This window comes from Littorina saxatilis, linkage group LG17, assembly GCF_037325665.1.
Source record: "Littorina saxatilis isolate snail1 linkage group LG17, US_GU_Lsax_2.0, whole genome shotgun sequence".
In the NCBI taxonomy this organism is placed as follows: Eukaryota; Metazoa; Mollusca; class Gastropoda; order Littorinimorpha; family Littorinidae; genus Littorina; species Littorina saxatilis.
This window is the reverse complement of record NC_090261.1, coordinates 55,090,591-55,153,090: the sequence shown is the minus strand read 5'-3', so window position 1 is coordinate 55,153,090 and position 62,500 is coordinate 55,090,591. Positions and strand designations below refer to the sequence as shown.

Here is a 62,500-nt window from a genome sequence, read left to right as displayed (position 1 = left end):
AGAGAAAGAGAGAGGGAGAGAGAGGAGGATATAGAGAGAGGGAGAGAGAAAGAGAGAGAGAGAGAGAGAGAGATAGAGAGAGAGAGAGAGAGAGAGAGAGAGAGAGAGAAAGATAGAGAAAGTGAAGAAGAGAGAGAGGGATAGAGAGATGTAGACAGAGACAGAGAGAGACAGGGAGAGATAAGGGACTGAAGCGTAAAGAAATTACCTGCACGAAACGACGTCCCAGTGGACATTGCATGTTAATCCACTCTCATTATGGGGGCGAGGACGCCCCCATTCTATACGGATAGTTTAGAGGTTGACCATGGGCAGCGCCATTTTGTTGTGAAATACGTCATCAGTTTGTGTACACAGGAAGTTGTGACATCCGTCACCCTATGAGAGGGGTGAAGGCAACATTGTTCATCTGTAGAAAGTTGTGAAATACGTCACTCTATGGGAGGGGTGACGTCAAAATTGGTCATCACAGAGTTTGTGTAACACAGGAAGTTGTGAAATACGTCACCCTATGGGAGGGGTGACGTCAAAATTGTTCAACAAAAACAGGTTATGTCGCATTGTGCAGGGTCAACTGCAACAAACTCAAACCGAGCCATTCATACCTAGCTGTATTTGAGAGACTTATATACCCGACATTTTTATTTCTTATTTTTAGCACAGGTGTAGGAAAAATCATGAACCAAAATGTTATTTATTTTCTAATTTAACATTTTTTTTACAAATATGACCATGGTCTTTTAAACATACAGTGACATTAAACATTGTTATGTTAAAAAAAAGAAAAAAGAAATAAAGCTTTTGTGCACAAATCAGAAAATACATTGTACATTTTACCTACAGGCCAAACAGTGTCTGTTGGCGGCAGAGGGCCCAGCAAGTTGCTATTTTTAGATCGATTAAAAGTTGTCAAGAACAGGCGCTTACATTTGGATGTGTCCACTGATAGTAGGTTTGGTTGTGATCAATCAGAATGATGTAGGAATAAAAATGTATGACAGTTTGGTATGATGACATGTAATTCAAATATGCTGAAATGTAATATTATACATGATATAATATTATTATGGCTGTTGCCATGACCATGAACCCCAAGAAAGGTTTAATGTTATGTAAAATCAAAATACCAAAATCAAGCACCTACTAATCCGGTCTTCGGTGCGGCTTGGACCAAAAAAGGATGGACACGCAACTCGCTCAGCCAGCCAGCGCTGCGAGACTTACAGCGGCCAACTTCGCCGCGGCGCGCTCATTGGCTAAGTATTGAACTTGCGTCAAGGCCGATGCGCGTAGATTCCCAGAATGTTTACTTTCGGTTAGATTCTTCGACAGCATTCGCAGAGGTGACTGCCGTATTGTGTACCGCAGTCAGAAGTAATTTATTACTTTTGGGAGTTTAGTAACGTGATATCAGTTTTCAATTGTTCGTTCACTTATATTGCTTTCAGATTTAACACACAAGAAACAGTAGCACGGTTTTCGTTGCGAAAATGTGCATTGGCAGTGCTACGCGATCGAATTGTGTATTATGTACACGCGGTGTTCTTCTCAGGAAAAGACCGAAGCGACATGTGACGTCAGTCGTTCAGCCCGCGAGCGGTGGGATGGGGGGGTTCACATGGTTTGTTTGTTTCAGAACCACACCCATATACACACATTTCACATGTAAACCATTTGTCCGCCCCCTGTCGATATTTATCGACTAAGTTCCTTGTTTGTTTCTGTTGTTTGTGCCGTTGCCGGTGTCTGCAGGCGGCGCTGTCAGGGTACTCCATCACACACAATGGCTGCTGTGCCATACTGGACCTCGTCACCAGCAGGAGACTGATTTTTGTGGGTAAAGCACTGAAGGTGCTAGAGATTGGACGGAGAAAGGAATGAAGGTGTTCTTGCATGGTTGTGTAGCTGTCAAAATTTACCCAAAAAAGTCAAATCGACAGTTTTTGGACCTAATGCAACCAGATGGTCTGAAGTACTGAACATGAAAAATAACCTTTCCGCCAAAGGACTGTATGATCTTCTCGCCAGCTTAACCTGCAAGATCCGACGTCCCAGTGGACATCGCACATTAATCCACTCTCATTTGTTTCTGTTGTTTTTCCGTTGCCGCTGCACAAATACCTCCCCCTTGCTCACACACAATGCCTTCCGTGCCATGCTGAACCGTACCATCAGCGGGAGGTTCAGTGGGTGTTGCACTGATGGTGTTAGAGATACCGAAAGGGATGTTCTTGCACTCTTTAAGAAATTCATTCAAACTTTCAGAGTGCCGCGATCAAGAATCGAAACACGAGAATGGTAAGTGACTGGAACGTTTTGATTTTAACAAAACAAGACATTCACAAGTACATCGACTCAATGGTCTTTATAGTGGTCAGACAGACCAAACATTATGAGACAAATGAAGCAAAAACATAGATCTGAAAAAGAGTTCTGATTTAGACTGACAACCCATTGTTGTTGGTGTGCCAGAATGCATGCTTCATCAAAGACAACAGCGTAAGTTTCATGGTGGTCCTTGCAAGAATGGTGCTGGATAGACCTGGGAGACGGAGGAATGATACAGAATAAAGATAGAGGAAGATTGAATGAAATACGGCTTGGGAAATAGACGCTAAAGCTTGATATCATATGGGAAAAGTCGACTTCGTGAAGTCTACTCCAGGAAGCTCACTGCACGAAGCTTTGGCACTGGTTGGCTCACGTAAGTGTAGCCTATGCGATCGTAACTTTGTCTGTCTGTGCGTGCGTGCGTATGTGCGTGCGTGCGTGCGTGCGTGTGTATGTCTGTGGTAGAAACTCTAACATTTGAAGACGTCACATTACATTGACGTCACATTATGACGTAAGAGGGTTAGACGTCACGCGAAGGAAGTACTGAAAGTCTCGGTCATTATTATTTTGAGCGGGCCGAGACTAGTTGGCAGTCGTGTCCCTGTAAGTAGGCTACATGCAGACAGACAGATCTAGATCTAGTGTCTCGCTTTCTTGCACAGTTTCACCTATGCTCTTTCTGTGTGTGTGTGTGTGTGTGTGTGTGTGTGTGTGTGTTTGTGTGTGTATGTGTGTGTGTGTGTGTGTGTGTGTGTGTGTGTGTGTGTGTGTGTGTGTGTGTGTGTTACTGTTTGTCGATTTCTTACGTGAGCCTTGATGGCTTCGCCTCTTGGTTTTTTTAAGTCTTCGCGAAGTCAACTTTTCGGTCACTTGAGGACAACCTTAAAATTCAGCTTGGTATACAATGAAAAGGTGTCTTCGAGACAGCTTCCGAGCTAGTTGAAGTAAGTTACTTTCATCTATCTCTTCCATCTTCTCAATTTTTTGTCTTCCTTTAGGACAGCCTAATCAGTTCCCCGGTCAAACCTAAAGCATTACCTGCACGTTTCGTCTCTGAGGACGTGGGCGGTTAATCCACTCTCATTTGTTTCTCTTGGTTCTGCAGTCTCCTGACATGGTGCCCCGGTGCTCCATCACAGACAATGGCTGTTGTGTCAAAGTATTGAATTTGATGACAAATAAAGATGGGGGTAGAGTTTGAAGAGGTGAGGATACATTGGAAAAAGTGGTGGAGCGATTTTGCATGTTAGGAAGCAATACATAAATGTATGGGTGATTGTTTTCTTCAAAAATAGTTGTAATTTCTTTCGATGAGAAGGATGAGGGGGGATGGATGGACGAGGGGTGGACGAGGAGGTATTGCTGGTGTATGCTCTGCTTTTCAAGTTAGTTTTGCTATCTTTTCTGCGATTGGAGTGGGGTATGGGGTGGGGGGTGGGGTTAAGTACGTGTCTGTTGTGCCTTTACCAAGGGCTGCAACAATTTCCTCCGGGTAATCTTTGGGGCAGAAATAGAGTTGTTGCATGGGATGGGCTCAGCTTGAACGAAACGCGCAAATAGATTGCTGGATGGATGGATGGATGGATGGACTTTTGTGATTCTGTATTATACCATCCCATTTTTCTCAGTCAAGCAGTACGCTCTCCAATCACTTTCTACAGTAGAACTCCCGTATCAAGACCCACCTCCCCCAAAGTGAACAGGTCAGGTCATCAAAAAGAGGGAATCCTAAGTCTTAACACGAAGGTACATTTACAGAGATGAAGAAACAGAAAACCATAAAAGGCAAGGTCTTCATAGGGGGGGGGGGGAGTTTTAAATCGGGCCGTGGTTCTTGAAAGATGGGTTTCATTGTGTTTGCAGGGCGTGTTACTAAGGACGCCGTGACCAGTGACAGGTAGGACAGGTAGGATAAAGTATCAAGGACTCACCTGAACAATACTCGGTCCCCGTGGAAATGGACCGTTAATCCACTCTCATTCGTTTCTTTTATTGCCGGTGTTGTCACAGCAAGGCGGCACTTCATCAGGGACAATGGCTTTTGCGCCGAGCAAGGTGAGGTAGAGGCTCGGAGGGCGGGGGGGGGGGGGGGGGGGGAGAGAGGGAGGTATGTGGTGCCGGAGAAAGGGTACATGCAGGTGAGAGTAGTGATGAGAGTTCTCTATTTAGAGGCCTGCAGACTTGTCTTTCCTTCGATTCTTGTTGAATGCAGGAGTCTTTTCGGAGGGGGCGGGGAAGGGGGGGGGGGGGTGAGAGGGAGGTATGTGGTGCCGGAAAAAGAATACCTGCAGGTGAGAGTAGTGATGAGAGAGTTCTCTATTTAGAGGCCTGCATGACTGTCTTTCCTTCGATTCTTGTTGAATGCAGGAGTCTTATCGAAAGGTGGCGGTGGTGGGGTGGGGGTGGGGGGGGTGAGGAGGTATGTGCTGCCGGAGAAAGATTAAACCTACGGGTGAGAGTACGTAGGGATCACAGAGTTCTCTATTTAGAGGCCGGCAGGCGTGTCATTCCTTTGACTCTTGTCCAATGCAGGAGTCTTTTCGTCACTGCAGTCATTCTTAGTGTGTATTGCTATTAGTACACTCTTTGACTGCAATTTATGTTCCAGATATGGTCAGCCGCATAATGTTCAGGCTAATTTCCATATAAGGTAAAAGGTGGTATAAAGGTTGTAAGTACACTCTGATTGCAATTTATGTTCCTTATATGGTCAAACGCATCATTTTAATTGCCATATAAGGTAAACGGTGGTTAAAGCTTTTTAGTACATTCTTTGATTGCAATTTCAGGTTCCTTATATGCCCAAGCGAGTGATTTTTAATGTCCATATATGGTAAAGGTGGTATAAAGCTTTTTAGTACTGTACACTCTTTGACTGCAATCTATGTTCCTCATATGGTCAAACGCGTCATTTTTAATTTCCATATCAAAAGGTGATATAAAGCTTTGTAAAAACCTTGGAAACCATTCTGTAACTCTCTGAGCATGCGCTTCGGAGAGCTTAACCATTGTGTAATTAGCTGAGCATGCCCAACACTTCTTGAGGCCCTGAATGGGATGTAAATAGACTTGGCATTGAGGATAAAAACCAACGTCACAGACTTTTAACCGCAAAAAGAGTGTACTAAAATAAAAGTACACAATGTTCTATTGTAACTCCCGTAGGCAATCCCTCGCGTCTCTCGGGATTCCCTATGTGAGTTAATTATAGAATATTGTGTAATCTCTATAAGTACAATCATACCCAGTGATATTCACTTATTACCAATCAGGACAAATACACGAGAAGAACAAAAAGACATGTGAACTTTACTTTGCCAACCATATTCTTAGTTTCTTCTTAGAGGTGTATGGGGGCACATTTCAAATGTTTTTGTTTCTCCTCTTTGGTGTCAATCCGAGGATATTCTGACCATTCATATTTGAAGAGATTCTACGTGCACGACCCGAACGGCGTTCATGTGCAAAGAGTCTTGTAATCCTGCATGCCTCATTTGTTTCATTCAAGTCCTGCTGTCGCGAAGAGATAGAGTTCCACCAAAAACAATAGCTTTGACGGCATACAAGGTTACATCGGTTTTGCATGAGAATATGCATACGCGATAAGGGGGGTTTACAGTTTAAAGGCACTGATGGGACACATTCAGAAAGGTGTGTTCTCCTTTCTCTGCGGTCGGATGTATTTCCAAATGCATTATTCAAACTATTTCTTAGAAAGAAGTTTGAACAGTAGTGCGAAAAGACGATAATGAGTCAAGCGAACTATTCAGTCTCCCCGCGGGCATGCGCAGTTAATCCACTCTCAATTGTCTCGGTTTCTAGTTTCCGTATTCGTATTTTAGCGCATACAATGAGCACCCGTGTAGCCTAATCTTGACGAATACGTTGAGAAGGGAATGATGAACGAGGGGCAGACTAAGCTAACCGGTAGTGAGAGGATGCAGAGTAACGCAATGTTTACAATATAACGGAGTTAATGGTGTTCTTCTTGTGCATCTTCATGAATATTTATTCAAACGAGCCATTTTTCTGTCTGTCACGCTAGTATGACAAAGAACCACACCCAGTAACTAAATAAAGAACTTAACGTTTTCAAAGGCCTGCGTGGTAAAACCCATAAACCTTTTCGTTGAGCGTCAACAGAAATAGAAATAAGTCCTCTTCCCAATTAGATGACTAGAAGGTCCACTCGCTTTCTTTGCACGGAACAGCATGGCGCCAATTTGAAGGTAAAGCTTCCTTTCTTCCAATCAGCACATTGCTAACCCCACCTGGCGGTCGGCCAGTAGGTGACAAAAAAGAGCCGTAACTCTGTCGCGGCTACAGACTGCATACCTTCCCTTTGCTCCCTGCCTCAATGAGCTCCCGAGCGTCAGAAGGTGTTACGTCACTACCGGTACAAGGACTTGTGGGGCGGCCAGAGCCGTCTTGCTTCTAATGAAGGAGCATTGTCCTCAGAAAAGGCCAGTCACAGCTTCCTGGACCCAAAACCGCAGGGATCTTCGCCGTTTCCTCTTAGAAGAGCAGCCTTTGCCTTTACAGGAAGAGACCTGTAGCTCCGTTTAGTCAAGAAATCCAGGTAAAAGAGGCTGCAGATTGGCCCTGCGTCTGTGCCAGTTAATGAACGTAAAGACTCGAAGCGCCTCTAGTGGTCAATACCTTATGCCAGTCCAAATACAAGACACCAAATAGTTTTTCGCTAATTTGAGTGATTGGAATAAAGGTACAGCGAATTAAAGTACAGTGAGATAGGAACCAGCGCAACAGTGGATTATTACAAACGATGAGTGTCGTTGTTTTGGGGGGTTCCAAGTTTTTTAATATTTAATCCAGAATCTCAGTCACGGCATAATCAGTATGAATAGCAATTAATAAAAATAATAAAAAATAAACGAATAGGAAACAGTTTTTGTTCAAAAATGTGAAAGAAACGACTGTAAGAATTGTCTAAAAAACGATTTAAACATGGAGAACTAAGTCAATTATATCAGACCACACCAAGACTAAAGAAAACAACAACAAAAAACACGACATAGAAGCTTCAGTTTGTAATCTGGCCACGAAATTGTGCAATCATTTTTTTAATTTTTGTTTTTGTTATCGTGGTAATAAATTGTTTGTTTAGATGGGCGGAGGCCTAGTCGTGTTAAAATCAAAATTACCAGATGTCACGTGCTTATACAGATGTCGCAAAGTGACGCACAAGAAACCACTAATACAAAACGACAAGCCATTTAGCCCACTTTCCATATTTCTGATCCAGAGGGCGATAAGCGAGTGTCGTTTTTCGTCGTTAACTTCAGCCTATGTTGTTAGCTGGCTTGATACGGTCTCCAAAGCGTTAGAGAATGAAATAAAACCCACAGGCTTAGCCAGACTTGCACAAGGTTGATTTTGACGCCAGACAGAAGAGGACAATATGACATCGGCTGAAGGATGAATGGGTATGTTATTATTTATAACCCGCATCTCGAAGAAACGGTATCATGTTTCCCTTCAAATCGTGTCCCTGTTTAAGGTGGTATATATTTTTATTTTTCATTTTTATTTTTTTACGTGGGATGCAGCATAGGTAAGGGGAAACGAAAAGCTTTCGTAACTACTCTTTGCATGGATTTTTTTAATTTTTATTAATACTGTCGAGCGTCTGGATTTTCAGATAAAACTCCTGTGAACTTGATGTTCTATCCTTCGGCTCAAGTTCATGTTTATTTTAAGACATCGTCCCAGACTTAACCGCTCTTCTAGAACATAACTCAGTTTACACGAAACTGTAAACGTGCGACAGGTTAATGTAAATGTCAAGTACCTGTCTGTGCATAAATCCCAAAACAGAGAGACTGCCAACGTTCCAAAATTCTGAATAAAAAAACCCAAGAAAGGTATCGTTTTTGTTTTGCTTTGTCAACAATGAAACGTGCCGGTAACAATGATACCTTTCTTGTTTTGTTTTGTTATTCTGTCTGTGCATAATGACTTCAAGGTGAAATACTGACTCGCCCTCATGTAAGGTAAGGATGAGGATAAGAGTCATATAGTCCTGTGAGGTTACCCTCATGGAAATTCGGGCTGTTTTCTCCCTGGGGAAAGCGAGCTGCCATACAGTATACGGCGCTACCCATATTTTTTTTCCTGCATGCGTTTATTCATGTTTCCAAGCCCTGTGACTTTCGCTGTGCGTGCACACGGGGGTGTTCGGCCACCGAGGAGAGTCTGCACAAAGTTGACTCTGGGAAATAAATCCCTCGCCGAACGTGGGGATCGAACCCACGCCGATAGCGACAACTGGTTTTGAAGCCAGCGCCGCTACCGACTGAGCTATTTCCCCGTAAGTGATACCTTTCTAAAAAATGACAGATATCAGCTTGAACATATCTCTTTGACGGGCGCAGTGGCGTGGTGGTAAGACGTCGGCCTCCTAATCGGGAGGTCGTGAGTTCGAATCTCGGTCGCTGCCGCCTGGTGGGTTAAGAATGGAGATTTTTCCGATCTCCCAGGTCAACTTATGTGCAGACCTGCTAGTGACTTAACCCCCTTCGTGTGTACACGCAAGCACAAGACCAAGTGCACACGGAAAAGATCCTGTGATCCATGTCGGAGTTCGGTTGGTTATGGAAACACGAAAATACCCAGCATGCCTACTCAACGAAAGCGGAGTGAGCTGACTATGCTCTCAGAGTATAGTGTGGGGAACCCAAATGGGCAAACGAGCTCACACGTAACCAGACAATTTTGGAACGCTGAAGAAGAAGAAGAACAAATCTCAATAACCCGTCAAAAGACGCCTTACTGCGCGGTTGCGCGCGCAGGAGCTCGTGCAACCGTGAAATTAAACTGTGTAGGGCACGTGCCACTTCTTATCAGTGCAAGTGACACCAAGGATGACAAGGGTATGCAGGTAAGAATAAAGCGACTGTTTGATGCTGCGAAGCGATTGTATAGGATGCATTATTCTGGATACCTAACTTACTCCTCGACCTCCCATATATCAGTACGGCCTTTCGATGTTGTTGTCATACTCATGTTTTGTATTTGCCTTTTACCTTTCTTTTATTTTTAAGTACGTGTTCTTTGTTTTTATCGAAGTTTGTTGTTTTGCGTTTATCATGTTGAGGTAACTGACTGATTCATTCCCCTCAGCGTTCGTCGCTTATTGTCTTTTAATCACTTGTATTTAGTATTTTTGTGCCCCTTCCCGACCCCCCCCCCCCCCCCGACCCCGCCCCGCCGCACCCCTCCCCTACACACATATAAAGTATGTTTCTAATATAAAACAAACAAAGAAGGGACATGAATGGTTGTTTTGAAGCGATTATAATTTCTTTTGCTTAGAATCGACAATCTTCGTATTTTTAAATGCTGACTGCGTGCCTGCCTGGTTGGCTGTTTCGTTTTCTGCTTGACCTTAATTTCTATGTTTCCGTTTTGTGAAAAATCAAGTTACGACTGATTCAAAAGGTGGGGGGAAAAGAAGAACCAACACATACACACACACACACACATACACACACACACACAGACACACTGACACACACACACACACACAGAGTCACACACACACACACACAAACACACTCACACACACACACACACAAACACACACACACACACACACACACACACACACACACAAACATGGGTTTAATATGCAACCCATCATTTTACTCATCAACTCTCAGTCAAGCTCCTTGCGCGATTCGCCTGCTTTCGACAAAAATTAGTAAAATATTAATCTCCGTTTTTCCTTTGCGTCTGCACGTCTCAGCGGCATTCTCGTTTAATTCTCGTTGAATTTGTCTTGGCACAGGAAGCTGGCCGCACACAGGAACTCGCCAATACTCCCAGTGTCCTCTGGGACCTCTTGTGTAATCGTCACTTCCGGTCCGCCAACCTTCAAGAATGTCATCGTATGCCGGCATGGATTGAGGAGGTGGCTTGGAGATGGCGAGTACAATAAAGAGTCGATTTCTGATCGTCACATGGGGAAATAATGTCGGAACCTACGGCAAGATCGTTTACATTCATTTTCTAGGAACTCGCAATTGGAATTAATAGTGTGTAAGTGTAAGTTTATTCGTTGAAATATTCTTTTCTTGTACAAAAACAGCTTTAGAATATAATGTTTTCTAACAAATAAACAAGCAAACAAACAATTACATCAATCTTTCTTCGACGGATACCTTCCTAGTATTAACAGCTCACTCATCTTCACGTAAGCAGTTCAAGTAAAAACTCGGATCAAAACAAAAGAAACAACATCGCAACCGAACAGCCAACTAGCCAATCAAGCGAATAAATGAGTACATGAATAAATAAATAAATAAATAAATAAATAAATAAATAACGAAATAAATGCTGAGAATTTATTTCAACACGAAAGAAATGAGCACAGCTCTATTACGACTCTAATGAGTTGGACGCAGTTGGACTTCCGGCGACAGATGTGCCGCTAACACAGGTTACAGCATCGCTCACTTCTTAACTCATTCCACCCTTCATAGCAACGCAACAAACCTAACAATAGATTCACGCTAAACTGAATTCAGACCGGAGAGTCAGGGGAAGGTGCATACTACGTACGTGTTTACCCTATTGCACTCGGGCAGTCATTTTACGCTCAAAGCTACCAACGGAAAACGACCACACAAAGGAACCGAGGTGAGGATGATTGAATGGGCCTTTGAGGATGATATAAAGGTAGTATCACACGCTTGTTAAGGATAGGCCGGGTGTTATGCCCAGATCAAGGGGCGCTATGTCCTGCCTAGGGGTATGTGATCACCACCACGAGAAAGCTTTCACCGATAGCATCTGCAGCGACCGTCACAGCTGCTGCGCAATGACCGTGTCTCGGCCCTTCCAGCAATTTCCTATCAATCAAGCTATCAAAACAGAGACCTTCTAATTTGGAGCAAGTCGCCAAACTCACCACCTTCAAATTGTGACGCGGTGTGAAGGAGATCAAAGCGAAGGTGTGTTTCCATCTTGAGGTGGAATCTCCGTCGCCTTGTGTTTACGAACGTGACGAACGTTTACTTCCGGTCATGATGTTGTCGTAAGATAGGCTACAAGGTGTTACCCTGTACCTACAACTTTCAGCACAGGGTACACGGATGTCTTACACTGTCCAGCTGTTGGAAATAATTCTTTTGTTCAGTGAATGAGGACGTAAATATAGACCTTTTTTGCGTGTACTTTGAACACTAAAAATGTGTTCCTTTCTGTGTTTCTTTTGCGGGTTAGCGCAGCAAAATCAATATGCATTCTCCCTCAAGGCAATGGAATTTAACGGAACAGTAAATTTGTTGTTTTATTTATACATGTATTTGTTTTACTTTAAGGATTTTTGTGTGCATAAGTTGGCTTCCTTTTGTGGTAATGTGTGAAACAGAAAATCAATTAAAAAAAATACCTTTAACGTAACATACCTTTTAAGTATACAATGTTGAAGTAGGCTCTACTCAATTGCAAATCCTGAGCACTCAAACCCGCATTTCTTTGTGCTTCGTATTTTTGTTTATTCTTCAGCTGAAGAAAACCTTTTTTAACACATTTTTGTTAAAGATGTATAACCCAGGGTAATGAAGGAGGGTAGGTGGATGGGTTAGAAGGAATGCAAACACCGTAACAGACAAACAATCGACACAGCAACAAAAGGCGGTGTACCGTGACGCCACCTAGAACAGAGACAGGTGAAAACTGAGACCACAAACAGTTGGACTTGTTACCCCTACCCCTCATCCACACCCCATAACTCCCGCCCCCCTCCTCCCACCCCCCAAGCAACCTCCCAAGAGCTGTAGAGCGCGAGACAGAAGGGCGCTAATCCAAAACTTTACCTTTCCACCTAACCTCTTTCATTGCGCGTCTTTGGCCGCAGTGACACACCGTGTGCGCCTTTATCCAATCCCCGCCCTCCCTTTCACAGCCTGTACACCTTTACTTACCTGCAGCTGGCGGAAGCAATGACACGGAGGGAGGAGGGAGGGGGAGTTGGGGTAGTTAGGGGTGCGTGTTACATCTTCTGGGGTCAAGGGACGAACACGCGCCGAACGACACGGTTGAAAGAAGATTCTAGAGGTTGGGAGACGGAGAGCTGAGCACACAAGTACATGTGTACTAATTTATTATCATGAAAGCAATGTGTGTGTGTGTGCGTGCGTGCGTGCGTGCGTGAATGTGAATGTGTATGTGTGACAGAGACACCGAAAGGGACAGTGAGACAGAGACATAGACAGAGAGAGAGAAAGAGCAGAAAAGTATTACGAGTGTGGTACATGGTGCGAGAGGAGAGAGAGAGAGAGAGAGAGAGAGAAGAGAGAGAGGAGAGAGAGAGAGAGAGAGAGAGAGAGAGAGAGAGAGAGAGAGAGAGAGAGAGAGAGAGAGAGAGAGATCTGAGCACAACAGGATAGTTACGGGAATGGGCTTGGAGGGAAACTTTGAAAAGCGGAAAGCAGTTGGTGGTGGGGGGGTGGGGGTGGGGGGGATTGGGAGTTAGATGGTGATGGAGGGTTTTACACCTACAGGGGGCCAGAGGACACAGAGCGGATGATTAGGAACAAAGACGCGTGGTCGCGTGCCGAGAAGGACCCGTTACGACACACACTTTTCACCAGGGATCATCCCACTTCAGTTTTACTGTCCCCTGACACAGCCATGCTTATTGGGATGAAGTGTATGCATGCGGTTCATCAGAGACTGAACATTTATAGTTGAACTTTTTTTTAAAAACAGATACAGATAACAATACCGCCTAAAATCAATGGAGCACAACGAGCTGAGCATACGAACGTGCTCTGATAACTGAACAGTATAAGATTGGATTTGGCGGACTGAACGCTTAGGCCAACAAAAATAATAGGTGTGGTTACGGTAACATAGCCACAAAAAAATAGGGTAGGAAGGTAGGCAATCACTTTTTTTTTTAAACTTTTTTTTCTAATGTGTACAAATTAAACCTACTTGACAGGGAAATAAGTGTGCGACTCGGGCGCTTTCGCTTTCATTGCGTTTTCTGCACTCGTTTCAACTTGTTTGTTTTTTTTGTATTTTTTTGACAAATGTAATAAAAAGTTATAGGGTCGGCCCCAAAAAATAGGGTAGGTCGGGTTACCGTAACCACACCTATTTTTTTTTTGTAGGCCTTATCATGTCAAAAAGTAGCCTGAAAAAAAGCCGAAGGAGACTGGTTAGGGTTGCAAGGATGGTGAAAAAGGTTTCTTCAAATGCTACAAAATATGAAACGTTTACTGTTCTGTGCTTAGTTCAGGACACTTTTTGAAATTCTTTTCGTCGAAAACTAATATATTGTGTTGATACATAGCTCGTATTGTTTTATTTTTTGGCTCACGTAAGTGTAGCCTATGCGATGCTAAACTTTGAATTGAGTGGGACAGGATTAAAAAGATTCCCATGGCTGCAGTGAGGAAGTACATGATTTTTCTGTCATTGACTTTAATGCCTTTTACACAGCCAGTACATGAGAGATAATGGTCAATGGTCTTCTTGGTGACCGTTCATGCCCAAGCACGCGGAGCTGGTGGCCAGCAGGACAACGTGTCACTGGAAAATAGCATAGACTTCGGAGTGCGAGGACCAGGGAAAATAACCTCATGTAAAGCTGTGTGAGTGTGACCATATCTTTAACTCTTAGTCGTATGATCATTCCAAGAATATATCTTGATACGCAAGCTCTAGGGTAGGTTGATAGGTAGTAGATATATAGCTTTGCCATGATAATTATGCTGATGCATTTTAAAAGTGTGTCTGTGTGTACGTGCGTGCTTGTGCGGTTTTGTGTATGTGTGTGTGTGTGTGTGCGTGCGTGCGTGTGTGTGTGTGTGTGTGAGGATTGCACAAGATCTCCTTCAGGGACAACTGCACCAACAACAAATACACAGTCATTTTATCTGTTTGCCTTCTTTTGAAAATTATACATGGAGTTGATATGATGCGTTAGTTTTAACTCTGTGTGTGTGTGTGTGTGTGTGTGTGTGTGTGTGTGTGTGTGTGTGACGGAGTGAGTGAGTTTGTGTTACTGTTTGTTGATTTCTTACGGGAGCCTTGAAGGCTTCGCCTCTTGTTTATTTTTGTTATACTGTTGCAAGTTTATGTATTAAACGACGGCACGATAGCACTCGACATATTCTCCCCGCATTATTCATTATTAAACCGTTTTATTCATAAGTCGCATACATAATTCAGACCCCTCCCTTTACCCCCCGACCCCCCCCCCCCCCCCCCCCCCCCCCGTCCTCTTCCCCAAGTCTAAAGTCACCTGTCGACCACTTTTAACGACGAAGAAATCATTTCACAAGGTGAGTGTGCAGGTAACCAAAAGACGCAGGCATTCAGTCGCGTGGTCAACAGTCTACTTACGAGCCGTTAAAAGCGTTACGACTGTTGTCCTGCTAGTACTGACCACTAGTCCTCTACCTCCTGGCCACAGCTGGTCACTGTGAGATAATCTAACAGGGACGAGTAGTGGGGGTCGGGGGGGGGGGGGAGGTTACACGAGGCAGGTGACAGACCAGGCTTAACGTTACCTGGGAGTCGCGTGGGTGCGTGTGGGTGTGGCTACGGCTTAGAGCATAAGGAATTAAGTTAGTCTCAGGAGCAGACAGGGCAACATGTGCGAGTTGTTAATGTTAAGGCGTTTCTCCTATATGTACACCACAAAATTTCCGTTGTTTAAAATGCATTAGTTTCACATTTCATCGCACCTTGTTCCAAAACTTTGTATTTATTTATGACTTGATTATTTTGCAAGTGCCTCACCGTATTCGAACGAAACATTAACATGTTAAACAGTTTTGCATCCAACATTATTTCTGTATAAAAGTAAATATTCGCCTTAATTGGCTTGAGATTTACTGGCCGATGTGAATGCGTGATATATTGAGTAAAAAATTCCATCTCACACGGCAGAAATTAATATGTAAAGCGCTTAGAGAACGTCAAGCGCTATATAAATCGCCCCATACATACATGAATATAATAATGCGGTGTTCCTTTCGTAGCAGCACATTTAGCATCATTTAACCCGGGGTGCAAAACAAAAAGTCCTCGTCAACGCAAAGAGACTGGTTTTAACTTAACGGGATAATCAAAATTCACCAAAAGGCAAAATCAACACCTTTTGTTGAAATGGACTCTGTGAGACGAATCAAAGTGTGTTGCTAGTCCGGAGAGCTTGTCCAAAGTTATGCCAAGGGGCAGAGGAGGGAGAAAGCAAGACAAGAGGCACTTGACCGTAGTAAAAGGTGGGTGTTGCTCGTTGTATGCCTCACTTCGCCATCATCGTTTTAACACCTGCCGGCTCGTGCGATACCGTTAAGTCTGCTCGAGGGCATTCCTCTGTCGGCGGGCTTCGTGTCAAAAGAAAGACACAGGGGTTGTAGATGAGGTTACGTGTTGGACGAACAATTGTTCGTTGATTTCTGAGAGGTTGTTTTGTTTTGCTGGTTGTTCTGGCGCAACTTGCATGTCCAGTCAAACTTTACTTTCTTGCCATCTTCCTGCGTTCAGAAACACTTCAAACAAGCGAATATTTCATTCTTTGTCCGAAATGTGTGTCCGTTGGCTAAGTTTCCAACACAAATCGACACGTGTCATTAGCAAAATGTTCAACCCAAATCGACATTTGCTATCGGCATAGCTACCAACCCAAATCAATATTCGTCATTGGCGAATCTCCAACCCAAATTCGAATACGGATGAAAACGCAACGTTGTTCGATCGTATTCATAAATGTATGTCAAATAGTAAACGGTTTTGTTGAGATTTTATGGCTAATATGTGGGGATGGGGTGAGAGGGGTGGATGGGGGGGAGGGGGATTTGAACAGATCTTGTGTGGATGCTCTCTCTCCCTCTCTCTCTCTCTCTCTCTCTCTCTCTCTCTCTCTCTCTCTCTCTCTCTTTCTCCTTATCAGTCCCTAACAGTATGTAATACTTCACATTATTTTTCATCATTAGTGGTTTGAATATTATGAATTCAGAATATTGTTCGCCACTTTACTTAACTATACTGTCTCCAAGAGCACACATATAAGTTTAACTTGTCGAGCTCCTTTGTTGTACATTAGATACCACGGCTTTGTTAAACGTGAAAAGGGCTAAAACATTGTTTAAACCTATCAACGTAACAGACACAAAGACAGCGTACCGGGGTCACCTTGCATACAGCCTGTGTTGTAACAGGAGCGAGGCTCTGTTTTAAAAAGGTGTGGAAGTTGTGACATGAGAATCTGGCATGTCCAGGAAGACACTCATTGTCACCTTCAGATGACCACACGACGAGAGATGGTCTCTGACCGGTTAAACAAGCCATCTACCTCCGCTCAACAAAACTCTTTCTCTGCGGGTAGCACGTGCCACGTTCCCATTACGTGGCGAGCGGCACGAGCAAGCAGATGTGTCACCTGCTGCGAGGGGGGCAGTTAGTTCCGCCGCCCGCCGATTAAAGAGGTCCTTTTGCCGCATTAACTACACCGCTGCTCCCTGGAGGCACACGCCAGGGATCTACTATACCATGGGGCCCCTATTTCTACAACGTCACCCTCGCTACACTACACGCAGTCTACATCTTTTAATCACTCCCCAAAAAAAAGAAAAAAAAAGAAAGAAAAACACACACACAAAAACAGAGTTGCTTTTACTTTTCAGTCAATAAATGCGGGTGGAAAACAAGCCGCAAGATGCCTGTCCATGCAATCTAACGACGTTTTGCTTCAAGTTAGCGCTATTCCAAACTTGGAGCGACACTTTTTGTAAAATATACTCTCCTGCGGGTCGCTGAAAGGATCGCACAACTAACTGCGGCACGCAAGAATGCTTCACTTGATCAACGGGTTTGGAGGGCTGGACGAGTTTGAAACTCAAGCGGAGATGACAATTGTTATGGAGAGGTGTGGAGAGAGACTGAGAGGAGGAGGGTAAAGAACGCATGATCTCAGTCCTTCGCTACTTTCAGGCGTCAGCGATCAATGCCGACATCGCATCTGCCCTGGCGTGCCAGGCTACTGTGCATACAAGTTGAAGCGTAAAACAAACCATCCACCTTGACAAAAGACCGTGAAACTGCTTCACAATAGGGGTGAAAGATACCGTCGCAACAGCGGCGAAGGGCGCCACATAGCTTCAAAGTCTATGACCTTTTCTACAATACATCAAGGGGGTGCTAGGCCTTTCAGAGGCAGAAGTGACAGAGATCCGCCTCGAGAGCGCTGAAAATTCAATGTTGCATAAAGCGGAAATAAACTGATGACAATACAAGTTTGGAAATGTGATTGTCATCGTGGGTGACAGTTACGCCTTGAACCCCGCCTCACCTCGTGAGGAGAGCCAATTAGAACGGAGCCCCAAGGTCTTGGAGTGGAGTTCTTCAATGAAGCATCTTGTGCGGTGCTTTGCACACGAATAGGGCTTTCAAGGCCTTATCTTTAACTTTCCTTATTAGCAGATCTTCGAGGCGATAAATCCGGAAGCATTGTAAGTTCTGAGAAAGGGTATGCAGTGTTACCATTTGGTTGTGCGACGCGGGACATGGAAAGCTCCATTTACAAAGGAGGAGGGACCGGCACGGTTGGCCTAGTGACGGTAAGGCGTCAGCCCCGTGATCGGGAGGTCGTGGGTTCGAACCCCGGCCGGGTCATACCTAAGACTTTAAAATTGGCAATCTAGTGGCTGCTCCGCCTGGCGTCTGGCATTATGGGGTTAGTGCTAGGACTGGTTGGTCCGGTGTCAGAATAATGTGACTGGGTGAGACATGAAGCCTGTGCTGCGACTTCTGTCTTGTGTGTGGCGCACGTTATATGTCAAAGCAGCACCGCCCTGATATGGTCCTTCGTGGTCGGCTGGGCGTTAAGCAAACAAACAAACAAAATTTACAAAGGAATGATTGCCTTAGAAACTGCCAACCAAGTTTTTAGAGCTTTGTGCGCGCATGTTCCTATCTCTGAGGAGTAACTTGATATTAATTCAGCGGTTATTCAGTTTCTGGGCTGCTCCGTCCTCTCATTCGCAAGCTGATAGATATTTTTCCTTATATGGAACTATAGCTATGTCCGTAAATGTGTACTGATCTTGCATTCAAGGTACTGGTTCTTTAATTAACACACATTCAATGAGTCTTACACAGTATCCAGAAAAAAAACCCAAAGAAGCCATGTGATAGAAATACACGTAGTCTTGTCATCTATCTTTCGAATCTACATTTTTAGGATCAGAACTGGGACACACACCTGTTTATTTATGCTGGTACCGTGATAAAATCAAATAAGAGAGACTGCCAACGTTCCAAAACTCAGAGTCGATAATAATACCGTAATGAATTGAAAAAAAATTGAAAATGGTGTCTTTTATGAATTACCATTAAACATTTGACTGTTGGCACCCGGTAATTTGTCTTAAATTGACAGTAAGCAGTATCCGTTTCCTTTTTTTTTAAGTCAACTACTTCATTTTTGTTTAAGTGTGTGTGTGTGTGTGTGTGTGTGTGTGTGTGTGTGTGTGTGTGTGTGTGTGTGCCGGTACCATAATGATTACGAAAAATCATCTCCAATCAAAGAAAAATCCTACTGAAAGGAGGCCTGAAGTCAAAAGCGTAAAGTATGTTTGCACGCGAAAACACCTGCCCTTGCCCAGGTCTAGAAACAAAGACCGTCACCTACAATGTTGATCACAGCATTTTCTGGGATTTCTTTGTTACTTTCTGGCCTGCCAGTACCACGTTAGTTTCGTTGCTTCAGGGTATGATTTGTCATCATCAGTGTTGTCAGATCAAACAGAAATAGTTATGTCGTATTTCAAACAGTGCAGTAACTTACTTGTCAGACAGCTTGTCAAACGGCAACTTTCGTAGTCAAACGAAAGTACATATAGCCAAAAGATAACTTGTCAAAGGCCTCGATGGATGGGTGCATTTAACCTGTCTATTTTGTAGAACTAGAAAGTACAGTGGAAGTCCATTTTAATACCCTCCATTGTAAACCTTCCTCCCTTTATTTTCGCAGATTTCTGTTCATAAGCATACACATTTTACTTCCATTTTAAGATTTACTTCTTTTTCAGACCAAAAATCTCCGATGTTTTTGGGTTCCATTGTATGTGAAGTTTGCGCCCGAGTGAACGCGTTGTGCAAATAGTCATGTGTGTGCAGCGTTATGAGTACGTGTGCCCAACGCTTGTCTGTGTGCAGCGTTATGAGAACGTGTGCCCAACGCTTGTCTGTGTGCAGCGTTATGAGTACGTGTGCCCAACGCTTGTCTGTCTGCAGCGTTATGAGTACGTGTGCCCAACGCTTGTCTGTGTGCAGCGTTATGAGTACGTGTGCCCAACGCTTGTCTGTCTGCAGCGTTATGAGTATGTGTGCCCAACGCTTGTCTGTGTGCAGCGTTATGAGTACGTGTGCCCAACGCTTGTCTGTGTGCAGCGTTATGAGTACGTGTGCCCAACGCTTGTCTGTGTGCAGCGTTATGAGTACGTGTGCCCAACGCTTGTCTGTGTGCAGCGTTATGAGTACGTGTGCCCAACGCTTGTCTGTGTGCAGCGTTATGAGTACGTGTGCCCAACGCTTGTCTGTGTGCAGCGTTATGAGTACGTGTGCCCAACGCTTGTCTGTGTGCAGCGTTATGAGTACGTGTGCCCAACGCTTGTCTGTGTGCAGCGTTATGAGTACGTGTGCCCAACGCTTGTCTGTGTGCAGCGTTATGAGTATGTGTGCCCAACGCTTGTCTGTGTGCAGCGTTATGAGAACGTGTGCCCAACGCTTGTCTGTGTGCAGCGTTATGAGAACGTGTGCCCAACGCTTGTCTGTGTGCAGCGTTATGAGAACGTGTGCCCAACGCTTGTCTGTGTGCAGCGTTATGAGTACGTGTGCCCAACGCTTGTCTGTGTGCAGCGTTATGAGTACGTGTGCCCAACGCTTGTCTGTGTGCAGCGTTATGAGTATGTGTGCCCAACGCTTGTCTGTGTGCAACTGTGTATTTATGGTCCTTCCTGGTAATGTTTTCACACCCACACACACTGACACATGCGCACCTCTGCACACACACGCAGAGAGAGAGAGAGAGAGAGAGAGAGAGAGAGAGAGAGAGAGAGAGAGAGAGAGAGAGAGAGAGAGAGAGAGAGAGAGAGAGAGAGAGAGAGAGAGAGAGAGAGAGAGAGAGAGAGAGAGAGAGAGAGAGAGAGAGAGAGAGAGAGAGAGAGTAGAAAAAAGCCACCCATTCAGCAAAACTAAATAACAAGAGAGCCACACATGTCTGTTCAGTCTTTTCCTCTTTACATTCTATTACTCTTACAAATGCACAAAATATACCTCGAACTCACAACTCAATACAGTCGCACAGCCATGATTATCCAAAGAGATTAAATGTAAATAATGCCATATTTATAGAGGAATACGTAACGACCACTCTGCAAAGATCTTTTCCATACTAAGAATCTATCAAAAAAACAGAATGTGCACTTCTCAGTTCATTCTTCAATACTTGAATATTCATGAACAAAATTATGCACCTTGACACGTTTCAGATCAATATATTATTATTAAATACATTCGTGCACTTTTCTCCTCTAAGGAACCTTTTTGAAACGCAGACAGCCACGACAGAAAATTCTTTCACGCGCTTTCAACCTCATACTGGCACTCGCACACAAAACGTGTTGTCATCGTCACACGTTCCCTCAAGAACTCAGCAGCGGCGACGCTCGAGCAGACGTTCTTTCTCCATCTGATAAGCGCGGTGTTCACGTTGAGGAAGTGTGTTGACCTCTATCACATGCAATGGTTAACAAAACACACAACAAGGCAGCGGCAGCTGACAAAGATGCTCCCAGAATCTTCCACAGACAGGGCGAAACGAGGAAAACCCGACAGGCTACAAGTCCAGGAGTAACACACGCGGGTCTTCTACGGCGGACTTGATTTTCCGCAAGAAAGTCACGGCCTCACGGCCATCTACAAGTTTATGGTCGTACGTGAGGGCCACATACATCATGGGTTTGATTTCAACCTGCAAAAGCCAAGCGGAACAAAAACGATAAGAAATTGTTTATTACTGGTAGTTGTTGAAATCGAAGAACATGTATGCTAAATGATCGTTTTTCACACATGCATAACTCCTACTCCCATTCTCTATACAGTATCTCTCTCTCTAAAAATACACACATTTTAAAATAAAAATTATATCCTGCACTCGCAGTGTCTCAAAGATCCACAACTTGAACCAAATTCTCTAAAGTCATTTACAACTTCAAATTTTCTCCAAAATTGCTCTGCAGACTTTTTACTATTTCTGCTATAAGAATAGTAGGAGCTTAGTCAAACCCTGTCTACACAGATTCATATAATTTACAGTAGGACCGACAACTTTTCACTTACACTTCCGTTTCATAAACATACTAACCAAGCCTCATTATCACTTACACTTCCGTTTCATAAACATACTAACCAAGCCTCATTATGACCAATACTGTGAATGGTTTTCTATCAAGCAACCACCCACAAACAATATAATATATAAGCTTGTGTACCTTTCCGCCAATGGCGACGGGTCTGTCGAAAATAGCGTGCATTCCCAGGATGGCAGACTGCGGTGGGTTGATGATGGGAGTACCAAACATGGAGCCAAAGACGCCGCCGTTGCTGATGGTGAAGGTGCCACCATCCATGTCTTCAATCGCCAGATTTCCTGCCCGCGCCTGGAGACAGCAACATACCCACGCAGAGTACCAACACATACACACAATTTTGAATAATTTATGCAAATGTTAATCCAGTGGAAACCCCCTTTTAAGTCCTGAACAAGAAGGGCAAAGCCCATACGACTCACATGCTTGACCTTGACATGAGGGTCAAGGTCAAATAACTAAACCTAGCAATGACATTATACACTAAGAACTGCTTTACACATTTTTCCTACCAAAATACATGTGACCTTGACCCACCCAAGGTCAAGGTCATCCAAGGTCATGCAACACAAAGCTGTTAATTCAAGACATAGGAAGTACAATGGTGCTTATTGGCTCTTTCTACCATGAGATATGGTCACTTTTAGTGGTTCACTACCTTATTTTGGTCACATTTCATAAGGGTCAAAGTGACCTTGACCTTGATCATATGTGACCAAATGTGTCTCATGATGAAAGCATAACATGTGCCCCACATAATTTTTAAGTTTGAAACAGTTATCTTCCATAGTTCAGGGTCAAGGTCACTTCAAAATATGTATACAATCCAACTTTGAAGAGCTCCTGTGACCTTGACCTTGAAGCAAGGTAAACCAAACTGGTATCAAAAGATGGGGCTTACTTTGCCCTATATATCATATATAGGTGAGGTATTGAATCTCAAAAACTTCAGAGAAAATGTGAAAAATGTGAAAAATAGCTGTTTTTTAGGCAACATTTATGGTCCCTGCGACCTTGACCTTGAAGCAAGGTCAAGATGCTATGTATGTTTTTTGGGGCTTTGTCATCATACACCATCTTGCCAAATTTGGTACTGATAGACTTAATAGTGTCCAAGAAATATCCAACGTTAAAGTTTTCCGGACGGACGTCCGGACGGACGGACGGACGTCCGGACGGACGGACGGACGGACGACTCGGGTGAGTACATAGACTCACTTTTGCTTCGCATGTGAGTCAAAAAATCTGGTTTTAAAATGGAGGTAAATTGTTACAGTTGTGAACAGAAAACCAGAGAAAGCGAGGCCCAAAAGGAAGAGACGTCTTAAATCTTACAAGGGGGTTCCACTGTATGCATATTAAATCTTACAAGGGGGTTCCACTGTATGCATATTAAATCTTACAAGGGGGTTCCACTGTATGCATATTAAATCTTACAAGGGGGTTCCACTGTATGCATATTAAATCTTACAAGGGGGTTCCACTGTATGCATATTAAATCTTACAAGGGGGTTCCACTGTATGCATATTAAATCTTACAAGGGTGTTCCACTGTATGCATATTAAATCTTACAAGGGGGTTCCACTGTATGCATATTAAATCTTACAAGGGTGTTCCACTGTATGCATATTAAATCTTTCAAGGGGGTTCCACTGTATGCATATTTTGACTAACTTGAGGCATCAGAAATCTAAAATGTTATCTGAAACATTTCAATGATGCATCAATATTTTTCTCAGTTAAATGAAATGTGTGATAAGGAGACTTGGAAACAGTCAAGTGTCCCTACACTGCAGGTGTCCTTTCATGACAGGTATGTTTCAGTCAAGTTATACATCAAGGATCAACAGATGGTATCTTTCATTGAGGGGATGTGGATCTTTTTATTGATGGGGCGTCACCTTCCAGGTACAACAGTACGAGCAGAGATTACTTGACAGTACCTGTACCTGTCATTTTTATCGTGTGTTGGTTTAACAGAACTTCAGTTCAGTTGCAATATCGTGATATATGTACGTGCAAAGGTAACATTTGGACCCGTACTCAAACACATGCTTACAATAGCTTATATGCTTATAGTCTGTCATCCACTAATCAAACATTTATGTGTATACTTGTATCACAGAACTTTTAATAATGGTAAATACAGAAGTCACCTGTACGCTCAGGTCATACCTTTTCTCCCATTTCGTTGATAGCCATTTCAATGTCAGCATAGTTCATTCCTTCCACGTTGCGAATCACCGGCACCACAAGACCCTGAAGGAAAGAACATCAAACAGCTTAACAGATGTGACTTAACTCATTGTCTCCCAGGTACAGATATATCTGTACCCACTCATATGGCTCTATCTGACCTGGTACAGATATATCCGTACACAGTCACTTCAGTCGCTTCCCCTAACGTCGATCTAACGCCTGCATTCCAGCGTGTTGATACACAGTTTCTACACAGTTACTACAAGTCTGAGTGACCTGCTGCAGCACAGCGAAAAAAAACTTGGTCAACATAAGTGGGGTAGAAAGTGTTAATGTGATGCAGACTAGTGAATCCTTTTCTCTCTCCATTGTTTCATTCACCAATGCGTGAATACATGCATTCCACAAAAATGCTGACACTTGCTGCACTGGCTTATTATTTAAAAAAATTCTTTTCAAACAAATGACAATTTAACTTTGAAGGTTTCAACACTTCCCTGACACCCTCCCACAAAATCTATGAAGTCAATTCAATTCAATTAAATAAAACTTTACTATCTGAATGCAACAAACATAAATTTTTCTTTTGGCTCGTGTACGAAATAACATCACATAAAACCACACTCTCAGAACATATAGACACACGAAAGTACACATCAATACCCACAAAATACAGTTTTGTTGTGTAAGTCAGCACTTCTGAGGCTGTTCCTCCCCCTTTCACTGTAAAACTACACATTAAGCTCAGCCTTGAATGCTCTCCAAAAGGCAAAAGTACTGCCAAGTCTTCAACATTCCATTTCATACTTTATTATCCCATTGCTGGGAAACTCATTCTGCTTCCTCCATGGAAAGGTACAAAACTACATAAGATCTGAGAGAAAATATTTCAAGAGATCTTCAATGTAAGAGGCTCAACACTGTCAGAAACTCAGTACAGGTAGATCGTTACCTTAGGAGTCGCCACAGCCACGCTGATGTCCACATAGTCACGGTAGACGATCTCCTGCTCGTCAATGACAGCGTTGACCACAGGCTGGTCTGTCAGAGCGTAAGCCGACGCCTTGACAAAAGCCGACATGAAGCCCAGCTTGAGGTTGAACTTCTTGTTGAAGGTGTCCTTGTACTTGTTGCGCATCTCCATGATGTTGCTGCACACAGACAAAGGACCGGCACGGTTGACCTAGTGGTAAGGCGTCCGCCCCGTGATCGGGAGGTCGTGGGTTCGAACCCCGGCCGGGTCATACCTAAGACTTTAAAATTGGCAATCTAGTGTCTGCTCCGCCTGGCGTCTGGCATTATGGGGTTAGTGCTAGGACTGGTTGGTCCGGTGTCAGAATAATGTGACTGGGTGAGACATGAAGCCTGTGCTGCGACTTCTGTCTTGTGTGTGGCGCACGTTAAAATGTCAAAGCAGCACCGCCCTGATATGGCTCTTCGTGGTGGGCTGGGCGTTAAGCAAACAAACAAACAAACACAGACAAAGACACGCACACTAAAAACGGGAAAGCATGACAACAGTTGTTAATGTATCCAAGTTTCGTTGCTGTTTAAGCTTCTTCTTCTTCTTCTTCCTCTTCGTTCATGGGCTGAAACTCCCAAGTTCAATCAAGTTTTTGCACAAGTGGGTTTGTACGTGTTATGACCGTTTTTACCCCGCCATTCAGGCAGCCACACGCCGCTTTCGGGCTGTTAAAGATAATTCCATTTATAACAGAGGTACTCTCTGTTTACAAAACAAATCTGGTCAAGCTGATAGAAAAAGGGAACTTCTAACCTCACCGTCCTCTCATCTAACCCAGCCTATCCGCTGCCACCCCCAAAATTAAAACAAAATGTGGACAAATTGTAAGGGTTGAATTTTAACCAGAATAAAACAATAATGCCAGGAACCGGGTTTTAACTTGCTTTCTTTCTTTATTTGGTGTTTAACGTCGTTTTCAACCACGAAGGTTATATCGCGACGGGGAAAGGGGGGAGAGGGGATAGAGCCACTTGTTAATTGTTTCTTGTTCACAAAAGCACTAATCAAAAAATTGCTCCAGGGGCTTGCAACATAGTACAATATATTACCTTACTGGGAGAATGCAAGTTTCCAGTACAAAGGACTTAACATTTCTTACATACTGCTTGACTAAAATCTTTACAAACATTGACTATATTCTATACAAGAAACACTTAACAAGGGTAAAAGGAGAAACAGAATATGTTAGTCGCCTCTTACGACATGCTGGGGAGCATCGGGTAAATTCTTCCCCCTAACCCACGGGGAGTGTTTTAACTTGCTGCTTGGTTGTTGAAACAAACAAAATATTATGTCATGCACTCATTAAATTAAGACTGCTCATTCTGGAAGGACAAAGAAACATACAACAGAATCTCCTATGTCCAGAAGGACTGTGTCTTTCACCTCATATCTATTTCATTGAAAGTTGTAAGCATGGCGCAAGAGTTCTGGGCGTCCTTCAAGCGTTGAGCAATGCGTTGTCTCATGCGGTTCATTTTGACCTGCACAACAAAAAAACAAAAATGTCCTTGAATTTTCCCCTTTCACAGTGCTTGCACATAATTTCAGACAAGAAAATTTGCCAGATATGAAAGATCAACCAACAATTTCCTGCCTGCAAGTCAGTGTTGATCTCTACACTTTCATTAGTCTTCTTTGTTTGAACAGAAGTGTTACTCAATAGCATGCAGCAGGCACATGTGATAGCCAAAACCTCCATCTAATACTGTGATCTGGGCTTATTCTGACACATCCTACAGCCATACACTCTGCAACCTTCCAGATGCAGCACATTCAAAATGTCCACACACATACTTGGGACAAAACTGGACTTGCTAACAATGAATATGGACAGAAGCAAATCGAGCTACCTACAGACCTGTTTACCCACACTTTGACTTTGGTGTACTTTTCACTGAGATTCAGCGTATTTTCAAAATATTGAGAGTATTTTGCAACTCACAAGAAACGTTCATGAGCTATTGCTTCAAGGGCAGCAATAACATTGTCTGTTTTCAGAAGTGGAACTTTTAGGCGTTACTGCTTTTCGCTTCGACATTTTCATCAACGTGCTGAACTCAACGACAACAATGGCGGCAGATAAAATCTCGTCATATCACGTCTCATTTGATTACATTGACCAATCGTCAAAGTTGAATTGTATCCACTGGGCTATCGCGAGAACAGGTTTGGCAACCTACTTTCGATTTCTTCTTCTTCTTCCATTTAGTGATCACGATCAAACTTGATTTTTTTTACGATCGTCGTATTTTTTTCTCTCCAAACGTATTGGTCGTATCCTTGGCAACTTTGTACAAAATACGGCGAAATCGTATGGGTAAACAGGTCTATACCTACCCTCTGCTCTGTGCGAGAACCAGTGAGATGAACAGGAGCAGCCCCAGCCTTTGCAGGCGTGGGTTTCACGGAAGACGTAGGAACTGAAGCCATGGGTGCAGAGGGTTTGGGGGGCACAGGGGGAGGGCTGGAAGGAGGGGGGCCCGCTGTTGAGGAAGGCTGTGATGGGGGTGGGGGAGCTGGTGCAGCTGCCTCAGCTGCTGCTGGCTTTTCTGCTGCTGGCTCTGCTTTCTTCGCTGGTGCATCACCTGAAAGTATATGAGTGTGCGAACCATCATCGTATAGACAGTAGAAAACGAAGAACATGACATGAAAATGTCAGGTGAAAGATTTAGCTAATAACTACATTGCTTGGATTGCCTGTATCAGAGAAATTTACCACAGTAAAACCTGCCCATGTGACCACCTCTTGAAAGAGACCACCTGCCCACAAGGACAACTCCCAAGGATCCCAAACGAGTCTTTCTTCCATATTATATAATTCCATGTGATGGCATATAATTCCCCTTTCCATAGCAATCACCTGTCTATAACGAGCACTTTTCGTCGGTCCCTTGGATGGTCGTTATAGACAGGGTCAACTGTATATTCAGACAATATTTACTCTTGCCGGAGACATGGTAAGTGTCCATAAGTGACTACTCTAGAGATGCAATCACTATTTAAACTTGGTCATGCAAAGAAAACATAGCGTCACGAACCTGAAAGTTTGAGTTTGTAGATCTCCTGTCCAGCTACCACCTTGCCGCCATCAGGTACCAACAACTCTTCAATGATGCCGGACGCTGGGGCAAGGAGGGCTAGGGAGGTCTGCACATTGGAGTTACAAACAAATGTTATTCCTATCAACGCAAAATATGCAACACATTTGTATGTACAGTGCTTGAAAGCAACAGCCAGGAAGATGTCCTTCTGTACTCATTTTTAGCAACCAACTTAACTGCATTACAGTGGAAGCCCTCATTTAACCCATTTGACCCCAGGCCAGCGGCAGCCATTTTACTATGAAATCCCATGTACAGGGAAGTAATTCCGTCACATGTCACTTGTACAAACATTTAAAAAATGAAATAAAATGCTGTTTGAAAAGTTTGACTCACCTGTGTATTTTTCCTTGATGCACAAAACATCATTCCTTCAAATACAATTTTTTTTTTTGCAGCTACACAGCACAGGAATGTATTAAAAAAAATCAGAAGTACAAAATTTCACTTTCACGCAAGCACCAACATCAGTGTCAGACTGTTGAAAACACACAGACTTGCAGCAAGGGTCCAACCTCCACAAAAGAAAAAGCTGCAGAAGGCTGCTACTGCAGCAGTTCCAAATGAAACTGAGCAAAACAGTGTCCCTTACAGTTACACAGGTCTAAGTCCGTAAATCCCTGAAAAACATCGTTGTCATCGTCCGAGTCCCCCATGAAGTCGTACCAAAACTCTGCGTTTGATCGTGTATCCATTTCGAAGTTTCAAAAAATCGCTACTCCTCTCACAGTGAACCAATTTTCAAGAAGAAAACATGTGCATAACCGGAAGGAAGTCGCGAAAACAACGAAGTCTCGTCCGCGAGAGTCTCGTTTATAACAACAACAATGGCCGCGCCCTACTGAGACACGTGTTTAGCGGCTGGTAGCGGGCGCTCCGGGGCCAGCCACTGCAGAAAAACAGCGGGCGCTAGCGGGCGCTCCGGGGCCAAATGGGTTAAGAGCCCCCAATTTAAGACTCCCTCCTTTTTCAGACCCTGGTTTTTGGCTCACGTAAGTGTAGCCTAGCCTATGCGATGCTAACTTTTGTCTGTCTGTGCGTGCGTGTGTGCGTGCGTGCGTGCGTGCGTGAGTACGTATGTATGTCTGTGGTAGAAACTTTAACATTTGACTTAACACCGAAATACTAATTTTACCTGTATTGAAGCAATGATCAACATTTCGTCAGCACGTATGTAGTTAAAGTGTGTATCCAAAGAAATGTGGTGGGGGGTTTTGGGGGGGTAAAAACAGCTGACTGGTTCGTGTTGTGTGTGGTATGTAGACCAGGTCAGGGGTCAAGGTTAGGTCAGATCGCGTGAAGGATTGTGGTATAGATACAGTTATCACCGAGCTGCAGTTCGCCGATTCGGAGCAACGACTCATGATTTCACATTGTTCGGTTTCGTAGCTCCAGAAAAATAGATAAAGATACCAAAGGAGATTTCCTACAGGTTAATCTGCACAGCGTGTTTCCAGTGTCTGCGCGAAGAAGCGCTGTCGAAAGCGCAGTGTCGATCTGGCAGTCGTGTTCCCGTAAGTAGGCTACAGACAGACAAATCTAGATCTAGTGTCTCGCACCGTGTCACCTATGCTTACTGTGTGTGTGTATGTGTGACGGAGTGATTGAGTTTGTGTTACTGTTTGTCGATTTCTTACGTGAGCCTTGAAGGCTTCGCCTCTTGTTTTTTTAGATTTTCTGTTCATAACCTCTGTAAATGTACCAGGCATGGGAATTGAAAAAAGTTAAGAAGGCTGAACATTTGTAAGTAATATCAAAATCGTCGGCGCGAACCGCCTAGTCTTTAGGGGGGTCCGGGGGAATGCTCCCCCGAAATTTGTTTTCTCCAAAGAACCCAAATAGTGCAATTTGGTGTCATCTGAGCTCCAAGTTTGCCATTAAATTCAGTTTCAGAACCATTTTTGCCTCCCCCATTTATTTTTTCGGCGGACACTTTTGTTTTTTCGGCGGAACAAAAAAATATTTCGGCGGAAATGTGCCTTTCGGCGGACAATTCCCATGCCTGTGTACCTCTACTTTTAAGACTCCCTCCATTTTAAGACCTGATTCTCTCAGATTTTTGGAGGTCTTAAAACAGGGTTCTATTAAAATACTCCCCCCCATCACAACTAGCAAGCATAATATTCAGTCTTACCTCATTTGTCACTACACTGATTTTCCACACTCCCTGCACTCTAAATCCAATCTTCTTCCTACCCAAGGCCATACAAACAAAACACATAGTGCCTTCTCACCTACCTGATCCACCATATATATACTGTCCCTAATGTCAACTGCGTGAATGTCCATGACAAATGTGTGGCAGGGACCAAGGGTATACATCTTTCAGAGTATACATTCCTCAAAACTCACCTTGTCTGTTTCAATTTCTCCCACAGATTCATCCTCTCCTACAAAATCTCCAACAGCTGCAAAATAAAAATAAGTTAAGGCCATGAGCAGGATACACTGTACTGTCAAAAAAGATTCATCATGCTGCACAAGGCAGCACTCTTCAACACTCTCAATCTGGATCCTTTCAAGAGAACATAACTTTTTGGGGGGGTCTGCTTGTACATTATTCATGTACTATAACTAATCACACGGGGGGGTGGGTGGGGGTGGTGGTGGTGTATGTGGTGTATGTGTGCAAAGGGGCGAGGCATTGTTAAACCAAGCCTAGTGTATATGGTTGTACACTGTACATGTACGATTTAAAACCAAATCTTGCACACAATAAATTGCCTTGCATAGTCGTTCACATCAAAAGGATTTTTTAAATTTGTTTATGTAAATTCTTTATACATGTATTCACACTTTTTTTTATAACTGAACAAACAATACATGAGCAATTAGCTGCATAGGAAAATGGTACTCCTGTTCAAAGCAACAAGAAATTATCAAGGTTTCTTAAAAAAAATGTGTTGACATTCAGGACAAACAAAGAGACAAACTTGTCTTGTCATATCAAAGAATCACACAGTTCCCCCATTCAATGACTGACAGCTGTTTACACAATTGATTTTTCACTTCAACAAGCTGTGAGCAGACAGCTATCAAACCTCACAAAACATCAACAGCAACTAGGGAGGTTCATCAAGTGTGTGTGCATGTGTGTGTCAGTCTGCATTCATTCCAATACAATGGGAGCAAGTCAGAAGGAACAAAAGCTAAAATAGATGTAACCGAGTGCCGTAACACTACGATCACCTCGGGAGGCGAAGTGCAATCAAACAGGATTGAAAATGTTAGGGCTAATTTCTTAGCCCTATAAAAACTGTTATGCAAACCCGAAGGTTTCCATGAACATACAGACAATCGGAAACCACCAGACCCCATCACAAACAGAATTCCACGGTGCAGAGTCTGCTGTGAAAGGAGCGGTAGCCTCCCCTGTCACATATACAAAATAAAAAGTTGGCTTGAGTTTCTCATCACTTGAACAGTTTTAAATAATTAGATATTAATGAGGAAATAAGAGTGCATTTAAACAAATAAGTACACATATTGAAGTTGCCGATTGCAAATTTTCAATCGTTCGAACTCACCTTTCTCCCACCTGACATCTCCTTCAGCCACCGATTCAGGAAACCCAGGTGTCACCACTGTTTTTACTTCATCATCTGGAAAAGGAAACCATGCACATTAATTATCAAATTGAAGAACTGGCTGTGGAAAACAACAATTGTATTCTCAAAAGTGTCCAGAAACTGGTTTTATCTGCTACAAACCAGCCTGTTACCTCCATCCAAACACCCATCTTATCTTACACTCCCACTCTATTAGTCTCTGAAACACTTCTCCCTCTACCTCCCATCTCCTGCTCTACCCCCCCCCCCCCCCTTCCACTTGCAGCAAGCTGTCACCTCTGAAGACCCACCTCCAGAGATAAAGTCTTGTAGGTTATTGAAGTGCCTCTCCATAGTCTGTCTCTCCCAACTGACAGCTTTTAATCACACTCTAAGACACCTTTGTCCTTGCTGATTTTGATCTAGATAGTGCAAACAACTTAACACACTGCCCAGATGTTGTCAAAGAGAGAAAGATGGACAGCTTTGGTGAGAAAGGACAGCATGCATTGTAGTTAGCTGTGTCAATAGGGATATTTGAAAGGAGCAAATAAAAAAAATGAGGGCAAATTATGAAGTAATAATGACAAGGTATTACTGCCCCTTCTCTCTGCCCCCCCCCCTCCCTCCCCTTCTCCCCCACAAGAGCTTCCATCAGTGTGTATACAGTGGTGTGTGAAGGGGGGGGGGGTAAATCCAGGAAATAGGCCAGGAGAGGGTGGTAGCTCTCTCTGTCTACCATCCTTTGGTAATAAGGTTTTAGAGTTTGAGTTCTCTCTCCCTCTGTCTCTCTCACAAAAACAGTACTCAGTGACCACTATGCATGTCTTCATTGAAGCAGGTAGGCGTTGAAAACTAGCGTCCCAACTGTGACAAGAATGCATCATCACACACTCTCATTCATAAGGTACATTGCGTGCGACAACAAGACAACAGGCTACACCTGCTTATGAAATAGAAAACGAACTCAATAGCACCACAACCGACCAAGAAATTCTTTCACTACAGAATGTTCATAAACTGTATCACATGAGCCACAAACCTCGCTCAACACTATAATCGCCCTCTCCCCTCCATAGCCAAGGATAACAGTACACCCAATAAAGCCAACCCCAACACAACAAAAGACACTGAAGACAGACACACACGATTTAGACTGTATCTTTTTCACTTACACAGAGCAGTTGAAGAGTGGAAAGAGCTGGAAGGCTGAAATCCCGCCACCACCGACCCTCCATGGAACCTGAAACAGCTGGGACAAGGTGAGACAATGGCTTTAAGTTTTTTTCTTCTTCCTCTTTGTTTTGGACTATGATTGATAGCCATCATACAAATGAACAAATATATTTCTCCCAGAAAACACGAGGATTCATGCAGACCAACCCACAACCCCCTCCTCCCATTTTAAAAGATGGAGGATGGCATGCTTTTTATTCAGACACTTGCACCTTGCAGGTAACAGGGCAGAGTTGCATCCCCCCAAGGCAATGCCTGAATCGATACCCAACAGGAACTCTACAGCAAAGTCCCCCCCCCCCCCCCCCAACTCCCCTTCCTCGACATCATCCTACTCAGAAAAAAAAGCAGGACCGTCTACAGCGTGCAAATGATGTCTAAACACAGTCAGTGCACGTCATTTCCATAGGCTATCTGCACAACAATTAGGGCATAATAAGCGCCCATCAAGCGATCCGAGGTGCAAATGAAGAGCTATAGAATGCTCCTTTCTCAACAATGAAGCGAACCGCTTCAGCGAAGAGGGAGCCTGCCAGCTCCTCGATCAATGAAGAGTTGAAGCAGTCTGGGGGTGAGGGTGTGGGTGTGAAGAGGGGGAGTGGGGGTTAATGCATAACGCACGACTCCACTCGGCTTTTCAGAGCTTTTACCGTATTGCAGGATATCGTTTGCTCCTCCGCATCCGGTATCGCTCTGAAGTTGTCACTACCTCCATAAATTACACCTGATAAAGCACCGAGGCGGTCCCGACAAGGCGCCAATAACATCCTTCTATCACTCTCTCGACATGGCGCATTTGCTTTCTTTTTTTTTTCTCCCTCATACAAAGCGGCAATAACATCTTTCCATCTCTCTGTTTCCCCCTTGACCAAGGTCGTTCAGTTTGTTGTATTCTTCACCACATCTCTTTACATTTCAATACATCTGCATGGGTATTTAATATCATTTTGCCTAATGATTTGCAACACACACACACACACACACACACACACATGATGTGTCTCTTTCTCTCCCGAAGACATGCTTTTTAATCAACAAACAATTCAAAGTCACAGCCTCTTTAAATGTATTCTCTATTTAACATAGGAAGGCCATAGGAAGGCCAGTGTAATATGGTGTAGCTCTACTATCAACATCACCATCACTGGCGTCGTTGCCACTTATTACCGACCCCACGTGTCCTTACCGCACGTTTCGTTACCCCCCCCCCCCCCCCAAAAAAAAAAAAAAAAAAAAAAAAAAAAAAAAGAAGAAGAAAAAAATGCAACCAAACAAACGAAACACACACCCAACAACAACAACAAAACACACACACACACACACACACACACACACACACACACACACACACACACACACACACACGCACACACACAGACACAGAGGACGCACCTGGAAAGTTTGCTTCCATGGCGACAGCCTAGAAGCCAACAGGCGCTACCTGCAACACAATGCAAGAAACAGTGCAAACAGGTGCATAGGGGCTCTGCGCTATGTTGAAATCAGCCATGCAGACATCTCACCGTTCCCCTCGAACAGCAGAACTTCCCTAATTCAAAACGTTAAACAGCAATATAACATTCAGTGCCTGATAGGCTAACATTTCAAGAACGATCGTAATCAATGCAACTCAAGTAGAAAATTGCTCCCCCTCCCCCATATCACCCCCCTCCCCCCTTGCACAGCCCTAGTCACAGTTTTTACCATCTCCTCTCACTCCCACCCCCACCCCCCTCTTCTCCTCTCCTTAACAGTTCGAAAAGTCATCAAAAACTCTGACAGGATGACTTCTCGTGTATGTCTGCACGAATCTCATGTTTGAACTTCTACAGTAATGTCACTCATTAGCATATTTCACAAGAGATTGAGGCACTATTACGACACCGCGTTTACAATAATTACGTTTCTCCCTTTTACCTGAGGAAATTTCGGCCTCTGCATTTGCGGAAACCTGCAAGAAAGAAGAAAAGCGGGATTTAAACACACGCTGGGCGTAAAGGCAACTTGTCTTCCATTTACCAATGATGGAAAACATAATTTTAAAAGCGAAATGAAAGGTTTTGACACGACTGTCGCTCGAAAATTTAAAACGCATTTTCAGGAAGACATCGTTTCTCAATCACGCGAGAGAGAAAAATCAAGCAAATGAACTCAATGGTTCAAAAGCCTTGAAATGTAATCGATACCAACATCATGATCTCAAAACATCAGGAAAATAGGTCGGTGTATGGGGCCTTTGAAAGGGATACTGGTTTGAACAGGTTATATAAACCACATCAGAGACCTACAGTGAAAGATGTTCTTTCTGTTCGGTTGAGACCAAAATGCAGCTCCTTTCTGCATCGCGGTTGCTACTATGTTGATGTTGCTGCTGTTGCCGATGAAGAGGAAGGGAAGTGAACGGCTTTGTGTCAATTAGGCCACACAAAAGAATAGTCTGTTTACGGTATCCCGACCGACCCTATTTTTTCGCGCGACCCAAGACTTTTTTTTAGCATTTGGGAAAAATTAAAAAAACATTTTAAATTTTTTTTATAAAAAATCTTAGTTTTTTTGCAAAATAACTTAAAAATATGGATTTTTGAAAAAAAAATCCCGACCTACCGACCCTATTTTTTTTGCCTATGTTACCGTAAACAGACTATTTTTTGTTTGCCTCAGAGTAGTGAGCATGTTCAACATTTCTGTCCAATTCTAGTACCATATACATTGAGGTTACACCACCCCCACCCCCCCCCCCCCCCTTTCAAGCAAGAATCTGACCCCGATGCCAAAGCCACGTAAACAGCGTCAGCGTGACCACAGTTCGGCAAGCCACACCCAATTCCCTGTAGCACTGACCACTGGCTTGTTATGAATACGTGAGCAGACCAGCGGAGGGAAAAAGCGCCGAGTGATCAGTCATCGGAATTAATTTTGCAGCACAACTCTTTGTCTTGTCCACGCGGTGCTGTAACACCTCCCTCTGATACCTGCCTAGCCCCGGCTAAGAGGCTTTTGAGAAACTGTGTAATTAATTGAAGACCCTCGCTTCGCGCCGATTCCCTCGATATCACGGTTACCGCAGGTGCTAAAGCCGTTGCAAACAATGACATGTAGAAAACGGACGGGAGAAGAGGGGAGGGGAGGGGAGGGGAGGGAGGTGGCAGTTGTCGTGGTGTTTTGCAGCAGTAGTGAGCACACACAAAAACACACCTTAAGGGTGCTGCAGCAGCATAAATCAAGGAGAGGCATGTAAGGAAAATGTCCATGGATCCATTTACAAACCGTTGAAAGCTTAAACAAGTCGCGTAAGGCGAAATTACTGCATTTCGTCAAGCTGTCGAACTCACAGAATGAAACTGAACGTAGTCCGCCGCTAGTGCAAAAGGCAACGAAAGTGACGAGCCTGTTTGGCGCGGTAACGGTTGCGCTGCGCTGCATAGCACGCTTTACTGTACCTCTCTTCGTTTTAACTTTCTGAGCGTGTTTTTAATCCAAACATATCATATCTATATGTTTTTGGAATCAGGAACCGACAAGGAATAAGATGAAATAGTGATTTCGGAAATTTAATTTTAATCATAATTTTTATATTTTTAATTTTCAGAGCTTGTTTTTAATCCAAATATAACATATTTATATGTTTTTGTAATCAGAACATGATGAAGAATAAAATAAAAGTAATTTTGATCGTTTTATAAAAAAAAATTTTAATTACAATTTTCAGATTTTTAATGACCAAAGTCATTAATTAATTTGTAAGCCACCAAGCTGAAATGCAATACCGAAGTCCGGCCTTCGCCGAAGATTGCTTGGCCAAAATTTCAATCAATTTGATTGAAAATTGAGGGTGTGACAGCGCAGCCTCAACTTTTACAAAAAGCCGGATATGATGTCATAAAATACATTTATCGAAAAAATGGAAAAAAAAAGTCTGGGGATATCATACCCAGGAACTCTCATGTAAAATTTCATAAAGATCGGTCCAGTAGTTTACTCTGAATCGCTCTACACACACACACACACGCACAGACACACACACACACACACACATACACCACGACCCTCGTCTCTATGTTAAAACATTTAGTCAAAACTTGACTAAATGTAAAAAGTAACAACATCCACACTGAATTCTTGAATACGAACAACAAACGAATAAACTTTCAGAAATGTGGTTTGAGAGAGCATAGTATTAATTTTGTTATGCGTACCACAAGTCCCTGGGCCTTTAGGATACCTGATCGTCTGTCGACGTTGTTTAAACAGGTCAGTGGGCACAAACACGCTGACGAACCGATTATTCACCGAACACTTTTGCATCAACTGTCGTTCTACTTATGATCCAGGGAGCCTGTATTTTTACATTGAACAACTGTTGCTATCTAGCCCGTCCCGACTACTTGAATGCGAGTGCTCTCAGCAACTATGCATACATAATTCAGCCATCTACGAACACCAGGTAAACCAAGTTGCAATTCAAAGTCAAACAGTGGTGTTAGGAAGCTGCGAGGTCGAGAGTGACAAGTCAAGACAAATTTGGACAGTGTGATCTCGGCAGGGTTTGCAGTGAAAACACCCTGTGCTGCCCACCCACTTGCGGGACCCATCCGAACTCCTTTCCTAAATACAAATGTACAGGCAAACAGACTGTGCATTACAATTGTGCCGTCCGATACAAGAACACACACGACTTTGTTGAAAGAGAAAGTCAAGTGCGAGTATTAATGAGAGTAGGCCGAGAATAAGGAATCCCACCCCAGAATGTGTTTCAACGTCAGCACATTCTGCCACTGCAGCTAACACCAAAGTCAAACGGTCCTATCTGGCGGGCAAACAAAGTGTAGTTAAATTTAGAATTTAATTCCACTGTCATCTTTCTTTCTTTCTTTATTTATTTGGTGTTTAACGTCGTTTTCAACCACGAAGGTTATATCGCGACGGGGAAAGGGGGGGGGGGAGTGGGATGGGATGGGATAGAGCCACTTGTTAATTGTTTCTTGTTCACAAAAGCACTAATCAAAAAATTGCTCCAGGGGCTTGCAACGTAGTACTGTACAATATATTACCTTACTGGGAGAATGCAAGTTTCCAGTACAAAGGACTTAACATTTCTTACATACTGCTTGACCAAAATCTTTACAAACATTGACTATATTCTATACAAGAAACACTTAACAAGGGTAAAAGGAGAAACAGAATCCGTTAGTCGCCTATTACGACACTAGATGAATACCCGCTTCGCCGGGTACGGCTTCGCCTGGAAGAAGTAGAGCCGAATATCCGGCTTCGCCGGGGACCCGGCTTTGCCGGGTGTACGCCGGCGCACCGTACGAAGGAAGGGAGATAAACGCGCAAAACACTGAAGAAGATAAGGAAGAGTAATACCCGGCTTCGCCGGGACAGTGACCTTCTAAAAATAGTAACGGGAATATGGATTGAGCGTTGTCGACAGTGACCTTCTAAAAATAGTAACGGGAAAATGGATTGACGCCACACGAAGGAAGGGAGATAAACGCAAAACACTGGAGAAGATAAGGAAGAGTTACTGGGAATGGATCTGGGAAGATGAACAGAAAAACCAAAATCGGTTCAGCGCTGCGCGCTGAGAGCACGTGTTGAAAATTCTCATCGAGCAGGTTGTGTCCGGGGTCTACCTGAATATGCCCACCAAATTTGAAGCAGATCCATCGAGAACTTTGGCCGTGCATCGCGAACACACACACAGACACAAGTCGTATATATATATATATATATATATATATATAGATGCTGGGGAGCATCGGGTAAATTCTTCCCCCTACCCGCGGGGGGTTCCACTGTCATCATCATTTACAGAAAAAGAAGACCTTTTGTCAATAAGTGGACAGACAAGACAGCTTTGCGCTGTTGCCATTACACAAATTACCACCAAATTCAGTTTTACACGCTTGATGACGGAGCCATGAAACATAATTTGCAAAGGGTAAACCAATTGGCAACCCCACCCACCGCCTTGTCTATATACGCATGGCATAGATTCACGACTTTTCCACATTCCATGGAACATGACAGCAAGACAGTGGCAAAACTCAACCGTCAAGGCATTCATTTTATACACGTACAAGCATCTTTATTATTAGTGCTTATAAATCCTTTAATGTAAAACTTCTTTTTTTTCCGACTCGCTCTATTTGTTGTTCCAGTGCAACCTCCGAGTACATTGCTCCTTGCGACTTTAAACCCTTCACAAGCATACCAGTCATAGGGTCATTCGGCGGGTAAAGAGGCAGTCGATGGCAAAGCTAAGACGAAATCACGATCTTGGTGACCCGCCAGTGAGTCTCCTGACTGTCTGACCTCACTTTGCTCGCGACTACCTGTCAGTCTTAACTCTTCACCTGATCTTAAACACCTATCGAAAAACGCTGGAAGAGTACCAAATGACAAACGTTGCCGAGGAGCGGTCACCTTTGGTAGCAATCCGGGCCGCGATGTCTTGACCCGCAGAACAAACTGTCGTCGGTCCCCAACACCAGTTTAGCACCTACTGAGAAAAATGTCTCTCTCCCCCCTCTGCTCCTTGGTTTACTTACGTTCTAGTTCTACCCTTCTTCGCCTACAATTTACAAAGCGAGCAGTTTCCCCCCAGGACATGAACTGATGTTGCTATCGCTAAAGAAGGGGAGGGGGGGGGGGGGGGGTTGTCAGAGGCTCGGAGAGAGAGAAGATATCTTTTTTCTTTCTGAGGGTGAAAATATTATATGCAATTTCTGCTTTTTATATTTAGTCAAGTTTTGACTAAATATTTTAACATCGAGGGGGAATCGAAACGAGGGTCGTGGTGTATGTGTGTGTGTGTGTGTGTGTGTGTGCGTGCGTGCGTGCGTGCGTGCGTGTAGAGCGATTCAGACCAAACTACTGGGCCGATCTTTATGAAATTTTACATGAGAGTTCCTGGGATTGATATCCCCGAACGTTTTTTTCCTTTTTTCGATAAATGTCTTTGATGACGTCATATCCGGCTTTTCGTGAAAGTTGAGGCGGCACTGTCACGCCCTCATTTTTCAACCAAATTGGTTGAAATTTTGGTCAAGTAATCTTCGACGAAGCCCGGACTTCGGTATTGCATTTCAGCTTGGTGGCTTAAAAATTAATTAATGACTTTGGTCATTAAAAATCTGAAAATTGTAAAAAAAAATAAAAATTTATAAAACGATCCAAATTTACGTTTATCTTATTCTCCATCATTTGCTGATTCCAAAAACATATAAATATGTTATATTCGGATTAAAAACAAGCTCTGAAAATTAAATATATAAAAATTATTATCAAAATTTTTTTTTCGAAATCAATTTAAAAACACTTTCATCTTATTCCTTGTCGGTTCCTGATTCCAAAAATATATAGATATGATATGTTTGGATTAAAAACACGCTCAGAAAGTTAAAACGAAGAGAGGTACAGAAAAGCGAGCCATGCAGCATAGCGAAACGAATACCCCGCTCTTCTTGTCAATTCCACGTGCACTGCCTTTGTCACGGGCGGTGGAGTGACGATGCTACGAGTATACGGTCTTGCTGCGTTGCGTTGCGTTCAGTTTCATTCTGTGAGTTCGACAGCTACTTGACTAAATATTGTATTTTCGCCTTACGCGACTTGTTTATTTTTTATTTTTACAATTAAACCTCCCCGGTGAGGGAAAAACACCACAAAAACACAGAGAGAGAGAGAGAGAGAGAGAGAGAGAGAGAGAGAGAGAGAGAGAGAGAGAGAGAGAGAGAGAGAGAGAGAGAGAGAGCGGGGGGCGGAGGCAGAGACAGAGAGTTGTGGCGTGAAATAAATATGAGCTACAGTAATTTCTTCTAAACTTAAATGCGTTGCTCGTTGCGTAGAATTATCCCCCTGAACTCACGTGACGTACGTTTCCTTAGGCCCAGACTCGATCATGCTCTATTTCTAAGGACTCTATCAAAAGACTGCTGTTCTGTTTGGAGTTAACAAGCTAAATTACAACCATCCAAATAAACCATGCTTGTGTGTCACGAAACGACCAAGTCACTTACTATGAGTTATAACAAGTCATTAATTAAGATGTCCCATCCCATGGACATTTTTCCTGTGTTTTTTCGTTGAAACGCAACACACTCAATCTGGTAACCCAGCCTACCGGATCAAAACAATGTTTTACCCAAACGTTTCCTATTTGCAAACTATCACTCTCCAATCAACATCCAACTGTTCTGAAGGGTATATTGCTAATAACACTACCGCTCCACAAGAAGCCGACTTCTACATTAATTACGGTACGGACACTAATAAGAATTGATGAAACGGATCCGGGGCTGAGTGTAACAACAACAGTGGCCCTGCTATGTGGACAAATTCAAACTCTCCAACATGGAAGATCCCTGTACGTGATAAAGCCTGCCAAGTGCATACACAGCACGAGACCAATTTCATATGAGATGCCGTTTGTCACCTCAGATACAGGTCCACTGAAAGTGGCGACATCTGGTGCCAAGAAATAAAGTGGGTCTCTTTGAAGGAGATACGAGAAACAAACAGAATTCAATCCCGCTACAACGGTGGTGGAAAAACATTTTATAACAGCGGAGGGGAATAAACAAGGCACACTACATTAATTTCACTGAATTTGCTGGCTACATCCAGGCCCCGAAGAGGCAACAGGGTCTGTCCGTTAGTGGTATAAACGACAAGAATTCAATAATTGCAGCGCATGATTGTCACGGCTCAGTGGAGAGACCAGAGGAAGAATGCACCTATCTTTGCTGTGTGACACGTTGTGGGCCCGGAACACCTCTGAGTTTGAAAATGGACTGGCACTTTAAAAGCAAAGTGGTGGCAACATGTGGTACGCTACAGTGTTCCGGGAGACAAATGTGTTTAGCGTCAGGAAGCAGATAAGAGAGGAAGAGTCGTGTAGCCCCGCTGATCATTTGATGATTTACCGTCCCTTCTAATGCATGTTGTTGTAATGGCACAAAGCTATTCCATGCCCCCCCCCCCCCCCCCCCCAACTACATCAGTCTCCCCTTCTACATCAGCTAAGCCTGACACGCATGAGCTCTTCTTCTCTTCAATATTGAAAAGCTGTGACGGCACTACCTAGGAGCTTAAAAGTTAAGTTTGTTGGAAGTGAATGGCAGTACATGTACATGTATACATACTTTAACAGACAAGAGCACCACGTATTCAAACAATTCCCTTTGCAGTGACAGGGGACGCACGCTATTCGTGAGATTCAGGGTTTTCAAAGCAGGGCAAGTTAGACTGCTTCCAGTTCTAGGAATTTCATTCACATATGAATTTAGTTTTCAGATTGCAAAAATCAACACTGTTCTATTCTAACAATGACACCAACTTTATTACATGTATACATATATAATATGAAATTAAGCAACCACCAAAAGCTATGAGGACAGTGGGTCTTCATTCCTCCACCGCTCAAGAAAAAAAGTCCTCACCAGCAGGCCTTCTATTGACTGTGTTTCTGTTTGCACTATCTTGAAGATTTTGCATTTTGACAAAACTGGACATGGAGTCAGGACCCTTCAATTTGTATTACAAACATAAAGAGCAAATGCTTCTGCGACTAACCTTCAAAGTACATAATATGAATGAGAAGAAACCAACTGCTACTTTTAACATTCAACCCCATCCTGAACTTAAAATTTAAGTACCTGGATCAACCAGACTTGGGTCATGTCTAGAGGTAATACAATCCAGGAAGAGTGAGAAGTGCAAAAGCTTTAGCTGAAGATTTTTGTCTTTTCTTCATTTTTTCACCCAAACTTAATCCCAATGTGACCTTGAAATATGACAAGGGTCAACCAGACTTGATCATATCAGAAGATCATCAAGCCATAGAAGTGTGTGAATTTACATAAACCCTCGCTTCCAAAAACATCAGAGAAAATGATAATTTTTTCTGTTTTTACCAAAACGTTACCCTACTGTGAACTTGAAATTCTACTTGGGTCAACCAAGCTTGTCTCATATTTTAATAAGAGGTTATAAAACCCTGCGGGCAACATTTTCAAAGTTTTAACTTCACTAATGTCCTTACAAAAAATGACAATCTCCCATTTTTGACCCTATCTTGACCTTGCCATGTCCTTGAAATTTGACAAAGGTCTACCAGACTTCGGGATCATCTGGAGGTCATCAAACCCTAGAAGCATGTATAATTCGGTGTCCGAACCCTCCCCCCGTGTACACTACACTGGGTGTGCACGTTAAAGATCCCACGATTGACAAAAGGGTCTTTCCTGGCAAAATTGCTTAGGCACAGTTAATAATTGTCTACCTATACCCGTGTGACTTGGAATAATAGGCCGTGAAAGGTAAATATGCGCCGAAATGGCTGCAATCTACTGGCCGTATAAAATTTCATCTCACACGGCATCACTGCAGAGCGCCTAGAACTGTACCCACGGAATATGCGCGATATAAGCGTCATTGATTGATTGATTGATTGATTAATTGTGAAAGATCTGGCTTCTATAGTGTTATATTGTGTACATATACTACGTCACTGTTATATTGTGTCTTGTGTCTTATTATTTGTTTTGTCTTTTAATGTGCACCACACTGAAATTTCTCTGTATGAGATAATAAAGTATTCGTATTCGTATTGTATTCGTAATATTGTGTACTACGCGATTGTGTTGGAAGAGTACTTCCCCCTTTGGATTGGGCAGCTTGGTGAGTAAAGACAAGTTCGAAACATTGAACCCACTTGATTCAAGTCTGTATGTCTGAATGTGTGCTGAACGCATCAATACAAGACAAGGAACACAACATATAGCTTCTGGAAAAATGATAAAACCCCGCCATGACCTTGAAAATTTATGAGAACACCAGACTTGGGGCATGTCAGATGTCTGGGGGTCGTCAACCCTAACAACGTGTGTAAAGTTTCTAAGCTCTAGCTTCAATAACAACCAATGACTTTTTTTGTCTACATACACTGATACAGACACCCCTTATTACGAAGAATCTCCTGATGGCTTAAGTGAGTCAATTTGAACCAACAGGCAATATTACAATCTATATATATATATATATATACGACTTGTGTCTGTCTGTGTGTGTGTGTGTGTGTGTGTGTCCGCGATGCACGGCCAAAGTTCTCGGTGGATCTTTTTCAAATTTGGAGACCGTATTCAGCTACACCCCGGACACAACCTCATCGATGAGATATTTCAACACGTGCTCTCAGCGCGCAGCGCTGAACCGATTTTGGTTTTTCTCTGGATCCATTCCCAGTAACTCTTCCTTATCTTCTCCAGTGTTTTCAGCCGCGTTTATCTCCCTTCCTCCGTGCGGTACGCCGGCAAAGGGCACCGAGGATGTTCTCAAGCGGTGAGTGTTTAATTAAACGAAAGGGTGTTTGTACTGTGTGTAAAAGCCTGACAGTATCTGTGATGGTTTACGGGAGGCTTACTGTGCCTTTAGTTTAACCCACTAGACCTGGGTAAATACAGCTGCAAATTAATGGGGTTTTTTTTTCGTCAATAGTGTTCTACCACCGGTGAATATATATATTTGACTAGATGTAAGCCTGTAAGCCTGCATGGCGATTTTGCATAAAAAATAAAGCATGTATCATCTACATTACCCGACTGCTTACTTGACCACTGAAGTTGTTCATATCTAGTGGGGGTATGACGGGCAAAATGACAATCATGCACTTGGGTTCTGATAAAAAGATAGTCACCAGGTGTGCTTAAAACGGACCCAGTGCGTTCAGTTGATGAACCTGACATTTACATCCCTCTATCTTGCCCTCTGACGGTCACTACACAGATCATTGGATGCGATTGTGAGACGAGAGTACTATTGATAAGGATCACTTGCAAGTTATATTTTTGGAAATGCACATATGAATATCACCACAGGTATATCATATACAAGTTAGTAGCTCCCTTCTTTGACTCTGTCGACGCCGTTTTTAACTGGTTTCTTCACTTTACATAATAAACCGGCCATAGAGCACTAGCGTCCCGTACTAAATCTTAAAAAGCCTCAAAATCAGTGGGGAATTCTGGGTAAGGAAATCCTTTCATGCAATAACATCAGCGCCTTTCAGCAATTGGTCAACACATTTCAGAGCCAGACTACAACATAATGTCAGTCAAACTTGAAATTAACACTACTTGTGATTGCTTTCCAAACTTATAGAAAGTGTCGACACATGCTTAAGAACTCACGTGTGATGCAGGGATTTATTTACTTGCGCATAACAATCTCAAAATGTCCCATTGGAATTCCCTTCAGTGCGTCAAAGGGCGCACTGAGATTACGTACCACTGCCCCACCCCATGCACAATTTTCACGGGAGTACAGTATTCTCAGACATTAGCAAAAAAAGCGACGGGCGCTGTGGCGTGGTGGTAAGACGTCGGCCTCTTAATCGGAAGGTCGAGGGTTCGAATCCCGGTCGCTGCCGCCTGGTGGGTTAAGTGTGGAGATTTTTCCGATCTCCCAGGTCAACTTATGTGCAGACCTGCTAGTGGCTTATCCCCCTTCGTGTGTACACGCAAGCACAAGACCAAGTGCGCACGGAAAAGATCCTGTAATCCATGTCAGAGTTCGGTGGGTTATAGAAACACGAAAATACCCAGCATGCTTCCTCCGAAAGCGGCGTATGGCTGCCTTAATGGCGGGGTAAAAACGGCCATACACGTAAAATTCCACTCGTGCAAAAACACGAGTGTAGGTGGGAGTTTCAGTCCACGAACGCAGAAGAAGAAGCAAAAAAAGCGCGCCATGCCGAGCAACTTGAAAGTTTGTGAAACGCGCTGTGATTGGCTTTTAAAATGTAATTCATTAGTATTCAACCAATCCTGCAAACTATTTGTGCGGGACCGCTCTGTGCTTGCGCCTTTACCTCTGTGGAAACTGTCAACACAAGCGATATCGATTGAAACACAGACCCACGTAAATAACCAATGACTCCAAAGAAAAAAGTAAAGTTACTTCCCGGTCAAGGAAAGATATACATGTATATCCATTCAACTGCCTCGCCCATCAACCTCAGGTGATGTTCGCATTGAAACAACAGAAGAAGATGGCGTTGAAACTGAAAGCGGCGAAAGTGTCAAACAACTTGCTTCTATTTTGTCTTGTTTCTCACTATCTCTTTCTCACACACATACTAACCTGATACACAGGTACATTCGCATATCATCATATGGCACCAAATAGAACTGTTTTGCATCTTTTGACAAAAGCATTTTCCTAGCCTGCTTTGCGCCTTTTTCTTCGACTATGTAATGTCCTATCAGAATTTGGTTGAGGGGGACAAATGTCCCATTTTCTTTTTCTTCCAGGCGAAACCCTGATGATGCATGTTTTAAGTTCAACTTTCTATGTTCACCCCGGAGAACTGACAGTATTTGTAGAAATGGTCTAAGGGCATGTACATGTATCATCACCGCGCATCAACTGAAGGTAATAGTGTTTGGAGGATTGTAAGATCATGTGTTTGTGATCTCACATGTATGTATTCCGTGCTTTAGCATACAAGTTACAACCACTGTTTTAATCAAAATTCATGATAAACTTAAATTAAAACAATTTAATGTGCTTCTCAATCTCATGCATCATAATTATCTTGCCCTCAGTTTGGAAATGGTAAATGGAAGTTCAGATTATTGCATAATGACAAAAAATCTGTGCTGAATGATCTTTCTTTCTCTGCCATCATCTTTTTTTTACAATTTCTGCTGGCTTTCTTGGACTTTCCATGGAGTACACAAAACACCCAGGTGAACCGGAAGTCAGAAACCGGTAGAAAGTGATCTCCCTTAGAAACGAGACCAAAAATCCGTGACCTCGAAGTAATCCACTCATTACTGACAAAACGGTCCGTCAATCATCAACCTAACCACCATAACGGTGACTCCAAAAAGATACAAATCAAACGTTGTATACTTCAACCAGCCCCGTAACCCCCTTGGGCTTGACCGAAACATCTTACAGTACTGGAAGGTCAAAAGTGTCATACTATTTTGTGACCGGACACACTAATCATCGCAAGAACGACTTGAATTTTCACCCAGATATTGATTCAGATTGACACATTTGGAGTCAGCTATTTGTTCGATGACCTACTCCATTCCCTCAATGCCTGAAACAGCGCAATTTGCTCTCAAAATCTTCGAAAATTGAATGCACACCGCTCTCAGAGTGTAAGTCACAAGTTTAAACACTATCCGTTTGACGAAGAGCTCCAGTTTCTAAAGAGTTTCAAGCCTATTTGGCTTCGTAACGAGTTGCCTTAAACTGAATATGAAAGATGGATTAACAGTAGACATTTTTACTTGCCTTAGTTTTCGCCAACTGCGGTCTCCAGGCCGAAAAACGCCTGGCACAGCGAGGTAAATATCGCACACTCGAAGCAAGCATGGCGGACAGACAAGACATTGATCGACGCATGCGCAAAGCCACGGTAAACAAATGTCGTCTGCAGCGAGTGAGCTGGGTGGAGAAACCGGATTTCTCTGATCATCTTCTACCCTCATTATTCTGCGGAAAACCAACATCTTGCAATGACAACATTTGAATAAATAAATAACGATCTCAGAAGCTTATTTTTTCGCTTTAGTTCGCTCTTCGTCTTGTATGTGTGGCTAAGTATGCGCCCGCAACTGATGGATAGCCTCGCCAGGGCGGAAGAGGCAGGAATGCCTTTCACAGGCACGCGAAACAGGTCGGTTTACTCTATCAGCATAATAATGGTGGGTGCGGCGAAGCCGGAACAGTCCGATCTGGCAGGTGGTTCCCGTGACACTGAGGTCCCTCATCTTGTATAATTACGATGATTGACATGCCAGTACTAAGCCAAATTTGGATTCTGCCGGCGTTACAGATACAGATACCGTGAGATACAGACTGAGAAAACAATTGTTAGCATAAAAGACTGACTCCTATTCAGCACAACTTCTGCAAGCCGCGAGACCGGCTGATCGACATGAATACTTTTCCCACTCCTTACTACTAGGCCTACAGCCCAGAAATACACACATACACTTACACATACCGTTACACACACTCATACACTGGCACACCGTGACACACACACACACACACCATGCACACCGTGCCACTGGCGGCCGGGCGCGGGCCGTAACACACACGGCACTCACCGTCAGTGACTGCACACACACACACACACACACACACACACACACCGTTAAACACACACACACACACATTCACACCGTCAAACACACCTCAGTGACACTTTTACATGCACACACACACACAAACACACACACTGACACACACACACACACACACACAGCGGCCTACACGATACATGACTCGACCTAGACTCCTACTCAATACAGACATACAGGAGTTTCGTCAAGTACTAGGCTAGACCGCAAGGAAGAACAATGACTAGAAATCAGTCTTACATTTCAGCAATCTATTAATCCATCGATCATTCTTATTATCCATCAGCTTCTGATCTCTCTAATCCATCAATCCAACCGCGGGCCATTCATCATACATAAATGGTCGGACGTCCATACTTTTCAATTCATATAAGTACATGAGACTTCTTGCTTGGAGTCAAATTACACACCATACACGTATATCATTTTCAGTAATGCTTGCGCGTGTATGTGTGCGGCGAGTGCGTGCGTATGTGTGCGTGTGTGTGTGTGTGCAGTGCAGTGTGTGTGTGTGTGTGTGTTTCTGCGTTTCTGTGTGTCGCGTGTGTGTGTGTGTGTGTTCCTGTGTTTCTATGTGTCACGTGTGTGTGTGTCAGTGTGTGTGTGTATGTGTGTGTTTGTGTGCGGCACACACACTGATTTGACTGAAATCCTGTTAGCATTTGTCTGTGCGTTTAATTTTCACTTGACATCGTCTGGATCATAGTTGTCTAGTAAACACGTTTGCAGTGACCACAAGTGCTTGCATGCAAGTACGTACGTGTGCTCTTCGATGAGTATTTTCCTTTTTATTTGAGACATTATTGAATGCAAAATGTATTAATTGTATATATCGTGTTGTTGTTTGGTTGAACTTGTAAAGCGCTTCAAGCTGTAGGGAAGCGCTTTATAAATATTCCATTATTATTATTATAATCTGAATTTTACCAGTGGGAACCAGCATGGTAGAAAATCTAGGGGAAAGGGAGCAAAGTTGAACCAGCCAGGCCTCTTGCGGTACTGATTATAAGGACATAAATGTCAGTTACAGTGTTTAAGCGTAAAGGTAGCCAAACTCGCACACAGAGCAAGAACAAAGAGTAAACATATTCAAAAGTAGGAAAATAACATTAAAAAATACAGCAGCAGCTAACTTCCAGACACGTGATTTTATTCACTAGAAGAATTAAACCAACATGGTGACATAATTATGCTGCATTTGTCAGTATACTGGTGCAACTTTTACACTTGATGTTGACATTTTGAACCACCTCATAACGAGGTTGTCCTTAATTGATCCCGAAGTCGACTTCGCGAGGTCCTCGCGAAGCTTCTTTTTACCGAAGGCATTCAGTGCTATAGCTTCGTGCAGCAAGTTTCGCAATTAAGTACACTTTGCATAGTTGACTTCGCCCAATTAATGACTCGACATGCTTTAGGATAAGTTCCAATAGCAGCAGTTTGTCCACCACTGAACAATCGTCTGCTCGTAAAACTCTTGTTTTGAGCAATGGCGAAGGAAATTCTAATTCTTCGGAAATCGCAAATGTAGCCTAGTTTCTTATGTAAGTAAATACTTCATGTAAACCCTTTTTCTGCATGAAAAAACAATGTTTTAATGTTTGTTCATTCAAATAAGGAGAAATTATCAGATTTTAAGTTTAATAAGTTTTGGAAAGACATGAGTTGTGTACCATATGGAAACAATGTTTTACCAAAAACAGGGGATACGTCTATAACAAGAAATCAAAACTTGACTAAATGTAAAAACATGTCGCGTAAGGCGAAATTACTACATTTAGTCAAGCTGTGGAACTCACAGAATGAAACTGAACGCACTGCTTTTTTTCACAATGACCGTAGTCCGCCGCTAGTGAAAAAGGCAGTGAAAGTGACTACCCTGTTCAGCGCGGTAGTGGTTGCACTGTGCTGCATAGTACACTTTACTGTACCTCTCTTCGTTTTAACTTTCTGAGCGTGTTTTTAATCCAAACATATCATATCTATATGTTTTTGGAATCAGGAACCGACAAGGAATAAGATGAAATAGTTTTTAAAACGATTTCGGAAATTTAATTTTGATCATAATTTTTATATTTTTAATTTTCAGAGCTTGTTTTTAATCCGAATATAACATATTTATATGTTTTTGGAATCAGAACATGATGAAAAATACAATAAAAGTAATTTTGGATCGTTTTATAAAAAGATAATTTTAATTACAATTTTCAGATTTTTAATGACCAAAGTCATTAATTAATTTTTAAGCCTCCATGCTGAAATGCAATACCGAAGATTGCTTGGCCAAAATTTCAATCAATTTGATTGAAAAATGAAGGTGTGACAGTGCCGCCTCAACTTTTACAAAAAGCCGGATATGACGTCATAAAAGATATTTATCGAAAAAATGAAAAAAACGTCTGGGGATTTTATACCCAGGAACTCTCATGTAAAATTTCATAAAAGATCGGTCCAGTAGTTTAGTCTGAATCGCTCTACACACATACACGCACAGACACACACACACACACACACACACATACACGCACAGACACACACACACACACACACACACCTACACCACGACCGTCGTCTCGATTCCCCCTCTATGTTAAAACATTTAGTCAAAACTTGACTAAATGTAAAAAACGTATGTTTTACGCCAAAAATAATTCCAACAACGTTTCACATGATGGTTTGTACACCTGAAAACTGTTAGTAATAATGTGTTTCAAATGGCTAATTTATTCTCATATGCAAGTCTCAAAACTGGTAAACTAGTAAACAAAATACAAGAAACAAAGTTCGCGTTGATCTAAAAGGGTGTCAGTCTTTCCGGAATCGGCTTAATCACTTCGGAATGAGCGAATTTGACGAATATGAAGAATCTTGGGAATCCACTGACTTACCTTAATCTAGCTCAAAAACGCACAACAAATATGTTAATTACCAAAATCAAAGTGAGTTAGTGCGCTTCAGGGCGCTGCTTCTCTCCGGTGTTGAAAACAATGTAGTCGAGCGGCGCCGCCTAGCGGCAGGACCACTCACGCCCTTCAAGTTATGATGCGGCCGTCTGGTAACAAGCATCGCGTACACACAAAAAGGAAGTTACTCAGTGGAAGTCACACAAACCAACGCCCACAAAATGAGCTCTTTCTTTGTCTATTCTTCGACATTTAGTTAAGCTTTCAAAGCACTTTCTTTTGCAAAGTGAAGGCAGTTCTCCTGCGCTGTAGCATAATTTGTAACGCAGAATCTTATGGTATAGGCCTTGGAAGCGATCTGAGGGCCTTCTTTTCTTAGCTATTATCCCTTTCGTTTGAAAGGCATTGTGTTTGTGCCGCCCTGATATGGCCCTTCGTGGTCGGCTGGGCGTTAAGCAAACAAACAAACAAACAAACAAACATTGTGTTTGTTCAGAGAAATTAAAGATAGGTTTTGGTTTCTGACAGCAACATTTTTTAAGAAGTCTTTGAATACGGACCGACTGTGAGCTACTTATACACAGATTACTTTCATGCAGCGAAAAGAGGAATATATGAGGTACATGTTAGACTCCAACTTTAGTTACATCATGCATTTTGGGAAGCTGTTTAAGTGATATTTCTATATCTACTATCCTTCTTCGTATTATGAGGACCGTAGCTTTTGTGTTATGGCAACAAAACACGCTGTAGCTATTTATACGGCCTTAACCCATTGCAAGTAAACGAAATTAAACTTGTAAACAAAAACAAGGAACAAAGTTCGCGTTGATCTAAAAGGGTTTCAGTCTTGCCGGAATCGACTGAATCACTTGTGGTTTCTTCAATCAAACCTTCAGACGAACGCGCAAGTATATATCTATTATATACAGCTACTGCACCACCTCTTCCTGTCTCGCGATGACGCAACCGTCAAGATGAAGACGATACGAGAGCATGAAAGTGCGACAGACAAGCAGGAAGGATACCAGCGTGTGCAGGCATAGGCCGACTCGCACTCATCAAGGAAAGGAATAGAAGAAACGGAGGAAATGAGTAATTCAAGGCGGCCGTCTCTATGACAAAGACCAGTGTATTTAGAAGAAACTGAAATCTTTATTTTGATTAATATTGCCCATAGAATTACGGCGAATTTCTCGGGAAAAGGCCAGACTGATGAGAGCTTTGTTGTGTCGTTTGAGGGTTGCGGTTGGTTGTAGGGTGGGGATGCTTCCGGGAGTGGTGGTGACCTATTTCTCCAAAGTGGACGCCGCGCAAAATGTGCGAGTGTGTGCACGTATATATATTTTTTTTATGCATATATACCACGCCGGTACCTCCGCTGCACCCGAAAAAAGCCGGGGCCACTTGCTGCGCACCGGGGCCGAGCCACGAGAGGCGAGTTTCTGCACTAAATCTTCTCTGTTTTCTCCAAAATGACATATCTTCACGTAACTGGCGTTTGTACTTCGACCTAAGGTTTTATAGAATCCCATCATCGGTTTTATTCTTTCCCTCGATTCAATTCTGAACTCTGAGCTTCGATTGTTTATGCTTTTTAAGTGAATTGTGTGTAAATATTGACTTTCCACAATTATTACGGAAAATCAAGCTTATCAAACAAGCTGCAGAGAATTGGAATGTAATTATTGGTTATCTATTAACATCTGGCTCAAGTGGTGTCATCTGAATTCACGCGGTTGAATCATATTTGTTGAATCTCTACAGTCACTGAACAAATTTGTTGCTGCGCACCGGGGCCACTGTGGGCTGTGCACCGGGGCACTATTTGTGCAATTGATGCTGCGCACCGCGGCCAGTAATAAACGTGTTGTTATGCTCCTTCAAAGTGTGTAGCATACTGTTTTCGGTTGCGACCGTACTTGAGGATCTTTGTTTGTTTTTCAGCTTGTCCCGAGGGGACGCAACACTAGCTGTCGCCTGCTAGCTTTTTTTTTCTTCACATTGTTACCTGCAGGGACCTCGGTTCCGCAAGGTCTATAGGCCTGTCCCTTACAAAATTGATTGAATAATGACCGCCCTCTTCATGTAGCGTAATCCAGGTCTGAAGATGACCACTGTTTTGAAGTTTGGATACAGCTTCTGGGAGGAGGTCTTGCAGTCTTTGCACATCATCTTTGCCTTCAAAAGTAAACAGCTCTTCTGCTTGTTCGTCGAGACATGTTGATGATACGTTGGCCGTTTCGTCTACAAAGACTTTACCATCTTTAATTACTAGATATTTACCTTGAGCCTTGATCTCAGATGGAAGAACGCCAAAGTCGTTTCTCAAATACGTAGGCTGTTCCATAATTATTTAGAATCTCAGAAACGGAAACACATACCAACAATCTAACCAGGCCATTTTCTAGACCAATCCTTCCCCAGCCGACACCCAACTGGACATCCTCTCAAACGTTCTCATTCAGGCATGGGACCTCGTGACATCAGCTATACCTGGTATGGCCCTCGTGAAGGCTCGGACAGAGTCTTTAGGGGTCTCTAACCGTGTTTCCGCGGCTATTTCTTGTAATCTGAGAACAGGCTGAACCAGCATGGGGAGATGTCAAGAAGATAGGGTGGATACAACCAACACCAGTGCTCCCTTTTGTGCACAAAAATCTGTTGTCGCAAAGGCAGTATTAACAGGTGCGTTGTCATGTTACAGCATAAGCCCTCGAATACCCGTGTTTGGACGGTGTTTGTGCCAAGCCTCGAATATTTTCGATCATAAGTGGTGGACACAGCAGTCAGACGTGACTGTATGCCTGTCCTCAAGAGTCACAGTGTTTAAATGGCTTGATCTAGCGACAAAAGATGCAAAACATTGTTAGGGCTTCTTGTTATTTGAACTTGGCAGGGGTTGGGTCACCTGGTTAAACACCCGAACAGACGACAGTTGTTTGGTTTCAGAGTTGAACTTATTAACCCAAGTGTCGTAACCACTGACGATATTCCATGTTGATTTGGATAAGCCATTGCTGATTTTTTTTCAAGTATTGTCAAGCAACACTCTGCCCTACCCCTCTTTTCCCCGTCACTGGGTTCATGTGGTACCCAACCGGCAAATCGCTTTAGGGCCATTAAATATTTGTGTAAGATGATTTCAAATGCAGAGCTTTTAATGCCAATGACATATTGCATCTCCCTGATTATATTTTAGGGATCTTCTCTTATTATCTGTTCAACAGCGCCAATGTTTTCGAGGATAACGGATGAAATAAGTAGACTAGGTCTACCCGGTTTGAAATTGCTGTACCAGTTTTACACCACGGCTCTACAAAGAGCGTTCATCCTAAAACATTTCATCACACTTTCATGCAAATCGGTCTATTTTAACCTTATTTTGTAGTTATTGTAAGTTATGGCTCCGAAATCGCGAATTTAAGCTTCACGACGCATACATAGCGCGGCGAGTATCTTCCTGAGTCGACCATATGAAAACGACATAACTCTGGAACTTCATTTTTTTTTGTCAAGCCTCACGATAGTCTATTCTTTGACGGCATGATTTTGTATTTAACACCATATTGCCAGGAGCCTGGATTCTAAATAATAATGGAACAGCCCTCGAATAGGTATTCTTTCCAGTCACTTCATTCAGCGACAAACAAACGAATCTTCAATTGTTCATTCGAATGCACATCGACACTGTGTCCAATGACGTCATTGAACTCTCGAAATTTGAATTTGCAGTAGTAACATCTAAACTGATCCATTTGTTCACCTGCAAAGCAGAACAAACCCACTCTTCAAAAGGACAAAACGAACGAACGTCAGCGTCATAACCTTTCGTGTGTGTGTTTGTGTGTGTGTGAGTGTGTGTGTGTGTGGCTGAGACGGACAATACTTTATTCACTGTAGTACTGGCCCAGATGCGCAGCAAATTAGTGCCCAGGTCAGTATACATCCCTCAAAACAGAGACATAGCCCGGTGCGCGGCAACAAAATCGTTCAATGACGCTAGAGATTCAAGAAATATGAATCAACCGCATGAATTTATTTTACACCACTTGAGCCAGATGCCAACAAATAACCAATAATTACATTCCAATTATCTGCAGCTTGTTTAATAAGCTTGATTTTCCGTAATAACTGTGGAAGGTCCGAATGTATACATACTTCACTGGCCCCGGTGCGCAGCACATAAGTGCCCCGGTGCGCAGCCCTCAAAATAGAGACATGGCCCCGGTGCACGCAGCAACAAAATCGTTCAGCGACGGTAGAGATTCAACAAATATGATTCAACCGCGTGATGTTAGCAGACGCCACTTGAGCCAGATGTCAACAAATAACCAATAATTACATTCCAATTATCTGCAGCTTGTTTGATAAGCTTGATTTTCCGTAATAACGTTGGAAAGTCAGAATTTGCACATAATTCACTGAAAAAGCATAAATAACCGAAGCTCAGAGTTCAGAATTGAATCGAGGGAAAGAATAAAATCGATGATGGGATGCTATAACACCTTAGGTCGAAGTACAAATGCCAGTTACGTGATGATATGTCATTTTGGAGAAAACAGAGAAGATTTAGTGCAGAAACTCGCCTCTCGTGGCTCGGCCCCGGTGCGCAGCAAGGGGCCCCGGCTATTTTCGGTGTGCAGCAGAGGTACCGGCGTGTATACATTACGCACTCGCGCAAGCATATGCAACAGTACCGTCTTTTCTCTACTTTCTTCAGCGCATTTGCGTCTGGATGAATTGTTACCAGTATTAGTACACGTACATAAATGCGGTAGTGCTGCTGAACAAACAAACAATTGTAACTATATAGATGAGAATTAGAGGACAATCTTCAAACTCAACTTGCCGGATACAAAACGGCGTTCAAACCATAATTGTCTATAAAGACACCGTCGGTGTTATTTGTTTTGTTTTTGTTTTTATAATAATTTTGACAAACAGGAATAATGTTTGGCACAAGATTAGTCTGAAAAATGCGCATGTATGTTAAAATATAATTTCGTGTCTGTGGTTTTGTTTTCTTCTCAATTTGACTGACAAGATATTTATCGAACATGCTTGCTTAATTGGACTCCTAATTGGCCTAATCTTTTTTGAGTGCTAATATGTTATCTCGTGGATACATATTTTATATAATGCACTAATTTCATTGGCATAAGCCTATTTCACAGTATATTAGATATAGCTCTGAGCACATCCAGTTATAGGGGGTCCTGATTTGGCCTGTATGGTCCGCTGGATAACAATGAAGGCTAGTGAAGCTATAGCCAGCTGTCCGAAATAGATTCACATTTACTCGAGGTCTTTGAAGCAACTATCTCCACCATCGCTTTCTCTTGTTTTAATCAATCTCAGTGGAAAATAATTAACCCATTTCTCCTTAACCATTCGCTGCTTGTAGGATGTCAGCTGATGTTCTGGGTAACTTGCTTTAACAGACAACAAACAGTTCAATAAACATTAAAAGAAAAAAGAAAAATGTGTGTGTGTGTGTGTGTGTGTGTGTGTGTGTGTGTGTGTGTGTGTGTGTGTGTGTGTGCGTGTATGGTGTATTCATTTATACATCAATGGCACATTGTTAGTTGTCTATTCAGGTGAATACAGGTAATGCTATGTGTACACATATTTCCTGGTAGAAAACGGGTCAAAGCTAGAACATTGTATGGCCTACCCTAAAGAAAACCATATATATACCTTACATTAGATAATTGTTAATAGCGTACCGCAACACCTTTCTTTGGCACGATCATACAAGTTACACATGTCACACTTAAAATGCATTTCATGTTAACCTTCAAACCAAATACCGATGGTATATTTAACCTCACGATTTGTGGAGACTAGCTTGTTTGTCTTACGCCAAATATGGACATTGTTGGACATTGTTGAGTACATTTAAGATTCAAGATAAAGCAACAACTTGTTACTCTTATGTGCATTTATCAAGAGAGTTTCCTTGAAGCCAAAATACGATTTTATTTGTGTATTCATTCATTTTTGTGGAATACGGCAAACGGTTATGCTGTAACGTTTGAAGTCTTCCGGTTTTGATGCGTTTAAATATATATGCCATTTCTTTCGTATCATAAACGAACAGACTCCGCGTTTTGAGAGCTCTTTTCGGGACCAGGGATAAATCTGAAGCACTGTTTCCTTCCATCAATTTCAAAGTTTATGTTCCACGACTCAATATGTTTTAGTCATAAGGGAAACTGCTTTGCAGTGTCGGGCGGTTTAAAACAGAAAATACGTCACATTGACTAAGAATTTAGTAATTGCACTATATAAAACTCATCTGTATCTAACACACACACACACACACATACACACACACACACACACACACATACACACACACACACACACACACACACAATAATAATAATAATAATATCAATGCATAATATCTATAAAGCGCGTGTGTATCTATCGGGTTTGAACCCTGCTCAAAGCGCTGTACAATCATTGGGGGGAAAAAAACTATAACATAACATTATTTATAGTAATATACACACACTCAGACACACACACGTTTGCAGCACATTTTTTGAATGGAAGTGTAAAATGCATGCACACTCCTTCTCGTGAAAACTGACAATTCGGCTCACATCTCAGATCTGGCTATGATCGATTTTACATGGGATAAGACCATCCCTCCACTTGGTCACATGCCAAAAATCAACATCCTGACTGATTGCCGCCAGTGATAAGTTGGTATTGTCCTATACACGCACTAGTGGGGTTTTTTTTTAACGAAATTAATTCATCGCAACATTCCCACTGTGGAGGGAGAGAGCACACAGGCTGTTCATTTTTTAAAATGGCGTCTGCTTCACATTTAATTCTTGCTTCCTCTCAATCACTCATTATTTTTTAGCGTTGAAGAAATAACACATGGTGTACGTACAGACAGTGAGGGACTCTATATGCATTTCTGAGTTTTCCAGGAATGCGATGTGACCGGAAATTTCCGCTGTTTTACCTCAACATACCAGACAATATTTTCATTTTCATTTCATTTTTTTTCATTTTCATTTCATTTTCATTACTTTATTGTCCCATCGCTGGGAAATTCGGGTCGCTTCCTCCCAGTGGAAAGCTAGCAGCAACGGAGTCGCGCTACCCAAGTGTCTGCGTGTTTAGGTGTATTCAGCCACCTGCACTTAAGGCAGAATGACCAAGGTCTTTTACGTGCCATTGTGATGACACGGGGGTGGGACATGGCTTCCGTCTCTGGGTCTGCACATAAAGTTGACCCGTGTCCGTCCCGGCCCGAATTCGAACCTGCGACCTTTCGATCACAAGTCCAGTGCTCTACCAACTGAGCTACCGGGCCCCGGTATATCAGCGACCGGTCAGAGGTAACCGTTGATAATGCTTGATGATGCATTTGACGGTTTCTACCTGGCAAGCACATGAAGTGTGGTCCCTATACATGTCTCAGACTTTTTTGTGGCTGGTTCAAAGTGAACGGTTTCTGAGTCCGTAAGAACTAAGATTCCTGCTTGTCAGTCAGTAGAGAATAGACTAACTCCGGAAATAACTCTGTCGGCTTTGAGTGGGGGTTGTGAAAGAGCAAATACTCTTGGTGGGTTTTTTTTTTTATTTTTTTTTTTTTAAAGAAAACTGTCCGTACGTACTCCTTGCCCACGTGTTTCAGACACACCCCTCGCTAGTGACTGGCCTATAATGTCACGTGAGAAAGTTTGACTCGATAAAAGCATTATTTCACAACCCATGCAAAACCGACAGAGTTTTTTGTTTGTTTGTTTGTTTGTTTGTTTGCTTAACGCCCAGCCGACCACGAAGGGCCATATCAGGGCGGTGCTGCTTTGAAATATAACGTGCGCCACACACAAGACAGAAGTCGCAGCACAGGCTTCATGTCTCACCCAGTCACATTATTCTGACTCCGGACCAACCAGTCCTAGCACTAACCCCATAATGCCAGACGCCAGGCGGAGCAGCCACTAGATTGCCAATTTTAAAGTCTTGGGTATGACCCGGCCGGGGTTCGAACCCACGACCTCCCGATCACGGGGCGGACGCCTTACCACTAGGCCAACCGTGCCGGTACCGACAGAGTTATTTCCGACAATCGTCTATTACCGTTTATAAAAAGGCAAATGCAATCACCAAGTTGTTGTTTTTTTAACATAATTTTCCCCTTTCTTCACCCTTTCCCTTGTTCAATGGTGAGTAACGTTGTGATTAAACTATATGTTTTACATCTTTGTGTGCCTGTTGCCTGATGACGGCAGTATCTCTCTGTGTTCTGGTGCCTGTGTGCATGATACGCCGGGCAAAGTGTTGAGCGAGGTCGATAATGAAAGCGACAGTTTGTACGCCGAATTTCAGGATCGCTCAGCTCCAACCAGCTTTCACAGACGAGCAGTCATGGGACAAACGAAGCTGTGCGTTTATATACACAGTGCATGCATGATCTATAGATATCGTTTGGTTGAAATGGTTGTTACTACCCACTTCCCCTATTCATTTCTGGCTCCAGGCACGTACACATACTCAACACACACCCCTCCTCCCCCTCCCCCCCCTGCCTCACCACCACCGCCACCACAACCACCCATCCCCGAACACTTAAGAATACATCGACACCCTCAAGTGCTTTTCCAATGAGGATACTTTTAATTAATCACCGACTTGAAACCGATAGAAAGAAGGGCATTCGTTCGCGGATATTTGATTAAGATAAAAACAAATTTAAAAAACCCGTTAAAACTTCATCCAAAAATAAATTAAAATCGCAGACGATGCAGATGCCTATTTTAGCTTGGGGTGAGAATGGGGAGGCTGAGAAACGAAGGATTATGGATTATTAACTGCACCATATTAATTGTATGGCTGTTTTAGGTACAGGTGGAAAACGTGACAAAAACAGTTTTCTTCGTCCTTACAACAATTTGAATGTATCGGTGTTGGTTATAATGCTGTGGATGGAGTCGTTCGCTAAGGTGGTGTGTGCAACAGGGTATCACTGAGACTCGCTCTGCTACAGGTAGTCCACACCGGGGGAAGCCAAAGGAGACTTCATATTTCACACTCTGTCTCTCAGTTTCGAGGCTCCTCAGCCCTTCGGCACCGACTGGACTTGTGGCGAGCTCCAGATCACGCTGGAGAGCCGGTGAGAGTCCTTCACTACTCGTGGCCAACCACACCCACCTCCTCCCTCCCCATCCCGGCGTTCGTGGGGTCTTGTGTCATTGCTGCTAGGATTGTGTCAACACGCGCTCGTCTTGGTGAAGGCTCGCGACCGACGCGCGCTCTGCCTTCAGCCAATCGGCGACGTCGTCTGTGAATAACTGAGGAAGGCGAGGCGGTCTTGGTGAGCCTCGCGTCTTTGACAGCCGGCCGACAGACTCCGCCCCAAGCACGCGCGCAGAGGGAAAAAGTCGTCTGGAGATAAACGGTGGGCGGCGGCTTACGACGGGGGGGATTTCTCACCGGTGTCGACTGTCGAGCGAAAGAGGAAGAGAGACGACTGAAGGGGGGACAAAAAGAGCGAGGTCTCTAGCAGCGACGGACGTGGTGTGTGCTCTTCTTTTCACAAGCACCTGCGACAAGTGAGAACAGAGCGTGGACGAAGGAGGAGCGACAGAGCGCCGCGACGCAGGCGAGACACACACTGTGACTCTCTCCCCCTCTCTTTCTCTCGCAGGACAGATAATACAATGAGACTCATCAGCATCAAGTGACAGCTCGAGAAAGTCCGTCCCAGCATCAACTACTGCTAGCGCCGTCTCCGTCTTCACTTCACTTTTCGTCGGGCACTGGGACATGTAACAAGGCACACGACGGTCCTCGGAGGAGACTTTTCAGTTTCTTTTTCTGGATACTACTTCAACTGATTGCTTCATTTATTCTTGGACATTCTCTCCGTTTTTCGTGTGAATGTACTTTTACTCGACCAAGCCTCGACAAAAAAAACACATTGAAGTTTTGTGACTTGTGATTGTTGACTTTAAACAATTTTCATTTTGGAAACTGAAAAAACCACTACGAAGGAATTGTTCCCATTCTCCTTCCACCGTACAGGCTTTGACTTTAGACAGGCCTGTTTGGACGTGTGAGAGAGTGTTGTGACATCGGTGTGATGCCTTTCAGTCGAGTGTGAGACAAGTATTTAACAGACGGTGTCGTCAACAAAGGCTTTCGCCGGAGTGTTTCTCACGGGATGTTCTACTACTAGTAGTTATCCAACGGGCTGAGGAACTTAGCAAAAAGGGTTGTTCACTTTGTCACTCCACTTTGGGACACTGTGGACACACTCTTTCTCTCTTCGTGCGAGTCAACAGGTACGTTCACAGTTAGCATAGAGTCGGTGAAACGTCGCTGCAGTCGTTGATTCGTTTTGACATTCTTTGCATTTTTCTGTTTCAATTTTTGTTCAGTTTCAAAAATGTCTCTCTTCTTTATTCTGTCTGTGCTTTCTTTGTCATTTGAGCCTTAACTTTTGTGTATTTCTAACGAACCATTTTGTTTAATATCACTCGAACAGTTGTTTAGGATTCCCGCAGTGGGGCACTGCGGTTATGAAATTAAAGGCCCCTCCTGTTTTTGGAACCGCAGGAGCTTTCTAGTTTGCTGTTAGGTAGATTTTTGGTTCCTCTTTCCTGTCATGCTCTCTTTTTCTTCATGAATTCTTTTCTTTTTTCTGCCTTCTTGCTCATTCACCTGTATTTTTTCCAAAAATCTCTTCTCTTGCCGCTTGTCTCGCGATTCATGTATAGTTTCATCTGTTAGTGTTCTGATGTAAGTCCAGCAGTAGATAGGTTAAGCCTATTTTAACATACTGGAAACTGGTAATCTTCCAGTAGGTATTAATTTAGTTTTACTAAAGCCTGCTGGGACACAAGTAATGGGTTAGTGCATTTGTAAACAGGAATCGCTTGACAAGTGGCCCCCTTCATCCCCCCTTCCTCGTCCTGATATGGCTCTGCGTAGTCGGCTGGACGTTAAGCAACAAATAAACAAACAAACAAGTTGTTTAGGATGGTGTACTGTTCAGTTTTTGCAATGTGGTCTTTTGATGGTTGCTCATTTAATTCTACATGCGTCCACCCACAAATATTGGGCCTTCACATTTATATATTGAAGATTGAACCACAGTTCCATTAAAATAAAAACCTATGTTGCTTATTTATTTCAGTCAGTTGCATTACGATTTTAATATTGATGGTGACTCTCCTTTTCATGCACACAGGAACTGAATGGCGATTTTTAGCCAGTTGTGTTTTCTGTCTCTCTGTACGAAAACGTTTATTAATGATGATTGATGTGTTATAGGTCGTTGTTCGTAGCGTGTGCACAGTTCGGCTGACCTGCGGAAATGAAACACACGGAAAGGCCACCAAAGTGTATCTCTAACTTAAATTTTCTAAAACGTTTTGTATTCTCGGGAAAAAACCCGTTTCCATGATTTTATTAAAATCGAAACCCCTTTCAAGTTACACACTATATATTCGTGAACACATGGCAGAACGTTAGTTTGTTTGTTTGTTCGTTCATGGGCTGAAACTCCCACGGCTGTAACGTGTATGACCGT

At 43.1% G+C, this 62,500-nt stretch overlaps 2 protein-coding genes across 3 annotated transcripts in view; one reads left to right on the top strand and one right to left on the bottom strand.

Moving 5' to 3' along the window:
* Positions 1 to 20,593: 20,593 nt before the first annotated feature.
* On the bottom strand, positions 20,594 to 47,461 carry LOC138951639 (dihydrolipoyllysine-residue succinyltransferase component of 2-oxoglutarate dehydrogenase complex, mitochondrial-like). 2 transcript variants are annotated; one of them, XM_070323177.1, is made up of 13 exons: positions 47,175 to 47,461; positions 34,776 to 34,809; positions 34,251 to 34,299; positions 32,798 to 32,865; positions 31,602 to 31,676; positions 30,427 to 30,482; positions 28,012 to 28,120; positions 27,311 to 27,558; positions 26,357 to 26,454; positions 24,899 to 25,097; positions 23,923 to 24,006; positions 21,870 to 22,037; positions 20,594 to 21,349 (listed from the first exon to the last, which is right to left on the bottom strand). In XM_070323177.1, the coding sequence occupies exons 1-13, from the start codon at positions 47,283 to 47,285 to the stop codon at positions 21,215 to 21,217; spliced, it is 1,434 nt and encodes a 477-aa protein (XP_070179278.1). In that variant the 5' UTR covers positions 47,286 to 47,461; the 3' UTR covers positions 20,594 to 21,214. The 2 variants fall into 2 exon arrangements, with proteins under 2 accessions (XP_070179278.1, XP_070179277.1); XM_070323176.1 differs by having other exon boundaries at positions 32,798 to 32,874; positions 47,175 to 47,458.
* A 12,646-nt stretch (positions 47,462 to 60,107) lies between these two features.
* Positions 60,108 to 62,500, top strand: part of LOC138951637 (homeobox protein prospero-like) — a 46,422-nt gene continuing 44,029 nt past the window's right edge. Inside the window, exon 1 of the mRNA XM_070323175.1 lies at positions 60,108 to 61,250. The gene's annotated coding sequence lies outside the window, so the exon portion shown is untranslated. The remainder of the gene's footprint in view (positions 61,251 to 62,500) is intronic.

What these genes read in the sequence shown, in the direction of transcription:
- LOC138951639 (XM_070323176.1), bottom strand. Translation starts at nt 47,285, where the DNA reads ATGCGTCGATCAATGTCTTGTCTGTCCGCCATGCTTGCTTCGAGTGTG. An exon ending in CGCAGTTGGCGAAAACTAAG is followed by an intron (nt 34,810 to 47,174) that starts GCAAGTAAAAAT and finishes TCTTTCTTGCAG; the next exon opens with GTTTCCGCAAATGCAGAGGC. An exon ending in CCGTCGCCATTGGCGGAAAG is followed by an intron (nt 21,350 to 21,869) that starts GTACACAAGCTT and finishes TGGCTTTTGCAG; the next exon opens with GTTGAAATCAAACCCATGAT.